The sequence below is a fragment of the Numenius arquata genome, chromosome 25, assembly GCF_964106895.1.
Source record: "Numenius arquata chromosome 25, bNumArq3.hap1.1, whole genome shotgun sequence".
NCBI lineage: Eukaryota > Metazoa > Chordata > Aves > Charadriiformes > Scolopacidae > Numenius > Numenius arquata.
The window spans coordinates 4,552,439-4,618,250 of NC_133600.1; the positions used below are offsets into that span (position 1 = coordinate 4,552,439).

A 65,812-nucleotide genomic window follows, 5' to 3' on the forward strand; every position below is an offset into this window, starting at 1 on the left:
TCCCTGGGCAGCCTGTTCCAGGGCTCTGGCACCCTCACCGGAGAGAAGTTTCTCCTCATATTTGAATGGAACTTCCCATGTTCCAGCTTGTGCCCGTTGCCCCTCGTCCTGTCACTGGGAACCACTGAAAAGAGTCCGGCTCCATCCTCCCTCAACCCGCCCTTTAGATACTTGGAGGCATTCATAAGGTCTCCCCTCAGCCTTTCCTTCTTCAGAGTCCCAGCTCTTTGAGCCTTTCCTCATCAGGGAGATGCTCCAATCCATCCATCATCTTTGTTGCCCTACGTTGGACTCTCTCCAGTAGTTCCCTGTCTCTCTTGAGCTGGGGAGCCCAGAACTGGAGGCAGTATTCCAGTTGTGGCCTCACCAGTGCAGAGTAGAGGGGGAGAATGACCTCCTTCGACCTACTGGCCACACTCTTCCCTACGCAGCCCAGGGTTCCATTGGCCCTCTTGGCCACAAGGGCACATTGCTGGCTCAGGGGTAGTTTAATATCCACCAGGACCCCCCGATCCTTCTCCTCGGAAGCACACGGGGCAGGGGGGGACAATTAGGGTCCGGCTCCACGCGAAGCCACGCTCCCTTTGTGCCGTCCCCGGAGCCGGATCCGCTTTCAGGGAGGGAGGGGTGGGGAACGCTCAGAAGGGGGTGTCACATCAATAATGGATGGGTGGTGGCGGCGGCGGTGTTGTGTTGCAGGTCGCATGTTCGCCGTCGGCTGCAGCATGGGCCCGCTCATGCACTACTGGTACCTCTGGCTGGACGCCGCCTTCCCGGCGCGGGGCGTGCGGGGGCTCAAAACCGTCCTCAAGAAGGTCCTCATCGATCAGCTGGTGGCATCGCCCGCCCTGGGCGCCTGGTATTTCCTCGGTACGTGGTGGCACCCACACCTTGGGTTGGCGTCACTGGGAATCGAGCGCAGCCCATGCTGCCGGTGACGTGTTTTCGCGCTGTGTGTGCTTGCTGGGGTGACGCCTGTCACCCTCCCTCCGTGGGGCGGATGTGGGTTTCCCGGGGTTCCCTCCCTCCCCTCCCACGGTTGGAAGGGTTTTTTTGGCAATTTTTTAGTGTCCAGCACAGCTGAGATGGCAACTCCCATCCGTTCTCCCCAGCGCGGAGCCTTGCCTGAAAGACTAGAGAGGACTTTTTATGTAATAAAAATCCGAAAAAAAAAAAAAGAAAAAGAAAAAGAATAACAGGTTGCTTTCTGAGAAAACAGTCTTCTCAAGGAAAAGTAGTTTTGCAGGGATTTCCCGATGATGGGAAATAAATGCTTGATAGTCTTTATCCTCGTGCACACCCGCTGCTAAAAAAGAGGGTATTTCGCTTTGCTTCCTCATGTTTTATCGAGTTCAACACACCCGCTGTTTGCTTCACTGCCCCTTAGTCTTTTATTTATAGATATTTCTTACAAGTACCAGAAAACCTGCCCCATCTAACCACCCATGTCCCCCTGTCCCCGCAGGCATGGGCACGCTGGAGGGCCAGTCCCTAGAGGAGAGCTGGGAGGAGCTGAAGGAGAAATTTTGGGAGTTTTACAAGGTAAATCACACGTCCCCGAGCTCCTTTTCCCTCCCTGGGTGGGGACGGGGACGGGGATGGGGACGGGGCCCCGGCTGCTCTTTTTTTGCTCTCCGCAGGCTGACTGGTGCATCTGGCCGGCGGCTCAGCTGGTGAATTTCCTCTTCGTCCCACCCAAGTACCGGGTGGTTTATGTCAACGTCGTCACGCTGGGATGGGACACCTACCTCTCCTACCTCAAGCACAGGGTGAGCGCCGGCCCGGCCACCGCACCTCGCCCCCCGTGGCCAGCCGGGCTGGCGCCAAACGTGCCCCCTTTCTCTCCTTCCCCCAGCCTGGCACCCCCCCGGGAACCGAGCACGATCCCCCCCGGGAGACCCGGCGCGGCGTCGGGGTGTGATGGAGGAAACTGCGGCATTTTTTCCGGAATCTCCAGCGGATTTTTCCGGGCATCGCCGTGGCTCGATCCACCCAAGGCTAGGCGGCGGCCGGGGAACCACCGCAGCTCGCTGCAGCCCAGGCGGGTCGTGCCTATTAACTCATCTACCGATGGCAATGATGGGTTTGGGTATTTTTAACCAATCTCCTGTTACAGGCGAGCCTGTAAAGCTCATTATTATGATGATTAGTATTATTTTTGTATTCTTCCACAGAGCCCGCGCTGCCGCGGCTACGCTTTGCCTTCAGCGCCCCCGGGGAAGGTCCCCAGCGCTCTCTCCTCTGCTGCAGACGGACTTTTTTTCCCCCCTTTTCCATGGCAAGGCTGGCCCTTTGCTCCTCTCCGACACCTTTTGCTGCCTTTTTTCTCCTGGGCCACCCTCTCAGGCCCCTGCTCCTGCTTCGGCTGCCGGGCAGAGGGATGCTGCTCCTCAGCCCTTTCCCCCGCTGCTTTTATTTTTAATCTGGGAGCTGAAGGGAAGAAGTCACTCGGCTCCTTTTCACTCCGCCGGCACCACGCGTGGGCTCCGGGCTGGGCTGCAGCCACCCCGTTTTTATAAAAATAGCGGTGCGATGGCGGCCGCCGGCTGCCACAGTGGCAGAGGCGGTCGGGGCTTTTTGAGGCAAAGTTGGGGGTTTTTTTGCAGGATTTGGACCATAACATCCCTCTCCTCCCAGCCCTGGGCAAGCTGGACGCTCACTCCATAACCCGGGAGCTTATTTATTTCCAGCATCGCTGAAAATTGCCGAAATGTGATTTTTTTTTTAAAAAAAATATTTTTTTTCTAACGCTTAAAGCTGTGCCTTTACTTATAGCCCTGTCCTAATCCCTCCTGCCACACGCCCCCACCATGGGACTACACACACCCCCCCACACACCCCCCCCCTTGGTGAATGCTAATTAAGAAATGAGATCTTTATTTTGTCCCTTTCCGGCATCGAGCTCGTTATGGACACGGAGCAGAGGGACCATCCCGCTGTCACCCCCCCCCGCCCCGTCCTTGCAATGACCTCGCGGGACCCGGTGATCAGCATTGATTTATTTCTTCACAACATTTCTTTAATACAGTGATTTTTAGGAAATTGTACTCTTTTTTTTTTTTTTTTTTTTTTTTTTTTTGACACTTTTGACATTTGTACAGTACGGTGTAACTCTTCCATAAGTAAACTTCACAAAAAATAGGAAAGGGGAAAGGTGGGGAGGGAAGGTACCGGGTTTTTTTTGGGGGGGGGGAGGAAAAAAAAAAATCTGTAAAATAAAGACACAGCGCTCCAAGAAATAAAAAAATAATAAATAGAGGGCAGCAAGACCTGCGGGTCTGTCATCGCTACGGGAATATCCACTTATTCACAGTCTCCACAGAAGCACGGTACTACAGGAACACACGAGGAGCCCAACACCCCGCAGCAAATTAGCAACGCTCCTCCGAGCCCCCTCTCTCCCTTCCCTCCCAAAAAAAACCCCTCCCAAAACCAGGGGGCTTCACAAATGTCCCCGTCGTCCCCAAACCGGGGCTAATTTGCTACAGCTCGTTTGGCTGGCCTCGCTCATGGATTTATTTTTTTTTTTAATCCTGTAAATTATAATAGATTTATTTTTTTTGTTGTTTTTAAAGTGATATTCACAAGCAAGGTTACCACACTGAGAAAAAAAAAAAAAAATTAAAAATAATAATAATAATAATAATTAATGCACCAACACGGCCACAGCACAGCAGGTCACGCGCACAGCGTCACTTCCTACGCCTATTTACAAGGAGTTTTTCTTATGTACAAGGAGGAAGACGGCGGGAGCATAAATTAGCATCTATTTATACAAATAAACAAGATTTAGGAAATATCCATCCATGGGGGGGGGGGGGGCGGGGAGGAAAGCCAGGCACAAAGAGCCCCCGGGAGCTCTTTGGGCAGGGTGAGGCCTCCGCCGGGGCTGGGGAGAAAGGACTGGGGGGGGATCCCAGCAGGGACAGGAGGTTTCGGGGTCCCGTTTGGTCCCCGGGGAGGGGGGGGGATGGGGGCCGGCGGTGGCGAGCAGACGAGAAAAATAATATTTCTCGGAGAAGCGAGGCTCGTGGAACGACTAAAAGCAGAACGGGGGGGGAGTTTTCTACCAGCCCAGGCTTAAAAATAAATTAAGGTGAGGGGAGCACAGCCTAACTGAACTGGGGGGGGGGTGCTCCTAGAGGGGCCGCAGCCCTTTGGGAGGTCTCAGCAGCAAAAGCCCCCACGGGTCCCCCCCCAAGAAGAGGGGCTCGGGGGGAAGGGGAGTAAAGGGGAGAGGGGGGGTGCACTGACCGATTTGGGGGGGGGGGGTTGAAGAGGAGGGTGGGGGCTGCCCCTAGCAGGCACAGTCCTGGTGCGGGGGGGCCTGCTGGTCCGTGAGCTGGGGACCCTGCTTGGCGCCGGTGACCGCCGGGTCGGCCGTGTCCAGCGACTCCGACATCTTCTCGCAGATGATGTCCACCAGCCGCTCGAAGGTCTGCTTGACGTTGATGTTGTCCTTGGCGCTGGCCTCGAAAAACTCAAAACCTGGAGACGAGGGACACACACACACACACGGACACACACACACACACGGACACACACGACACAGGGAGGCGGGGTGGGGGGGACAACAACAACACACGGGTGAGATCAGGGCTTCAGCCCCCCCACCCCGCTGCCGCCCTGCATCCAGCCGCTGCCCAACATCGGAAACCTTCCAGAGCTCCTCCTCCCCTCGTTAAATATTAATTGAAAGGGCTGCGTGTGCCGCACGCCCGGACCACCCCAGCCCCCCCACCCCCGGGGCCCCGCCACCCACCCGGTGACACTGTATTTTTTTCCCACCCAGCACCTCTCGGTGGGTTTATGGGGCTGTAACAGAAACCGCCATCACATCCCGGCACTCACGGCTTAATTACACCTCGTTTGGGTTTTGTTTTTTTTTTTTTTCGTTAGGTGACAAGTCACCGCTGCTATCGAAGCAGAAGAATTACAGCCAGGGAATTAAGCCCCCTAATTAAATTATTTGTGGGAAGATGGCTGTGTGTGTCGTGGTGTCCCCTCCTCCCCCTTCCTCGACTCACCCAGGTGCTCGGCGAGCTGGCGGCCCTTCTCCGAGGAGACCACGCGCTCGTCCTCCATGTCACACTTGTTCCCCACCAGCAGGACCTGGGCGTTGTCCCAGGAGTAGGTCTTGATCTGGGTGGACCTTCAAGGAGGAGAAGGAGGGACATCACGTGGAGGGGTAGAGCACGGCATGGGGAGGGGATGCCCCGAAAAGGGGAAGGGGGACAGTTGGGGGAGGGGGTGGGGTGTCCCCGAAGCCCCTCCTGGGGCGCTCACCAGTCCTGCACGGCGTTGAAGGACTCCTCGTTGGTGATGTCGTACATCAGGATGAAGCCCATGGCGCCGCGGTAGTAGGCGGTGGTGATGGTGCGGTACCGCTCCTGGCCGGCCGTGTCCTGGGTTGGAGGTGGGGTGTGTGTGTGAGAGCAGCACGTCACCCCCAGGGACGCGGGGACACCGGCGGGGACAACCCCTGGACAACGGGGTCCTCAGGGATACATCCCACCCCACCATCATCACCACCCCCCCCCCAGCCCCGGCAAAGGTCGGAGCAGCCCCACAACCGACCATCCCACCCCGGTGCCGGCGTGGGGACCCACGGGGACACCCCGGGAGTGGACGGCGGGGGTGTGTGTGGGGGGGTGGGGTGGGGGGTCTCACCCAGATCTGCAGCTTGATGCGCTTGTCGTTCCGGTAGATGGTCTTGACCTTGAAGTCGATGCCGACGGTGCTGACGAAGGCGGGTGTGAAGGAGTCGTCGGCGTACCGGAAGAGGAAGGAGGTTTTCCCCACGCTGCTGTTGCCGATGATCAGGATCTTGAACATGTAGTCGAAGTTCTGGTCGGAGGATTCCTTCTGCCCATAGCGGGAGTCGGTAGCCGACGCCATCTGCAAAGGCGGAGAGAGGAGAGGGCCGTGATGGTGGTGGTGGTGGTGGGGGGGGGGCGGCGTGGGGAACAACGGCAAACTCACGCCATGCCGGACCCCGGTTGGCACCGGCGCCGCCATCCGGAACCGTTTCCCACCATTAAATCATATTTTCACCTAAGAGATGGGTGGGCAGCCCCCAGGGTGAGGCGCGCTGCCACCGGCGGGGTCGCCCATCGCTGTCACCCGGCCCTGACGGGCTCTGCCAAGGCCGGCTCCTGTCACCCCCCCGTCCCCCATCCCCCGTCCCCCCCCCCAGCGCGGGGGACCCCGAGAAGGTGCCCACAACAGATGTGGGGTGCGCAGACCCCCACGTTTGCCATTACTGGGCGGGGGGGTGGATGGTCTGTGACCCCCTGGCAGGGCTGCAGCCGCTCCTGCGTCTCCCCTGCAAAATGGCACCTGCAGCGCCGTGCCCAGCCCCCTGCGGTGACGGGGGGGGGTCCTTGGGGGGGGGTGTGTGTGTGTGTGTGTGCTTGTTGATGGTGGGGGGGGTGACACCGGGCAGGGGTGCAAAAGGTTGGGTGCTCAGCCGGGGATGCTGGGGTGCAGGGTGCTGGGGGGGGGGGGGGGGATATGCCAGGCAGTGGGTGCTGCTGGGGGGGGGGGGAGGGGGGGCACACATGGGGGTGGGGGTGCAAGGTGCTGCAGGGAGGGGGTGCAAGGTGTTGCGGTGGGGGGGGGGGGAGGGGGGGAGGCGCAGGTTGGCGCTTCGGGGGGGTGCAGGGTGCTGCTGAGGGGGGTGCAGGTTGGTGCTGGGGGGGTTGCGGGGGGGGGGGTTACAAGGTGATGCCGGGGGGTGCAGGGTGCTCTGGGGAGGGTGGGGGGGAGGGGGTACAGGGTGATGCTCGGGGGGGGGGGGGGTGCGCAGGGTGCTGCGGGGGGGGGGGGGCAGCGCAGGGAGGGGGATGCAGGGAGGCCCCTCCCCGCAGGCCCGAGCCCGCCGCACCCGGCCGGTCCCCGGTGCACCGAGAGAAACCCACCGCCCCCCCCCTCGCTGCATCCATCTCCCCCCCCCCCGCCCCGCTGCGGCCGCCATCCCCGCCAGCGGCCGTGCCCCCCCCCCCACTCCCCGCCGCAGCCCCGCCCGCCCCTCCCTGCCCCCGGTGCCGGTGCCCGGGGGGTGCCCCGGGGACTGTGTATGGGGGGGGGTGGGGGGGGGGTGGGCATCGGGGGAGGGAGGGTTCCGAGGGGTGGCCGATGGGGGGGGGGGGGGGGGGGGGGAGGAAGGGGAAGGGTGGGGGTAAGGGGGGGGGGGGTGTCGGCGGGGGCGCGCGCTCACCTCCAGCCCGCGCTCGCGCCGCCGCCTCCTCCTGCAGCAACTGCAGCAGCGGCACGCGCCGCCCCGCCGGCTGCAGACCCGGATGACGTCGCCGCGGGGGGGGGTGGGGGGGGGCGAGAAGAAAAAAAGAGGTGGGGGGGGGGGGGGAGGAGAGGGGGAAGGAGGGGCGCGGTATGTAAATGAGAACTAACGTCAGCGGCCGGGCCCCGGAGGAGAGCGCTGATTGGCCGGCAGTGCGCTGTGATGGACAGGCGGAGGGTGCCGCGCCGGGCGGGGCGGGGAAGGGGAGGGAGGAGACCACACCCCCCCTCCCAGTGCGGTGGTGGGCGCCGTCCCCCCCCCCTCGCAGCGCGCAGTGGTGCGGCCCGGCGGCGGCCAGGGGGCCGGGGGCTGAACCACCCCCATGGCGGGCGGGGGGCGCGGGGCGGACCATTCCCGCTCGGGGGGGGGAAGCAGCCATATCCCCTCAAATGTGGGGGGGGCGAACAGTCATGGCCTCTCTTATCACGACATGATCCCCTGTCGCGATGGCCAGCGCGGCCCCCCCTCAGGCCTGCGGGTACGGTCAACCTGACGCCATCCCTGGACAGGGGCGCCTGGCCCTGAGGTGGCGCCCAGTGCTTCCAGTGCCCCCCCTGTACACCCAGTTCTCCCAGTAACCCCCAGTGCCCCCAGTGCTCCTAGTACCTCCCAGTGCCCCCAGAGCCCGGCCCAGCTGGAGCGGGCACAGGTGGGTGGCCATGTCCTGCCAGGCCCCTGCGTCCTCCCTTGCCCTGAGGCAATCAGCGGGGATTAGGGGAAGGCAGCATATGGCGGCCCCATGGGAGGGTGGCGGGGGCCCGGCCGGTGGCTCCACAGGCCCCGGGGCAGCCATGTTCCCCAGCCCACACCTATCTCTTCTCCACCCAAAGCCCACAGCCGGCATGGGTGCTGCCCCATACCTCCTCCGGGCTCCACCACCCTCCTTGGTGCATGAAGGCCGCATCCCCTCGGCCCAGCAAGGGGCCAAAGGGACTTTTTCAGCCAGTTCATGGAACCACAGAGTGGTTTGGGTTGGAAGGGACCTTAAAGCCCCCCCCAGTGCCACCCCATGCCCTGGGCAGGGACACCTCCCACCAGACCAGGTTGCTCCAAGCCCCCTCCAACCTGGCCTTGAACCCCTCCAGGGATGGGGCAGCCACAGCTTCTCTGGGCAACCTGGGCCAGGCTCTCACCACCCTCACAGCAAAGAAGTTCTTCCCCAGATCTCATCTCAATCTCCCCTCTTTCAGTGTCAAACCCTTCCCCTTCGTCCTATGGCTCCCCTCCCTGACCAAGAGTCTCTCCCCAGCTTTCCTGGAGCCCCTTTAGGGACTGGAAGGGGCTCTAAGGTCGCCCCCGGAGCCTTCTCTTCTCCAGGCTGAACCCCCTCAACTCTCTCAGCCTGTCCCCACAGCGGAGGGGCTCCAGCCCTCCCAGCATCTCCATGGCTCTCCCAGCCCCGTTCATCCAGCCCCAGCCCGGCAGAGAGCCTGCCGCCAGATCATGAGGCCATTTCAGGGAGCTCTGACACCATGGAACCTCCTCTGGTCCTTATCAACCGGCCTCGCTCCGTCGGGAGAGGCGGGGGGGGTTGCACCCATGGCGAGGTAGAGATGGCACCGAGCCACCAGCCGGCCCATGCGGCACCCGGCACTCCCGACCAAGCCCTGGAAACCGGCTGGGCCGGGAGAGGAGCATCCGGCTGCCGTGTCCCCGCTGCCGACGGGGGAGGACGGTGGGTGAGAGCCGCCGGGGCCCCGTGTGCCAGGGCAGTGCCGCGGGTGGGGACGTGTTTGCCGACATAAATCACCGTTGGGAGCAATGCGGAAGAGCCAGGGAACGGGCCCCGCCGCCGCGCCAAGCCGGCGATTAAATATTTACCTTAGCCGGCTGTGTTTGCCGGTGATGGATCGGCGTTTCCAGGGAGGAGCTCGCTTTTGTTCAAACACGGAGCAAAGCCCTTCCATCAGGAGACGGGGGCCACCAACCACGCCGGCCCCTGGGGGACGTTGGCCCAACCAGCACAACCCTAACAACCCCCAGAACACCATAAAAAGACGCTTCCAAGGCTCGCATTTTGAGGGGGGAACAAACCAGGTTTAATCTCTGGAAGGTGAAGGAAGAAACCGAGAGGACCCCGGGGGCTGCCCCGGTCCCTGCGGTGACACGGGGAGGGGGTCACGGCACCCACCGGGGCCCCAAGTGCAAAATACAAATGCAGCATTTTAGGTGCTGATCACAGAGCAGAAAAGCGGCTTTTCTGCCACCGGAACGCGTGTGGGTGCGCCGAGGTGAGGCTTGTATTAAAAAGTGAGCTACGAAAGGCTTTAAAAAGTGAACTCATCCCCAAATAAATAAACCACTGACTCGTGCCCGTGCCGTGCCCCGGTGCGTGGCCGCATTGAGGTCCCTTGTGCCGGGGACTGTCACCAGCACCGCCGTGGGGCGGCTGTTCTGCCAGGGGTCACCCAGAGAGACGCCGAAATGCTTTTGGCTGTGCCTAGCCCCATGGGGGACCTCTTCTCGGAGCCCTGTGGGGCATGACATCCCCAGGGCTGGGATGGAGCAGGAGCACGGTGTCCCCAACCCCTGTCTGAAGGGGACAAGTGCCTTTCCCACCATCTGTACATGGGGACACTGGGTGGGAGAGGGGACAGTCACTGAAGGAGGCCAAGCAGCATCCTTGTGCCCATCAGGACCTGCTCAGGTCCTGCATGGAGATACGCTTTGGGTCCCTCCACGTCCTGGTGGCCACCCCGGACCCTGTGGTGCCGGTGGTCTCCACTGCCAGCTCTCCACTGTCCCCAGCATTTGCCGGGGCAGTGCCCAGTCCCACGTCCCCGCGGCAGCAAGGGGACCCACCAGCCAGTGCCGCTACGTGCCCAGGGGCAGGAATGTGACGTTGCCCTCTGTGTCCAGGCACAGCCCATGGCTGCCCTCAGGCCCCGGCACTGAGCATCCACCGCCACTGCCATCCTTCGGCAGCGTCTCCTCCAGCGCCCGCCGGTTGTCCACGTCCCTGGGACGAGTGACAGGCAAGTCCTGGTCTGCGGGGCCGGGTGACAGGCGCTCGGTGTCGGCCAACTCTGAGTCGTCTGTGGCTGGTGTCTTGGAGCCGCTGTTGTCCTCATCCAAGGGGCTCTCGGCCCCCTCCAGCTCTGTGTCCGACTCACCCTCCTCCTCCTCCTCCAGTGTCAGCTCGAACTGGAACTTGTCGGTGGCAGCAGGGGACACTCCGGGTCCCTCGGGTGGTGGGGATGGGCTGCGCGGGATCATGCTCTGGTACCATTCCCGGTTGTCCTCCAGCGTGTCCAGGATCTCTTGGGCATCGGGGTGCACCAGGTCGGCCCACGTCTCCCACAGCGGGTGGGCGATGAAGTCGATGAAGCCCACCTGCGGGAAGGCAGAGCTGAGTCGCCAGCCTGGCCTTGTGGCCCCCACCCTGTCCCCAGGTTGCTTCCCCACCTGGGACTTCTCCACGGAGGCAGTGTGCTTGTCGCACATGGGGCTGATCTCCATCCCCTTCTCCCGCTCCCGGTCGCCTTGGCGGAAGAACTCCACCATGATGCGGTCAGTCCACTGCCTGTACAGCTCCAGCGGCTTCGTGGGGTTGCTGAGGTCGGCACAGTGCACCATGTTCTGCAGGACCTGTGGACACCACCATGGCATCACTTACCCAAAGTCTTTTGTCCCCCAGGGCCACCACCCCGGTGCCAGGAACACCCTTGGCCAACTAGGGTTGGGAGGGGTGGTGGCACCAAACAAGACATCCCAGTAGCCCTGGCCGGAGCCAGGACCAACGCCTGCAAACACCAGGAAGGTTTCCCCACCCACGTCCTCGCACCCACCTGGATCCGGTCAGAGTAGTTGTCCAGCAGCAGCACGCCCAGGCTGGTCACCTTCTTGGTCTCCACCATGGTTTTCAAATCCGCCAGCAGATTCATATGCTTGGACATGTCCGTGGCCAGCACCTGGGCAGGGCAAGCCAGGAATGGGGCTCAGCCTGACCCCACCACAAAGCCCCCCAGCCCGGACACCCCACCCTGGGGTTGTCTAGGCCTCCCTGTACCATGTCAATGGCCATTTTGCGGAGTGACTGCCTCTGCTTCTTGCTCAGGTTCTGAAAGATGTCACAGTTCTCCTCCTGGAGAAGCTTGAAGCCCACGGCCAGGTGGTGGTTCTCCAGCACCGAGGCATCATTGTACATCAGCGCCAGCTCTGAGTCTGTGAGATGGCACCGGTCATCCAGGGATGGCTCCTGGACACCAGGGTCCCCCCCCAGCCCCCAGCTCCATCCCTGCACCCCGGCTCACTGGTGTTGATGAGGAACTGGTTGGAGACACCGGGGTGGTCAACATCATGGATGGCACTGGCAAAGATGGCAGCCATGATCTCCAGATCTGTGAAAACAGCCTAGGAATGGTGAAAAAAAGGCGTTGAAGATGTGTTATGGTCCCACCAGACACACCTGGTGGCCTCAGTGGCCTTGGGTGACCAGGGCTCACCTCCAGTGCGGGCGTGGAGAGAAGGACATGGGTGGACTGAGCCACGTCAGCAGCGTGGATGCTGTTGTGGTAGGCCACGTCAGCATGGTAGTGGTCCTCCAGAGTCAGCATGTAGGTGATGAAGGTGTTGACAGGGATTCGGAAGGTCTTCATCAGGTCACGCTCCTGCAGGGAGGCAGGAGATGGCTCATTCCCATCCGAGCATGGGGACAGGGACATCCTGTTGGGATGCTCACCTGGAAGATGCTGTACATGATGACCGTCAGCGGGCGGTTGCCCGAGTACTCAGCGACTTTAAACACGTTGAGCCCCCACTTGTTGGTGTCCTCCAGCTCCTGGGGACCAGAGGAAGAGAGGTCCATGCAGGGCCAGTGCTGGGGACCCCACAGCCAGCCAGGTCACCTACACTGGGGCCCACCTTAGCCAGCAGCCCCTCCTGGTCCGTCCGCACCCCAAAGCGAGGGATGCCAGCAGTGGCGAGGCTGGAGCCATGCGTGAGCTTCCTGACGCCGCTGATCTGGGACATGGGGCGCTTCCTCCGCTCCTTCTCCTTGTCCTTGGCCAGCGCCGAGGGGATCTCCACCTCATGCTGCTTGTCTGGGACAGCATGGGGGGGGGCTGTTAGCAGGGAGGGAGCCCGATCCCTCCCCCCCCTCCTCGCGGCATCCCCTCCGGTCACGCTGATGATATCATCTGGCACAGATAACACCGCAATGCCATAGCAACCGGGAGGGGCTGCATGGGGATGCCCACCGCTTTCCCTCACCCCCCTGCCTGCCATGGGACCCAGATCCTGCCCTGGGCACACACCCCCCCAGCAGCACAAGGATGGCCCCAACAGCCCCATTGCACCAGTATGCAACAGTATGCACCAGTATACACCAGCACTCCCAGACAGGACAAAGGCTGTGACACCTCCAAGGCAGCAAATCGCATGGGGACACCTGGGAAAAACCCCCTTTTCCCTCCCTCCATTTAATTTCTTTGCAAGAAGCAAGCGGGACCAGCCGCTGGCACTGTCCCCATGGGCACCCGGTGCCAGGAGGTGCCACAGCATTCCTGCCCAGGTCCCTGCCGGTGCAAAGCCTACCCTGCCACCAGCAGAGAGGTGACAGAGGTGACAGAGGTGTCCCCGGGGAGTCCTCACCCAGGAAGGTGTTGGAGATGTACTCCGAGACCTGGTTCCCCGAGCGGCTGGTCTCCGAGAGGTGCGTCAGCTCCCGGTTCAGCATCCTTTTGAACTGCGGGCAGCAGGCAGGGCTCAGTGTTCCGGGGGGCAGGCAGGATCCCTGGCTGCAAATCCCAGTGGACTCTGCAGCACAGGGTTCTCCGTGCCCCCCAGGGTGATGGGGGGCTCCGTGCCGGGGTCCCTTACCTTGTTGGAGGCCATCTCGCTGACCGAGTGCCTGGTCTGCAGCGTCTCCAGCTGGTCCAGGCACCAGTCCAGCTCCTCCAGGGTCTCCCGCGAGAGCTTCTGGTGGGCATCCTCTGCCGGGGGCAGCCACAGGCTTGGCAAGGGACCTGCCAGCGGCACGGCAACCCAGCACAGGGGCATACGCAGGGTCCCGGCCACGGTGCCAGCGAGTGGCTGTGCCACACTGAGCCTGGGGGCTCACCGGCTTGGCTGCTCACATCACCCCCTGAGCAGGGTGGCTGGGGACACGGGGGATGCAGGGGACCAGCTGGGGGGTCGGGGTCGAGCATCCACGGGCAACGGGGCTGAGCCCCCTCACACCATCCCCATCGCACCCCAGCACCGGCACGTGGCGTGCCACACTGTCCCCACGGGGTGACAACCAGCCCCGGGGCAGCTGGGCTCCCGCGGGGCCCTGCTCGCCGCCGGGGTTTTATTAATGGAAGGTTTGACGTCAACGGGAGCCTTTCCACCGCCGCCACAGCGCGAAGGGCGGCCAGGCGGGAGGAGCTGCCGAAAACCAGACATGGATCCCAAAGGGCAAAGCCACAGATCTGTCCCAGCCTGGGGGAGTTTTGCTGAACACCCCAGGGCCCAGCAGGACCCATCCCCGAGGATACAGGGACAGCCAGCTCACCCCAAAAAGCATTTCCCCCCCATCCTTCCTCCTCCAGCACTCACCGGTGAGGCTGGCCTTGCTCCCGGAGGGCAGGCTGCTGCTCGATGCTCGCCTGGGAAATGCAGGGGGCTGAGTGGTGGGGACCTTCAGGGAGGTGTGTGTCCCCCCTTGCCATGGGGCAGAGCCCCCCACCTGGGCGAGACCCTCATCCACCCCACGGCCAACTCACTTGATGCCGGCACGGTCCTGGAGGTGGGTCAGGTTGCTGCGGACGGTGCGGAGGCTGGCCAGGACCTGGGGATATTAGAGGGGGCTGGGGCCAGGCAGACCCCCCCCCGGGACACCCATCCCGACACTAGGTACAGGGCTGTGTCCCCTGCTTGCCAGGGCACGGGGATGGCACCTACCTGGGCGAACGGCGTGACGATCATGTCTTCTCCATGCCTGCGGGAGAAAAGGGAGTGTGAGTCTCAGGGAGGGGTCTTGGGGGGACTCGGGGTGGGGGTCAGGGTTGTTGGGGGAGGACTCACAGGTCGCTGGCGATGGAGGAGTTGCGGGACATGGCTTTTGGGGACAGGTCGTAGTCGCTGTCGGAGCGGTAGAGGAAGGACTCGCGGCGCTGGCCATGGGAGAAGGTGCCCTGGAGGACCAGCCCCGCACCCGGGCTGGACTGGGGGTCCAGCGTGCCCCGGCCAGGGGGGCCATTCTCCAGGTCGAAGCTGCGAGGGGAGAAGGGACAAGGCTGCTACGGGGTGGGTGGCCCAGGGACCTCGGCACAGCTCGAGGGATGCCACTGGGTTTGCCAGGCTCTCCGTGCCACCGTCATGCTCAGCCCAGCACACCCACCCGGCTCGATGGCCTCTGCGGTGACACGGGTCACCACCCAGCCTGGCCCTGCCGGCTCCTTCACCATGGTGCTGAGAACGGTCACAACTCAGTGCACATATACCTCCCAGATGTCCTGCCAGCACGGCAGGGTCCAGGACTGGGGACACCAGCTAGGAAAGACATGTCCCATGTCACCCAGGTGGGACAGGACCCCCTGCCCTGAAGCCTCCAGAGCTCCAGAGACCCTGGGAGGGCCGGCTCCTGCCCGTCCTGTCCCCTCCCTGTCCCCAGCACCGTGGTCCCACATTGCCCCAAATCCTAGAAAGCCCCAAAGCCTCCGTCAGCCTCGGCTCGGGGTGCCATGTCCCTTGGGGGGGACAGTGTCCTGGCCGTGGCACAGAGCCAGGGGATGTCGAAGGACAGGAATCTCAGGGGAAGGCAAGCCCTGGCCTTTGGGGACACACTGGTGGCAGCCAGGGGACATCCCAACCAGAGCCACCTGAGAGCCGTGCGGGTCCATGGGGGGACAGGGGACAGGGCTGGTGATCCTGCGGTGTCCCTGTGGTGGCCATGGCCGCCTCACCCTCCTCCTGCTCCGCTGGCCCCGGGGTCATGGGAAAGGCTACGCGCGGGGACGTGCCAAGGGTCACCCGGCGCCTGTCCCCTCCCGCAGCCACCACCGCCACGGGGAACGGGGACGAGCCACCCCAGAGCACTGGGTGAACTGGGAAAGCGTGGGGGCCACCGGGGGCCACCCGTCCCCATCGCGCCGCTGGGAGCCCCGCACCTACCCGATGCAGGAGTGCCTCCGGGACGGGCACCGGCTGCCCGGCAGCATCTCCCCGCTCCGGCAGCCCTGGTCCCCGTGGCGTGGCCGTCCCCGGCAGCGGCAGCGGCAGTGCCAGCCAGGCACCGCGTCATGCCATCCCGCAGCCCCTTGTTTTCCTGCCTCTGCTTCTCGTCCCCGATGGTACCGGGGACACAAAGCCCCATTGTGGCTCCGCCGGCCCCGAGGGTGATGCCCGCGTCTCTTCTCGGCCCCCTGCCACCACCTCTGACACCGCTGCCACCCCAGGGGACATCCCCCCGGGGCGGGCAGGGGGGACACGAGCCCCCGCCATGGGGCTGGTGCCGAACGAAACCCCCTCGTTTCAGTGACGGGCTGTCGGCATTAATAACCAACGCGCGGTGCCGGATGGCGGGGGGAGTGCGGGGGGGGGCCGGGGGCTGCTATAAATAGATGCTGTTGCTGCTGTGGAGGGATCTGCTGATCCCCAACGGCGCCCGCGCTGGTGGGGCTGGCACCCACCGGCACCCTGGGGTGCAGGCGGGGAGGGGGCACCCCCAAACCAAACCCCATAGAGCTTCAATGCGGGGGAGAGAGGGGGCAGTGAGGTGCCTGGATGTGCCATGGTGGGTGGTTTGGTGCCACGCCGTGCTGGGAAAAGCCCCTCTGCCCTCCCCACTACGGCCCCCCTGCCGTGGGTCAGACGCCCATTGCACCTGCTGGGCCCCTGCATGGCCATCGCTGCAATGAGTGCGTCCGTGCTCAGCCATGCTCACCCAGCAGCTCCCCCCTGCCCGGCTCAGCCCCAGCTCGTGTGATGACCCCCACTGTCCCCTACTCGTCCCCCACGTCCCCGTGGGCCCACAGCCTTGGGGACATGCCAGAGCGCTTGGGGGGGGGGGGTCTAAACTGACCCTGTTCCCACAGCGCAGCCCGGTGCTTCCTCCCACCCCCCCGGGGCCGAGCGCGGCCCCTCGCCGGGGACCCGCCAGCGTCCCCCCCCTTACCAGAGGGGATGCGCCACGGTGAAGCGCCGCTGCAGGCGGATGCCCTGGTTCATCAGGAGCTTCCTGAAGAGGACGGGGGAATTGCGGGGGGAACTGCGGGGGGACGCGGCCGGTGAAGCCCCCGGTGAGTGGTGCGCAGTGGGCAGCATGGCACAGCTCAGGGACCCCCGGCACGGCAGCGGCGGTGGCGGCGAGACCACGCTGCCGGCCGGTGCGGAGCAGGAAGCGAGTGGCCGTCCCAGCCCCGGCCCCGGCAGCCCCGGGAAACTTTCCATCCCCCTCCCGCCCGCGCCTGGGAAATTAAACAACTGTCTGGCTCCGGCAGCCGGCACATGGAGCGGGTCCCGTCCCCCCCTCCCCGGGCTGCGCCAGCACGGTGTGCACCCGGGCATGTGGCCCCTTGCTGGCCCCGTGCCACCGGCCACATTGCTGTCCCCAAGGCGGCAGCTGCTCCCACAAGGGCAGGAGTGCTCTGCCCGGACACACGGCAAAATGCCACGCTGAGCCCCGAGCGGCCGCGACGTATGGAGTGACCGTGCCGCGGTGCCACTGAGGGACACGGCTGAGCCTGGAGCATCTCGGGCACATGGTGTGGACACACCACAGTGCCACCAAGGGACACAGCCAAGCTTAGAGCATCCCGGACATACAGCACAGATGTGCCACGGTGCCACCGAGGGACACAGTTGAGCCTGGAGCATCCTGGGTACATCCTGGGCACATGGTGCGGCCTGTGCCATGGTGCCACTGAGGGACACGTCTGAGCCTGGAGCATCCCGGACGTGTGGTGTGGCCATGCCACGGTGTCACCAAGGGACACAGCCAAGCCTGGAGCACCCTGGGTACATCCTGGGCACATGGTGCGGCCGTGCCACAGTGCCACAGATGGACACAGCCAAGCCTGGAGCATCCTAGACATGAAGTGTGGACACACCGTGGTGCCACCAAGTGATGTGTCTGAGCCTGGAGCATCCTGGACACACGGTGTGGCCGTGCTACGGTGCCACTGAGGGACCCATGAGATCCAAATCCACCCTGGGGCTCAAATCCTGTCCCCAACTCCTCCTCGCTGCCCGGCAGGGACAGGGAGAAGCAGGATGAGGCCTCGCCAGTGGCGGTGGCACTGGTGGAGGTGCCTCTGGCCCAGCCATGGGAGGTGGCACCCGCCCAGCAGCATCTGTGGGGACCCCAAAAGCTGCCAGGTGGCAGTCCTGGTGGAGGGGTCCCCACTGGCTTCCAAGGGACGGCGAGCACAACTATGGGGACACCACAGCAGAGGGACACTGGGACAGAGGGACATCAGGGGACACTGGGGCGGGGGCACTGCCGGCCCCCCCGAGCTGCCTGGCCACAGGACAGCCAGTCCCCGTTCCCAGGACAGCCAGTCCCTGTCCCCTCCCGGGCTGTGGCTGTCCGCATCGGACACGTGTCTGTGCAGGGGGTGGACATCGAGTGACACCGGAGCCAGGTCCCTTAGCCGTGCCAGCCCCATGCTGTCCCCGCAAGCCAGGCTGGGACACGCACGGGGGGAGGGGGGGGGTAATGGCCCAAAAATAACCCTGCAGCAGCGCAGCCTGGGCCGAGCCACAGCGGGAGGGACCGAGGTCACTTTCGGGCAGGGCCAGGCCAGTGGCATCCAGCTGGGACAGGGGCCGGGGACAAGGAGGGGGTGAGGAGGATGAGGACAGGGGTTGGGGACAGCGATGGGGGACGGGAAGAGGGTGACAGGGATGGGGGTGATGGGGACAGAGGTGATGGAGACGAGGGGATGGGGACGATGGGGACGGGGTGAGGGTGACAGGGATGGGGGTGATGGGGACAGAGGTGATGGAGACGAGGGGATCGGGACGATGGGGATGGGGTGATGGAGACGAGGGGATGGGGACGATGGGGACGGGGTGAGGGTGACAGGGATGGGGGTGATGGGGACAGAGGTGATGGAGACGAGGGGATGGGGACGATGGGGACAGGGTGAGGGTGACAGGGATGGGGGTGATGGGGACAGAGGTGATGGAGACGAGGGGATGGGGACGATGGGGACGGGGTGATGGAGACGAGGGGGTGGGGACAGAGGGGACAGGGATGGGGACAGTGTGGTGGGGATGGGGGGGACAGGGACGGGGGTGATGGGGACAGCCGGTGAGTGGGATGGACATCCCGGGAGTGGAGCGGCGGGGACGGGGACAGAAGGGTTTGTCCCGAGCCCAGCAGCAGCCGCTGGCACCGGGTGCTCTGCCGGTGCCGGTGCCCGTGCCCCGGGGCCGCTGTCCGCCCGCCGGTGCTGAAACCGGGAGCGGCACCGACGGCAGCACCGTGTCCGGTAACCCCATCCCGGTGCCAGCGGGGCGAGAAAACCTCCCCCTTCCCCCCCGTTTTGCTCTTACCGGGGGGGCTCGGACTCGTCGCCGCTGCTGGGGCCGCTCTCCTCGATGGTGAAGACCACCCGGGCCCCCTCGGGCTCGGGGCCGCGGGCCGCCTCCGCCAACCGGCAGCCCAGCGGTGGCAACAAGGGGGTCCCGGAGAAACGCCGTCGGACGGCGCCCACCGCCGCTCCCGGTCCCGACGGGGCGGATTCGGCGGCGTCGCGGCAGCGCTGCGGGGAAACGGGGCGGCGGTGAGAGGCGCGGGTACCGGTACCGGGGAGCTCTGCAGGGTGCTGCTCCCGGTGTCCGTGTGTCCGTCTCCCCTCCCCGTACCTCGGGGGTCCCTCCCCCGGGGAACCCCCCCCATCACCGGGCGCCGGTAGCGCGCGGGCTCCCCCTCCCGGGCACGGTGCTGCGCTGCGCCCCGGTGGCACCGGGAGAAAGGGGGGACACGGCGACAAGGGCACAGCCGGTCCACCGGGAGTGAATGGGTCGCAGCACACGGAGCCGTCGTGATTCCCCCGTCCCGTCCCCCCGCTGCCACCGGAGGGGACCCCCCCGCCTCCCCCGGGACCCCGCTGGAAAAACCCCCGGAGCCGGCGCGCAATTACGCAGAGGTGAATAATAATTAACCGCCCATTAAGAGGATAATTAACTCCCGCCGAGCGCCGCCATCCCGGTTATTGCTCCCCGGGGGCCCGGTGCTGGGACGCTCGTACCGGGGACACCCCCCACACCCTCCTGGGGACACCCCCTCTCCCTCCCGATGCCCCCTGGTCCCGGTGCCGGTCGCGGCGCCGGTCTCACCTCCGCGCCGAGGAAGGGCAGCGCCGTCCGGCTCCGTCGCATCGCCGTCCCTGCGGAGGGGGGAGCTCCGGGAGCGGCGGCCGGTGGGGGCTCGGCGGCGGGAACCCCCCCCCGCCCGCCCCGGGATCGGGATACGCGGGTTCCTCCCGCCCGTGATTTATGGGCGCCGGGTCTCGGCCTCGGCGGTTGCCCAGGCTCAGCCCCCGCTTCGGGTTTCAGGGCCCCGCAGCGGCCCCCCCGGCAGAGCACCCCCCTTCCCCGGTGTCCCCGAGGACGGGCCACTCTGGGGGACGCAGGCCCGAGGCCACGAGGATGGCCCCCAGCACCCGCCATGCTGTGATCCCGCCGGCACCACGTTAATGATCAACCACGGGCACCCACTACCCATCGTCCCCCGGGGAACTGGGGTGCAAAGGGGGTGGCTCAGACGGTTGCACCCACAGAGCCCCCCCTGTCGCCTGGGACTGAGCCCCCCACGCCCCGGCCAGCACTGGGAGCAGCCTCAGCCCGAGCCCGGGGAATGACGAGCCCCGGCATGGGGGGGTCCATGCTGCCACCAGCCCCCCGCCCTCGCCCGTAGCCCCTTACCGGTGCCCGGTCCTCGCGGTGTGCCGCCGTCCTCGCCGCGCGCCGCGGCCTCGGCCGAGTGCAGCGGAGCAGAAGGAAGGCGACGTGCGTGCCTGGCCGCGCGCTCCCTCCCATTCCCACCTCACCGGGGGGGGGTGGGATGCGTGGCCCCCACCACCCAGCGGCACCACCACCACACCCTGCACCCACCCTGCCTGGGGGCATCCCAGGGCTTCCAGCCAGGTGCGGGGGACCCCGAAAGCGGTTGGGGCCTCCCCCGGGACCTGGGGTTTTCCCTGGGCAAGGTGCAGAGCACACGGCAGACGGGAAACCAGAGCCAAAGCAGCAGCTTCTTTATTCAGCAGCGTGGGCAGCCCGGGGCGGGGGGGCACCGCAGTGGAGGGGGTCACCTGGGTGCGTGCTGGGTGACGGGAGACCCCTCGGTCACCTTGCTCTAGGAAAGAGAGAGAGTGGGGTGAGCACCTGCAGCCTGGCCCCGCAGCCCTCCAACACCCCCCCCTTGGTCCCCCCCCACGCACCATGGGCACCTCGTCCAGGTGGCGGAAGCGGGGGGTCCCGCGCCGGCGGCACAGCCGCACCAGCAGCATCGTCGCCCCCCCCACCAGCACGCAGACGAAAAGGCAGATGACGACGACCAGGCCGGGGTTAGTCTTGGCGGGGGGCTGCGCTGTGGGGGTGAGACAGGCACCCCGTTATCCCCCCGGCACCACCGAGCCTCATGCCCAGCCTCCAAGCACCGTGGTGGCTCTTGGGGCTCAAGGGGGCTTGAGACCAGCTCCAGCTCCCCCCTCCTCACCGGCCCACTCCTCAGACCCAGCATCCAGCTCCCGTGTCACCTCCACCCGTGGGGGACCAGCCCTCCCACCCTGCTGATCGGGGTCCCATGACAAAAAGGCTGGGGGAAAAAGGGGGATGTCTCAATACACACACACCCCCCTCACCCCATGGATGGGGCAGCCCAGGGGCGCACCCAGAGACCCACACCCTGGAGCCCCCCTGCCCCATCCTGCAAACGCAGCCCCTGAGTCGGGGGTCTAGGGGGACCCGGGGCTGCTGCCATGCCCAATGGCCACCGGCAGGTCTGGGGGCTCCCTGCCCACATGGTGCCCCCCCAGCCTGGCTCTCACCTGAGTTGTCAGCCACAGTGCCAGTGCCGATGGCCAGTGTCGTTCTGGAGCTGGTGGCCAAGGTGCTGTTAGGCCTGGAGCTCACGGTGGGCGCAGAAGTGTGGCTGGGGGGCCTGGGCGAGGATGGGACTGGCGCTGCCGTCGAGCTGGATGGATGCCTGGTGGCCGAAGATGGTGCCGTGGTCGTGTTGGATGGGGATGTTGAAGGTGTCGTAGGTGCTGCCGGAGCCGATGTCGTGGCCGGGTTGGGTGAAAGTGTCATGGACACCACTGAGCCTGGTGTCATGGATGGAGACGCTGTGGTGGCTGGGTTGGGTGAAGATGTCATGGGCACCGCTGAGCTCAGTGTCATGGATGGAGACGCTGTGGTGGCTGGGTTGGGTGAAGATGTCATGGGCACCGCTGAGCTCAGTGTCATGGATGGAGATGCTGTGGTGGCTGGGTTGGGTGAAGATGTCATGGGCACCGCTGAGCTCAGTGTCATGGATGGAGACGCTGTGGTGGCTGGGTTAGATGAAGTTGGTGTAGGTGCCGCTGTGCTCGCTTTGCTGGACGGAGACGACACCGTGGCCAGGCTGGACAGAGGCGTATTGGTCATCCCCATGCTGGAGGTGGTTAGAGACACGTTGGATGTCCCCAAGTTGATGACTGTGGGTGTGCTGGGTGAAGACAGTGACATGGATGTCCTTGAGTGGATGCTGTTGCTATCGGCGCCACGTCCTTTCTCTAAAGCTTTGAGGAGAGAGCTGGTCAGAAGGACACAGCAGGGCCATGGGGCAGCAGCCCCCCGGCAGGCAGGGCTCGGGGAAAGGCCTGTCCCGGCTCCCGGTGCTCACTTTCCAGCTGCTTTCACCATACACAGAGGACCAGAAACCCGGGATTTAGCCAATATCGCATCCCAGAAAACCAGGGTTGGGAAGAGCCTCCCAAGCCATCGTGGCACAGGCACATGGGCACAAGCAGAGCAACATGGCGGTGGTGGGCATGAGCACAAGGACACGTGCCAGCCCGGCCCTCGTGGCACCCACCAGACGGCCCGGGGCCGGCACATGAGGGGGGCTCCGCCGTGGCCACATGGGACACGGCAGGGTTTCCCGGGCAGCGCCCGGCAGTGCCCTTATCTGCCAAAGTCCTGTTTGCACAAGAGGAGGAGCAGGTCCAGCCCAGCCCCAGGGGAGACACCAGAAAAAAATGCCCCATGGCAGAGCCTGGCACCCAGCACTCAGGTGGGGCCAGCACGGCTGGCAGCTGGGGGTCCCCACAGCCATCGGGCCCACCGGGACGGGCCATTCCCACCCAGCTGCCACCCTCCACTGGGATGGCGACAAACCCAGGGCTGAGCACCCCAGCTCCCGTGCCAAGACAGGCGAATCGAGGCACCCTGGGGTGCAGGTGGGCTGCTGGGGGCCCAAGCTGGAAATGGGGGGCCAAGATGAGCCGTGGTCCCACAGCAGCGTGGGGTACGGGGGTCCTTTAACCCCCAGAGTGCCAAGGCAGTGCCAGAGCACCCGCGCCACCCCAAGCACCAGCCGGCCCAGCCGGTTTGGCAGCACCGGGGCCGCATCCTGCCCCACGGTGCCGCCGGCTGCAGGAGGGGCAGGGTGCTCGCCTCCAGCCTGGTGAGCCCCCCGGGGGGGACCCTCGGGGAGCAGGTGCAGCCCACCCCGGTGCCATGGAAGGCAGGGGCTGAATCTGGTCCCCCTGCAACCCCCCTATCTTCCCCACCACCACCACCTCCTCCCGGCGAGCCCTGGACCCCGGAGACACAAGGACCGCCCCCCCCCAGCGCCTGGAGCACACTGAGCCCCTCCGTGCAGAGCCTGGGGGAGCACACCCCCCGTACCCCAAAGCATCTAGGTCTGGGTGCTGCAGGGTGCCCGGTGCCGCAGGGCTGGGCGGGGAGACACCACGGACCCACCCCCCCCCCGGTGCCACCGGGACGCACATGCATACACACACACCCCCCTCCTCGGTGCTGCGGGGTGCACAGACACCCCCCCACCCCCCCCAGGACCTCCCCCGGGGCTCACGGGCACCCCCCGCCCCGGGTCCCCCGGTACCTGCAGCGAGCAGGGCAGAGGCGCAGCAGAGCAACAGGCGGAGCGTGTCCCGGGCCATCCCGCCGCCACCGCCGCCCCGGGGCCCCGCCGCTGCCCCGGGGCCCGCTCTGCCGCCGCCCGCCCCAGCCCCCGCCTTTATTCGCCCCGGGGGAGGCGCCCCCTGCCGGCACCGGGCCGTGCCGCACCCCCGGGACCCCACGGGGACACCCCCCCCCCCCGACCCCATCACCCTGCCTCGGTTTACCCCGTGCCCCCCTCCCCCCCCGGACCGTGAGACCGGGCAGCGGGAATCACCGCTACCTCCATCAGCCCGGGGAGGACGAGGGTCCGGATGGGGACAGGGGGACACGGGGTTGGGGGGTGTAGGGACAAGGGGACACGGGGGTGGGGGGTGTAGGGACAAGGGGACACGGGGGTGGGGGGTGTAGGGACAAGGGGACACGGGGGTGGGGGGAGTGTGGGGACATGGGGCTGGGGAATGTGGGGACATGAGGACAGAGGGGTGTGGGGTTATGGGGACGGGGGGTGTGGGGACACGGGGACACGGTGTAGGGGGATATGGGGTGTGGGGATATGGGGACACGGGTTTGTGGGGGTGTGGGAATATGGGTACATTGGGATGCGGGGACATGGGGACACAAGGGTGGGGGGAGACATGGTCACAGGGGTGAGGGGGTCCGGGAACATGGGGACACAGGGACACAAGGGTGTGGGTACACTGGGATGTAGGGACATGGGGACACAGGGGTTGGGGGGGGGGGTGGAGACTTGAGGACAAAGGGATCTGGGGACACGGGAGACTTAAAACTGTTGGAACACAGGGATGTGGTGACACAGGGACCTGGGAACAGGGGCACATGGTGACACCGGACCCACCGGCTCTGCCATGGCCCCGGCAGACACCCCGTCTGTCTCCCTACCGGAACAGCGCATCCGGGGCGCAGCATGGCCGTGCCGTGCCAGCAACCGCTTCCGCACGGCAGGGACAGGCGCTTCCTCCCGGCACCACGCTGGGTCCCCGGGGTCCCCCACTGCCACCCATAGCAGGTCCCCCGCGTGGTGGGCTCCCCCCCAAACCCCCAGGAGCAGGGGGGGGCGATCCTGGGTGCCTGGCACGGCTTGGCACGCCACAGCCACAGCCGACCTTCCTGCTGCCGGTGTCACTGTCCCCAAAGAGGGACACTCCCGGGAAAGAGGGTCCGTCCCTGGGGACGGAGCGGGGATCAGGCCCCACAGGTGGGGGACACGGAGGAGGAGCGATGGCGGTGCAGGGAAGGGAAAGCCGAGCTGCCGAAGCCCAGGGAGGAGTCACGGAAGCCCAGCTTCGCCGTCCGCCCTGGTGGGGCCCAGCCGGGTGACCCCGGGGGTGCCAGCAGGGTGTGAAGGGGGAGTTGGTGACACCCCCGTGGAGCCATCAGCCACCCCAGGGGTCCGGCAGGACAATGGCTGGGACAGAGCTGCAGCCATAACGAGCACCCACACAAGCAACCGGGTTTCCTCCCCCCTCCCATCTCCCTCCCCACCCATGGGGATCCCCCCATGGGACCCCCAGTGACTGCAGACACCCCCACCCCCCCAAAAAAAAAGAGCCCCAGTGACCCCAGGGGACCCTTAGTGCCTCCAGAACACCCACCCCCAGGGAGCCCCAGTAACCCGACCCCCCCAGGGGACCCCCAGTAACCCCAAACACCCCCCTCATGTGATCCCCAGTGACCCCAGACACCCCCCCCCCCAACACCCAACCCCCCCCCCCCCCAATTACCCGATGAGATTCCCCCCCGCCCCCAACACCCCCCCCCCCCCCAGGGACTCCCAGAGCCACCCCCCTATCCCCAGGGGGCAACCCCACACTCCCTCCATCCGACACCCCCCCCCCATCACCCCCCAAAATTCCCCCCCCCCCCCCTCCGGAGCCCTCACACCCCCCCAGTTCCCGCTCCCTTCTCCCCCCCCCCCGTCCAGCCCCGTCCCCAAGATGGCAGCCGGGCCTCGCCGCTTCCTGCCCGCGCCGCCGCCGGGCCCTTCCGTCCCGTCCTTTTCCCCCCCCCGCCCCGTCCCCGTTCTCCCCCGGCGAAACAGACAGCGAGAGGCGGGATCTCCGTGTGGCGGAGGAGGGGGGGATTTACTAGGGCCTTGACTGGAATGTCTCGGGAAGAGTCCCATGCCGGCGGGATGGGGGGGGGGACGGACGACGACGACGGCCCCGGGTTCCCCCCTCTCAGTCCGGGAAGGGCGGCTTCGTCGCCCCCGTCCTCTCAGGAAGAGGGTCGTCGTCCTCCTCCCTCCCCTCGCACCCTCAGTCCGGTGGCGGGGCGGGAAGGCGGCGTCCTCGCCCCCCCCTTCCTCCTCAGGAACACGGTCCTTCTCCCCCTCACACCCTCAGTCCGTGTCGGGGGAAGCGTGAGGGGGCCCCGCGTCCTCTTCAGTCCGGGAATGGCGGGAAAGCGTGAAGGGGAACCCGGGGGTCCCCACAAGTCCGTGCCGCCCCAGCGGTGGCGGGGAAGCGTGAGGGGAACCCGGGGGTTCCCCCAGTCCGTCCGCCTCCACCCCCCCACCCCCCCCATCCTCGGGGGGAGCCGGGTCCCTTCAGTCCGTGCCCCGGGAGAAGCGTGAGGGGGAGCCCGGGTCCCCTCAATCCGCGCCCGGGGGGAAATCCGGGGGTCCCCTCAAGTCCGTGTCCCGGGAGAAGCGTGAGGGGGAGCCCGGGGGGGTCCCCTCAAGTCCACGCTCGGGGGGAATCCGGGGGTCCCCTCAAGTCCGTGCCCCGGGTAAGCCGGGTCCCCCTCAGTCCGTGCCCCCCGGGGGTGGGGGGGAGGTGGTGGGTGTGTGGGGGAGCCCCTCGGTGCCCCCCGGGTCAGTACGCCGGCACCTGGTGCTGGTGCTGGGGCAGGAGCTGGCAGCCGCTGTTGACGTGGCTGAGGACCTTCTGCTTGAGCTGGGCGACCTGTTCGCGGAGGAGGCTGGCGGTGGAGGCCAGCTCCGTGTTCTGGCTCTTGAGGCTCTTCACCTTCTCCTCCAGGCGGGAGATCCGCTCCAGCTTCCTCTTGCGGCACTTGGAGGCGGCGATGCGGTTCCTCAGCCGCTTTCGTTCCGCCTTGATGCGCTCCTGCGTGTCCATGTCGATGGGGGAGAGCGGCGGGCTCTCCCCGAAGCTCGGCACCTCCGGGACGATCTGGGGCTCGTCCTTTAACGGCGGCGGGGGAGGCGGCGGGGGGAGCCGCGGAGGGGGGGCGGCGAAGGGGCCGGGGTCGGCGGCGTAGCTCACCGCCGGGTAGCTGCTGAGGTTGGCGTAGACCGGCGGCTCCGGGGCCAGGCCGGCGGCGGGCAGCTCGCCCGCTCCGCCGCTGCTGCTGCTGCTTCCTCCTCCACCGCCGCCGCCTCCTCCTCCTCCTCCTCCGCCGCTCCCCGCCGCGCCGCCGCCCAGCTGGTTCTGCTTGTGCAAGTCCTCCAGCGCCTTCACGAAGCCCTCGGCGAACTCCTGCTCCTCGGAGGCGGCCGCTTTGGAGTAGAGGAACTGGCCGCTGGTGGGGGTGGTGGTCACCAGCCCGTTGGACTGGATGATGAGCCGCTCCAGTTCGGGGGAGGCCAGCTTCAGCAGACCCAGATCGGCCGAGCCCAGCAAACCCGCCGCTTCACCGCTGGCCGCCCCCGGTGCTTTCAACGCCGCCGCCACCTGCTCCGGTAAGGCCATCCCGAGCGCGTCCTTCTTCATCATGCTGCCGCCGGGGAAGGGCAGGAGGAGCCCGCTGCTACCGGAGGACGGGGCGAAGCCGCTGCCGAGGCCGCTCAACACATCATCATGGTAGAAGGGTGTTTCCATCCTCCTCCCCCGCCCGGCTGCGGGGGAACGGGGCCGGGGCGGGGGGAGGAACGGGGCGAAGCGGAGCCGGGGGGTGGGGGGGGAAGGGAGGGCGGGGGAGGCGCCGGTAGCACCGGCCGTGGCCCCGCACTCGCGCGCGCGCACACACACGCGTCTGCCGCCGCCGCGACCCCCGCGCCGCCTTAAATACCCGGCGCCGCCGCGGTGACCTCACCGCGCCGAGCCCCCATTGGCTGTAGATGACGTCCTCGCCCCGCCTCTCCGTCGCGGGGACGGGGAGGCGGGGCCTCCGCCCCGGAGAGGCGGCGCCACGCCCACTCCTGGGCCCCGGCCGTCGCCGGGGCGACCGGCGGGTAAACGGGACAACAGCGCGAGGGCCCCTGGGCTGACGTCAGGGCCGGGGGGAGGGAGGGGGGGTAGGGGGAGGGGCGGTCACGTGGCCTCGCGCCCCACCGGGGCTGCTCGGCACAAAGGGAGGGGCGGAGCGGGCACCGGGACCGGGACTGAGCACCGGGCGCTGGCACCGGTCACCGGATCCGAGCACCGGGGAGCGGGACAGGGCAGCGGGACCAGGCACTGGGTATCGGGACCCAGCACCAGCCGCCGGGACCAGGTCCGAGGACCGGGCACCGGCCACTGGGTCCAAGAACCACGTGCGGGGACCGGGACTGGCCACCGGGTCCGAGCGCTGGCCACCGGGTCCGAGCATTGGGTCCGGGCACCAGGTCCGGGCACCGGCCACTGGGTCTGAGCACCGGGACTGGGCACCGGGACCAGGTCCGAGCACTGGGCACCGGCCACTGGGACCGGGCACCGGGACTGGGAACCGGCCACCGGGATCGGGAACCAGCCACCCACCCGGTCCCTGCCCCGGTGGGACGGGGCTGCCACAGCGTGTGTGCCCCCAGCACCTCCCTTGTCACAGCTTGTGTCGTCGTCGTCCCCTCCGCCATCCCCCCCCCCCGACCTCGACATTTGTCACCGGTGTGTCCCGGTGGCACCGGGGACGCTGGGGTTTGCCCGGCGACCACCGGCACACGCCGCCGCATGGCGGGCTACCCAACGGCGGTGCACGGTGGGGTTCAACGCCGCCATCCCGGCTCCAGGCCTGCTCCGGGCCCAGCGCCGCGCTGGGTCAACCGGGCCTGACCCCCCCATTACCTCCCACCGCCCCCCGGGACCCCCCCCCCGGTTCAACCGGCAGCGAAGGGAAGGAGTTAAGCGGTGGCGGCGGCGCACGTCACGGCCGGCCAAGCCCGCGGGCGGCTGAGGGGGTGGATCGGCGTCAGCGGCTGACGTCACCCGTCCCCGCGTGCAGCCGCCGCCGCGCGGGGGGGAGGCAGCCCTGATGGCCGACGATAACCCCCCCCCCCCCAGCCCCGGTACCTCACCGGCAGGATACGGCCCCCCGTCGTGCACGCCGAGGGGTCCCGGCACGGCCATGGGGGACACCGGGGCCATGGGGGACACCGGGGCCGCGGTGACCATGAGCCGCCCCTAATTGCAGCCAGATGGTCCTGGGCCCGCGCTAACGAGGGCGATAAATCAGCGGGGTTGGCCCCGGTGGGTCCCAGTGCTGGGGTGGAGGTGACGGCCATGCCGGTGCCGCGCTGGCCATGGGGACCATCGGGCATGGCACCGGGCATGGGGACGGCACGGCACAGGGTATGGCATGGCTCAGCCCTGGCTGCAGGGAGGCCACGGGGGGACACCGGTGACACCCAGGACATGGGTGACACCCAGGACAGGGGCTGGGGCAGCCCCCGGTGCCGGCAGCGGGGAAACCGAGGCACGGCGGGGGGGCAGCTGCGCCTGATGGCGACCTACCCTCCCCAACAGCCGTTCTTAATTAAACCGCAAATCAACCCACTTGATTAACCCCAAATAAACCAGAGCGCGCCTGAGCCCCATCCCCGGGGTCCTCCCGTTCCCGTCACCCTCTCCGTTGCCCCCGGTGTCCCGATGCGGGGCGGGTGCCGGTGCCGGTGTCCCCCCGGGGGCTCGGCGGAGCTCCCAGGTGAAGCCGCCGTGGCGTTTCCGCCGCAAACCCGTCATTAGGGGTGCGGCCGCGGCCGGACCGGCAGGTTCAGACTTTCCGTCCTGACGAAACCCGGCCACCCTGGCGGGGGGACACACACGGGGACACACACGGGGACACCCCCTCCCCCCCGCCCCCCACGGCCACCGGGACCAAAGGAGCCCCATCCCGGGCTGGAGGTGCTTTAATTGGTCCCAGGGAGGAACGAACCGGCCCTGGGGCCTCCCTGGGAGAGCGGCTGGCTGGTGGCCAGGGATGCGAGCCACCAGCCGGGCATCCCTGCCACCCCCCTGGGTGTCCCTCCCCGAGGTTTGTGGCACCCCCGGCCTCATCCTGCCATCCTCCCCCCCCCCCCCCCCAGCCCCCCACTGCTGCTCATCCCACATGTCCCTTGTCCCCAAACCCGAGACACCGCAGGTTGTCTCGCCGGTGGCGGCCCGATGCCCGCGGCAAGCCGGCAGCTTCATTTTCCTAATGAGCGTTTAATGAGGGTCATGATTCAGCGGCCCCTTCCGCCAGAGACCCGTGAGGAGCGCGAGCCGGGAGGTCCCCGTCCACGGAGCTGGTGGCAAGTGCCACCGTCACCTGGACTGGGAGCTGGTGGCCAAAGCTGCTATTCCCGGAGGCGCCGGAGCCCGGCTGGTCCCCGCGAGCGCCCACTGAGTCACGCTGCGCCGTGCCACCTGCCACCCGGGCTATATTTGCCCCGCAGCAGGCGGCGAGGATTTGGGATGAACCCACACCACCGCCGCCACCGAACCTCGGGCCAGGACAGGACGAGCCTCGAGCGGGGCCACCGTCACCAGAGCATCCTCACACCTCCGGTCCCCGCACGGCTCCTGCTCTCCCCGTTTCCCCGGCCCCACCGGGACCATTCCCGTGGGTGCAACCGGCTCCATTACATCGGCATCACCCCATCCTGCTCCGGCCGGGAGCTAAAACAAGGTGCCGTGCCGCCGTGGCTCCGACCGAGCACACGGGCTGGACCCAAACCGAGATGCCCACGGGCTACCATGGATGCACCCGCATCCCCCTTCCTTCCCGGCTCACCGAGCCACCCCCCCACCCCCCCCCAAAAAAAAAAAAAGGGAAGGAGCAGGAGAGCGTTTGCCACCCTGGGATTTGCACCGGGCGCACGGGAGAAGCCGCCTCTTAGTCATCGCCGCAGGGAGGGAGAGAGGAACCAAGCCGGGAAAACAAGAAGTCCCCGGCTGCCTGCCCCCAAAAACCCACGCTGGTCCCCGAGGAAGCCCCGAGGGACCCGCGCTGCCCCCGAGCGCGGGGGCCTCCGACAATCAAACCCCAGAATTACAGCCAAAAAAAAAAAAAAAAAAAAAAAAGAAAAAAAATTAGAAGGAAAGAAAGAAAACATATTTAAAAAGGAAAAAGGAGGAGGAGGGTGGTTTGACGTGTATTTTTAGTTGCTTAGCGCAGCCCTGAAATATTTCGGCGGCCACTCCCTCCGCGTCGCAGGCGGCTGGTGTGTAACTATTCCTGGGCTGCCTCCCTGGCCAGGCACAGAAGTTATGAGTCACGGCCGGGGCGGCCAGCAGCGATGCGCAGCGATGTGCCGCAGCGCCAGAGACACGGCCCCGCGCCCGCCGGAGCCACCGCCGACCCCATCGCCCTGAAAATGTCATTTGGGGGGGGGAGGGGGGGGGGGAAGCAGCAGGGAGGGTTTCCAGGGTGGCCTTTACCGGGAACACCCCCCACCACCACTGCCTCCCAACCCCGTCTTTCCGGACGGACGGTACGCGCACCCACCCACGCCGGCAGCCAGGCTCAGACCTTTTTCCTCCTCTCCGGTTGTTGCTTTTATCTCGCTCCTCCCTGTTTTGGGTTTGTGTTTTTTGGTTTTGTTGGGGTTTTTTTTTTTGTTTGTTTGGTTGGTTGGGTTTTTTTTCCAGCCATGGCTCGTCTCCCCGCACCCTTCCCTGGGTCAGTTTTTGGGGCAGAAAGGGCCAAAGCCACAAAACGAGCATCGCATCGACGCCCAGGCTCGATGCGGCTCTTGCTCAGAGCCATCTTCCACCCAACCTGCTGCTGCCTGGGGCCAGCTGCCCTCCCAGGGGACAAAAATATTCCTCCGGTGGTGGAAAAACGAAGCGGGGGGGGGGGGGGAAGGCCACCGGGGAAGGCTGCTAAAGCCCGTGATCGTAATTAAATGAAAGCAGAACTTAACGAGCTCCAATGCCTGACCCGCCAGGAGACAAGGCGTACTTGGAGGACCCTACCCTGAGCCGAAGCCAGAGGTCCCATTGTTGCGGTGAGGATTTATCTGGCCAGAACAGACCTAAAAATCCAGACAGCGCTGCAGTCGCTTCCTTTTTCACCCGCGCAGCTGTAACACGTGGAGTTCGTGTGGCCGCAGCGACCCGAAAGGGAGGGGAGCAGGTTGGGACGGGAAAGTTTGACACGGGGCTCTGGCTGGGCTTTGTTAAAAAAGGCCACAGGGACGTTTATTTACGTTGAGCCCGAGTTTCCAGCAAGGAGGACACACGCGGACCCTTTCCTATCGCCTGGAACTGGCTCCTCGGCAGAACCCAGGGATGGGGATCGAGTGCCGGTTAACGCCTCGCCAAGGAAAGGCGGCCACGGAGAACACGCGGCTGCTGTTTAGCAGCCAAAGGTTTAGCCCATCAACTTGGGGATTTATTACTTATAGCGGGGTTTAGGCGAAGCGGGGGCGCGCGGGGTCAGGCAGGGCTCAGGCGCCGCCGCAGAGAGAGAGAGGGAGGCGTTTCGTACAGGTCGGCGATTTATTCCTACTCACCACTGCGCGCCGGTTCTATAAACATTAAAAAAATAAGTATATATAAAAGCATGTTCTTCACTCTTTTTTTTTTTTTTTTTTTTTCCATACAGCGGTGACGGCAGAGAGTAGGCTTCGGTATGGGAATCACTTGTAAAAAAAACAACAAAACAAAACACACAAACCAAAACCAAACCAAAAAACCTGTTCAGAACAAATCACAATATCGGCTTTTCCCCTAAAATTAAGCTATTTCATCCATTCAGGGGGTCGAGGCACGGCCAGAGCCTCTTTCTTCCCCCGGTGCCCCCATGCAGACATTCAATTCAGATCAGCCAGGATATTTTGGGGGTGCGTTTTGGACCCTGCACCCCGTGGGATGGAAGACTGGAGCAACCCGACCTGGGAATTCCCAGGAGCTTTCTAAACCTACGGGAGGGACACGCTCCCACTCTGTGGCCCCAAGGAAAGATAATGGGCGATTAGGAAAGGAAATGACAAGTACGTGTAGTGAAGTCAATCACTAGGTACCAGAAGAAAGAAGCTTGAGAAATATTGTCCGAGTTCAGGGTTTTGTGCCGCGGGCACAAGGGAGAGAGTTTTCAAAGCGGAGGGGAAAATAAATCACTTCAACTCGACGGCTCGGTTGCTTTTCAGGGAAAAAAAAAAAAAAAACAACAAAAAAACAAAACCCAAAACAACCCCACCCCAACATAAAGAGTAAGGGGCACCCCAGCCTTCCACAAGGAAACACAGAAAACCCTTTCCTTTAAAGGAAGCTTCTAATCTGAAGTCAAATTAGTAAGACGCTAATTGGGAAACCCTCATTTATCACAAAGCTCTCTTGGAAACAAGCCTTGAAGGCCCATGTTCATCCCAAATTCTCCCTTAAGCCATAGGAGAGAGACGGAAGCAACTGGCCAGAAACAGAAGATAAACAGTAGCTTAAAAGTTTGTTGGTTTTTGGTTTTTTTTTTGTTGTTTTTTTTTCTTTTTTTTTTTTTTTAAAACCCCAAACCCTTAAGACTACTCTCGTAAAGATACAATATCCTCAAGTTCAGTGTTTTTAAACCCAAACACTCGCATCTGTTACAAATGCAACAAGTTTCCCAAGTTTCAAGTATCAAAAGAAAAATAATAATCCCAACAATCCAGAAAGTGTTTGCCTTCGTTCTTGTACCACGGTACGGGATAATCTTTTAAATTAAACCTGGTGATCCTGAAAAATTAAATAGTGCTTTCACTCTCAGGAGAAGGCAGAGCTTAGGTCCTTAACCGTGAATGATTATTTTTAAATATTTCCAATGACTTACTACCAGGAGTGAATAACTCCACTTTACCGGATTAAATCGCGAGGGGCTTCCAAACTACGTGATTCGGGCACCGATCAACTGATGGAAGAGTAGAAAAGGTAACGCTTTTGAACATATGGCAATCCTGAGGTGATAAAAACCAAGGGGCATCGCAGCACTGTCCCCGGCCGGGCTGCAAACACCCTCTCATTGCTTCGCCGATTGTCTGCCTGGCTTTTTTTCCTGCTGGCCCCTTCCGCTGCCTGGGATTCCTCGGCCACGGCCACCAAACACACCTACGGAGCAGAAAGGAAAGAGCAAGGATACAACAGCATCAGCGTAACCAGCCACTAACATCTCCCAACCACTCACAGCTCTACAGGTATTTGTGTTTTACTCAAACGCCTCTTTTTCTAGTGTTAAAAGCAGAAAAGGGGCTGTTAGATTTTTTCCCTTGTCAATTCCAGACCTGGTATTCACAGAGCGCAAAAAAACTTATCCCCCCCCTCCCCGGCAAGTTCAGGGATACCTCCCCAGTGTGTTGATGTCTGTGTTAATGTTCCCTTTGTGCTATCGACATAAATTGACCTGAACTTCTGAAAAATGGAACCAAGGAAGCGATACCACGTTTTAAATCCAGTGGGATACCGCGTCGCCTGAAACTTTTAAGGGCAAACCAAAAGAAATGAAGAGGGTGACTCGGTTTGAGGACTGCTCAGCTACAAAACAGAATGAAACACGTCCCTCTGCCACGGCCTGGCTCCTGGACGGGGCGATCCTCGGCTCCAGAGAGGGCAGCGTGTACCACACGCTGCCGGGGGAGGCAGCGGGAACCGGGAGGCTGCGGTGGGACCCGCTGCGGACAAACCAACATCCTCATACCCCAGAGCTGCCACCGTCTCTGTCGGGGGAGCTGCTGAGCACCACCCCCACCCTCCCTCAGATTCACCCCCAACGAACAGAAAGCGATTCCAGGCAGTAATTTTTATCTCCGTGTGCAAGAGATAAAGGGACTGTGGATCTACCCTCCACAAACGCTGGAACCAAAGGAGATCCCTGGCGTGGCTGAGGCAGAAAAGCTTCTCCAGAGCAACCTCTGCTCTGGTTGCTTCGTGGAGGAGACGTGTCTAAACCAGAGGCAAAGAAATATAAATTGCTCCTAACCCTGCAGTCCTTGGGATGCTTGCAGGGCTCTGAGCAAAGCTGAGCGAAAAGGGACATACTTCTCAATTTGGCAGGCCAAGAAGTAAAAGACGAAGGATTACCAGTGTCAGAAACAATAATCCTTTCAACTGTGTGCACAATTATAGCTTTACTTCTGCCTGCTGGCCTCTCAACAAAATTGTCCTGCTTATGGTTCTTTTTTTTTTTTTTTTCCCCTCTCCTCCTCCCTTCATGTCTCAGTAATGAGAGCCAAACCTTTTAGCTAATTAGCAAATGCCGAAGCTTCCCTTTAAAATATTCCATCAGCGAATTTAAGCTGCACATCAAAACTAGCAGGGGACTCCACCTCAAACAGAGCTCAGCTCTGCTCTCCACAAGGTGGATATTTCCACAGCAGAGAAAATATTTCAGCTAAAATGTTTGTCCAAACAACCATATCCAAAAAAGCTGTTATGCCAAGTGCTTTTGGACACTGAAATGGGAAGGAGGAAAAATAAAGGCGCCTTCAGATTTGTAAAGGTCACTTTTTGCATGCTCGGAGCTTCCCGGAGGTAGCACGGGCAGCAGAAATCGTAAGGGTTTTTTTTTTAGCTCCAGAAGTCCCCGGGAGTCGGAGACGCCGCACGTTGCGCGTCTCAGCGTGGCGTGATGGCCCCGGGTAGGTCCCAGCCGTCCTCCCGGGATTCCTTGCATAGTCAAAACGCAGGCAGCTCGTTAAGGGCGCTGCGAGGAGAGGCTTCGCCCCTCGGCATCTCAGTCCCCGGGGCTCCTTTTAAAACCTAAGATTTCCCAGGCCAAACCCAATTTTCTCGTAACAAGTGAGCGCGCTCGGGGTTTTAAGCTCCTACTGCGGGCTAAGGCTGCACCGATAGCAACCCCGGGGCCGAGAGGTGACCACAAAGCAAATCCCAAAGACGTGGCAGGAGGGGGAGAGGAGAAGGAGAGAAACAGCTCTTGGGCTTCCAGCAGGTCAGTTTGGGGAGAAAAAAAGCCAATCTATCCCCAAGCTGAAGCGCTCTGAGATCACCCAACCCCCGTGAAGTGGGGCAGGGAAGGAGGAGTTGTTTTGGTGACCTATTTCTTCCTAAGTGGCAACCTGCCCTTTTATCAGAAACATGAATTATTCATGTCGAGCAGGAGGAACACAAACCCTCAGAGAGATTTTTTTTTTTTTTTTTTTTTTTTAAATAAATAAATCAACAAGCCAGGAGATCAAAAGCCCCATTGTAACGGAAGAAAAAGATGATGTTTTTCTATCACTGCCATGGTCAGAGCCCAGTCTATTTTCAAACAGAATAGCCATCTGTCTCCCTCCCAGACTTGCTAAACTGACAGACACCAGTTTTGTAGGGCCACGTTCCCCAACCAGCCAGGAGGGGTAGAAACAGTCAAGTTCAGACTCTCTTAAGCTCCTGCCCAACCCCAGTAACGAGGGAGGCACATCCCTGGCACGAATCCTTGCTATTCTCTGGCAGAGGCTGCTGTAGGAGCGAGGCGACGCAATCTCTCAGCGAGATCTAGCACAGGAGCGGCTCCGGCTTCTCCCAGACAAACAGTCCTGGGTTTAAAGGTGAGAAGCGAGAGCCGTTCCTTGCACAGGAGGTGAAATTTAAAGGCAGGGAACCCGCTCACCCCTCTCCGAGCTGGCAAACAAACAGGATCATTACCTCGTCCAGCACCTCCAACACCACGGCCCTTCTGTTGCTTCTGCTGTTGCATCCCGCCACGGCCTCTGCCCTTGGACACCACCTCTTCTTTCACCATGTCAATTATTTCATCGGGGATACGCAGGTATTTAATCGTGCTGCCACGAATGTAGCACTCTGGCATCCTCCAGAACTTGTCTCCATCCTATTGGGGAGCAACGGGTTAGGCTTACGAACAAAACCAGGTGCTTTTGTATCACTTTTGGGGCGTTCGAACGTTTCCATCACTTCTGGAGAGTGTGACAGCTCCGCCAGTCTTTTCTGAAAGCATTTTCTAGAACTGGCTGCAAAAAAGGGTGGGTTTGGTGGGGTTTTTTTCTCCCTCCAAAACACATAACCCTGCAACCTGGGGGGAGGGAAGGGCATTCAGCCACAACAAGTGTAGTTTCAATTTGTTCCATAACCGCCTCTAACACTCGCAGAAAATGAAAGAAGAAGAGGTTGAGGAAAGAAGCCCCTTCCCTTCTCGTGTAAGAGGGGAATTGAAAGCGGGACTGGAGAGGCAAGCGCGGTAAGTTACAACAGCTACGAAAAAGCAACCGGGGCAAGAAAAATGCAGCTGCAGCCAAGGCGTGTACACGGCTGGGTTCCTTCTCCAGCAGCCTCAGCTGGGAGTCACCTCCCTCCTTTGCTCCTCTGGGGTGTGGATGGAGCAGTGAGGCAGGTCCGGAGCCAGCTGGCTGCGGGGTGTGTGCCACCAGAGCACGGCAACCGCAGCTGTGGAAAATAACGAGCTTACAGATTATATATATATATATAAAAGAAAGTCTTCAAGTGCCCAGTTATGGAGCAGCCGTCTCTATATGTTGTTTAATGACCTTTCAGGGCTTTCCTAGGATGGCACCTATGAGGGGCTTCAGCTCCCACGTCCCGAGGGCAGCTGTGGGAATAGGAAGGGAGTGTGGAAGCTGAACAACAACCCGGCTGCCCATGATGTAACTGGGAGGAGGGACGGGGACCCGCCTCGTCCTGCTCCCCCACCACAGCCCCGGCTGGGCAGCGGCTCTGTCAGGATTTGGCTGCGGATGGGATCGCTCCAGCCCAGCGATTCTCAAGTGGCAGCATGTGGACAAGGCGTCTGTCATGTCCCAGAAGAGTAGGTTAAACAAGAATGCCTCGTTCCTCCTCTTTTGGGATAAAATAGTCGTTCCCCCTCCTCCTCCCCCCTCCCTGCCACCCCAGGAGTTATTTGGGGCAACTCTGCCTGTACGGGCAAGTCCTTCGCGCACAAGACAAGACAGAGAGAAAGAGAGTCCTCTTCCAAAAGACACCCAGCAAACCCCACCCTTCCTTGGATCCGCCTGGCTGTTCCTTGGCTCGAGATGCAGGAAGGGATGGAGCCAGGCTCCCTGGCTTCCTCGTTCCGGCCTCCCCGGAGTAAACAACCGCCCCCGGGGCTGGGGCTGCCCGTCCGCCGCCGCTCCGTGCCATCTAGCGGCCAGTCCCCCCCAGTGCCACAGGACAACCCCAGCGGCGGCTCCAGCTCCACTTTCACCCGGGCTTGGGTGTTTTAAGGCGGGCAGAAGCGCAGCTGATGAGCCCAGCTGTTTTGCTGTGCGACAGGATGCCTCTAAGATCACTCAGAGGGAATAAAACCTGAGCTACTGCTCTTCCACAGCAGAGCACCGAGCCGTAGGAAGCCACTTACCAAGGAGAAGGACGTTATCATCCATGCTTCAGGCACGAATAATGCTTTGCTGTCTGTCCTCTCTAAATTTGACAGCAGTTCCTTCCCACTTGTCCCACCAGAAGCCAAAGTGTGCCCACCTTGGCCCACCTTTGATGTGCCAATATGCCTCTCTGCCCTGGCAGTATCGTTCAAAACTTTCCTGCTGTGGAGACAACAGGTACTGGGGGTTTACGGAGAGATATTCAGAAGAACAAGGATTTCTGCCAGCGTCTCCCATGGAGCTCTGATGTTTCAGGGGCAGGGAAAGAGCAGCAACAACCGACATCCACTCGGCTGCCACTTCCCACAGTGCACACTAGTAGGGACAAGACCAGACACCTCTGAGTGAGGTCAAAGCCCAAAACACAGATCACAATCTTCTGGAGCGACTTTGGCCAAGGGCAAAAAGCACCAGACGGCGCAGAGCCCCAGCGTGGGTAAACAAGAAGCTCCTCCGTTTTGATGTGGAGAGTTAGAGAGCGAGAGGCGAGCAAGTTAATGAAAGCGAGCGCAGCGTTTGAAGCGGACATCGCTTCTCAAACAGCACATGAGAGACAGAGGCTCCGTTCTTGGGAAACCCAGCTCAGCATCGTGGGCTGTTGTGGCCCATCCTGTGGGCCCCCCCAGCCCCGCACCGAGACCCCTCTCACAGGGGGAAACGCTCGCGTGATGTTCCTGTGCGGTGCAGAAAGCCACCCTGCTCGAGTGCATTCCTTTATCATGGATATGAGAAATAACTGTATCAAATCTGCATTTCAGGCAGAAGTCACGCTTGCACAGGAGCGATGGCCTCTGAGCTACAGCAGAGCCATCCCGGCTGCACGGCCAGAGGTTGGGCACCCTCAGGAATGCTCCCTGGGGGCACGGAGGGTGGGTGACCCCGACCGGCTGCCCGGGATGGGGGGGTCCAGCCTTACCCGGGATGTGCAGATGACCTCCCGCAGGTTGATGTTCATCCAGTTGTCGCAGCTCACCAGGTGCCCGTTGTACGTCTCCCCATTCTTCAGCTCCACCAGCTGCAAGAGAGAGGAGTCAGGGGGCGCCGGCCCAGCCCCAGGACCTGCCCCGGTAAGCCCGAGGCCAGGGCGGACTGCGGGACCGGGCTGCGCTGCCGGCACTCACCATAGGGTGGTTCTGCGCCGTCTTCAGCAGGGACAGGGGCAGCTGTAAGAGAAAAGGAGGAGCAAGGCCTCAGGCAAGGCCGGGAACCGCGCCGGGTACCGGGACACCGACGGCGACAGCGAGAGGGACACTGTCCCTGCCGCCCCAGGCAGCGAGGGTAGGGAAGCCAGGCCCTTCCCATAGCTTCAGGCCCTCCCCACGGCTCCAGGCCTCCCGGGCCGGGCCAGCCCCGCCGCCACTCACCATCGTGCCGGAGCCGCGAAGCCGCCGCCGCGCCGGGCGCTGCCGCTCAAACCGCCCCTGGCCCCGCGCGGGGCCAATCAGAGGGCAGCGCCGCCCCGCCGGAGCCAATCAGAGCGCGGCGCGACCCTGGCGGAGCCAATCAGAGGGCGGAACCCGGTCTTGGCCGTAAAGCGGCGCCGGCGGCGCCCGGTCCGCGTCTTTACGACAGCGCCGCAAATTGAAGAGCGCGGCGGGAAGCGGTGGCCCACCCACAGTGCCCCGCGGCCGCTCCCGGTAGCCGCGGATCTAGGTCCCGGTTTATGCTCTCCCCAGCTTTCCCCCCCCCCCCTTCCCCTCCTACGGCCTCCCTAGGGGGAGGAGAACCCCGCGCGTGGATGAGGCTGAGCCTTTTATAACGGTTTAACCAACTTCCACTGGGGCCCCTCACGGGTTCCCCCGCAGGCCCGGTGGGCGCCACGGCTCCGGGCCCGGCCCCTCCCGAGGCGGCCCCGGCGCCCGGCCCCTCCCGCTGAGTTACTTCCGCCCCGGCGGCGGAAGCGGCGGGTGTGGGCCGCTCTGGGCGGCGGGGCGGAGCGCTCTCGGTGGTGGCGGGGGCCGCTCTAGGCGGCGGGGCGGAGCGCTCTCGGTGGCGGGGCGGGGCCGAGCGCTCAGTGCGGGGCGGCGGCGGGACGGGACGGAGCCGCGATGGAGAAGCCGCGGCGGGCGGTGGTGGTGACGGGTACGGGGCGTCGGGGGGAGCAGCCCCGGGGGAGGGGGGATCCTGAGGGGAGGGCTGTCCTGGGGAGGGGGGGACAGTGAGGGGGTCAATGGGGGTGTGTGTGGTGTGTGTAGATGTGGGACTCCTTCCCTGAGGTGAGTTGGAGTGGCCGGGAGCTGAGGGGTGGGGGGGTTGTGCTGTCCCGGGGACCCTTGCCCTGAGGTAAGAGGGGGGTGGGTGGGAGAGAGATGGCCAGGAACTCGGGGGGGGGGGTGGGGTGGGATGGCAGATGGGGGACCCCTTTCCTGAGGTGAGTGGTGGCGGAGGGGTGGCCAGGAGCTGAGGTAGGGGGTTGTGCTGTCCTGGGGACCCCATCCCTGAGGTGAGGGAGGGGAGAGACGGGGGACTCCTCCCTCAGGTGAGTGAGGGAGGAGGTGGCCAGGATCTGGGAGGTGGGTACGTAGGTGGGGGACCCCTTCCCTGAGATGAGGGAGGGAGGGGGTGAACGGCCAGGAGCTGGAGGGAGGGCTGTCCCGGGGACCCCTTCCCTGAGGTGAATGACAGGGGAGATGGCCAGGAGCTGGAGGGCAGGGGGTGCTGTCCCGTCAGGGGGTGACTGAGGAGAGAATGGATGAGGAGGCTGTCCCCTGGGGGGCTGTTTGGGGGGACCTGTCCCCTGTATGAGGTGATAAGTGGGAGCCCTGGGGATGGAGGGCAGGGACTGGGGCAGGGGGAGCTCCTGTGTTGAGGGTTGTCAGGACCTGGGAGGGGGGGGAGGGGGTACATTGTTTGGTGAGGGGCTTTGCAGCCACTTTCCTAATGCTTGGCCAGGCAGGAGGGGGGCTTTGCGATCCCCCTCTTCCATCCCTGATCCTCCCTAAGGGTTTGCTGGTTGGGGAGAGAAGGGGACTGAATCTCCAAAGGAATGGGAAGAGCACTCAGAGCGTGGTGTGGGGGGCATTTGCTCGCTGACTGCCCCATCCCCAGCCATCCAGGTGTCGAAGCTGTTATCAAAATAACCCACGCAGCACTGCAGAAGTGCCTGGGGGAAGAATTAAGTGAAGGAATGAAAGGCCCTGGCGTCGCAGGCGAGAGCTTGTCAGGCTCCTTTCCCCCGGGTACAAAGGCCGGCTGGCTTGATTTGTGGGGAAGGCAGTTCTGTGACAAATGGGGAACTCGGTGAAACTATTCAGGTCCCTACCCCCCCCCAGCAGCTGAAGTTGCGGCCGTTTGAATAGCGAGCGTGGGGGCGAGGGGGTTCGTTGTCGTCGATGCGCTGGAGCGGTTTTAATTGGAGGCAAGTGTCTTTGCAGAGAACAGTTGCGGAGAGCGAGGAAGCAGGTGGCAAATTCTGGCTTTCCCAAACCCGTATCTATTGCTCAGCGGCTGCTCTCGGCAGTGACTAAACAGAAAACTTGCGTCAGTAGATACTCTGCTGCTTGCAATACTTTTCCTGTTTTTTTTCCCCCTGTTTTCAGGGGGAAGTTTGTTTCTGAAATGCAGCAGTTATCCTGTCAGGTCTACCTATATTTGATAATCTGTCGTCAATGTCACGCTAAATTCCTTTATAAAACTAGCAATGGCCTGCTGTTCCCGTTCAGTTACGGGCATGTGCTCACTGAGGATAAGTATTATTTGTGTCCAATTTCTTTTTTAGAACTGTGTAAGGAGATAATCCCATAAAGATCCCCGCAGCTGGTTTACTGCTAATGAGCCTTGGAGGGGCTCTATTGTGGATGCGGAGGAACTCTTGGGCATGCTCGGTGGAGTTTGCTGCTACCAACAAAGTTGCTTATCTTCTGCGAAAGAGATAACACGAGGGATCTACACAGGAGATGAGTCAGAGGAGAAATAGCCCACAGTTGCATTTGTGCCAGTTGGCGTTTGGCTTCGGAGCGAGAGGGTTACGTTACGTGCACGGGCACCTGTAGAATTTCAACCTTCCGATGGCTGAATTGTTAAATAGATGTGTTTTATTTCTTTCATAAGACAATATTACGGTTTCTTTAGGAATGAAACCTAGTAGGTCACCACTGTTCCCAGAGAGCCCTGTAGGACATCCCTGACTTGCAGAAACAACCGAGAAGGCATTAGATTATTCGACTCGTTGGCCCACGCTGCGGTCGTAGATTGTCTTAGTAGCGTTGGAGGTTTGCTCCCAGGAAAACACACCAACATTTTGATTTTGTGGAAACCTTCCGGAGAGATTTATTACGGGAAGGTATCGACGTTGGGTAGATTGTGAGAGATCCATCAGCGTGGATGAGTCCACCCACGCTGTGCAAATCCCTTACCTCGTCGTGTGCGGTATAACCTGGGACTTACTGTTGATAGCAAATAGGATGTTTCCATTAATGTGTCATAGAATATTTGTAGTCGCTCTCAAATCCTTTCAAGAGTTCGAGAAAATTTATGTCTCCTAATTGCATTAGGCTCATAGGGTAACTCTGACATTTTAAATTAAAGCATATTGACGTTGCACCCAGATAAATTGCCCAACCTTTGTGTGCTTGCTCAGGAAAAGATGTTATGGATTACTAGTTAACTCTTAAGTTATTAATTAGGAAATTTAGATGTGGTGAGTAAGTATTTTTGATAATGCTATCATAACCTTAGCTGCTTGGTGTAGGTGGGCTGTCAGCAGCATTTTGTTTATTTTCTGGTAAGGTATAACTAAAGCTAACGGAGATCTTGGTGAAGACCTGAGCATAGAAGAAATAGTTGAGACAGGCTTGTCCTCCTTTGTGGAAACATCTGCTGTGGGCTAAAACAATCAGGAACAGAAAATCCAATAATGGTTCTCATTCTGTGACATCGGTCAACTTATCTGTTAATAAGAAGTTTTTCTAACCTGGTCAGGAAGGAAAAAAATATGCTTCCCCCAGTGTCTGTTGGGAAAAAAAGCAGAGTTTCTTTTGAGGCAAGCTATTGTTTTCCTTCACAGTAAAAAGTGCGCAGTTCAAATGTTTCTGTGAAGGTCTCTTATTTAGTGCTTGGATGTAAAGTAAATAAGGACTGGGCGTTAGAAGAAGAGGGTTTTCTTTCAGGATTTATAAACCAGGGAAGTGCAGGCCACTTTGCAGCTTTAAGTTTAATCAGACCTGTAAAGGATGACTTCATCACTGTGGATTTTTCCTTCTCTTCCAGGGTTTGGTCCATTCGGGGAGCACGCTGTTAATGCCAGTTGGATTGCAGTTCAGGTAACGCTCTAACCTCGCTCTTAACAAGTTGAAACAAAGCGCTGTCCTGATAACGTATCCGTACAAATTTTAGTTTGCAGCTCTTTTGTAACTTGTTCCCAGTTTATTAACCGAGACCAGCTCACTCCAGATATCCAGATGGTCAGCTGGATAATGTTTTATTCACTTCTCAGAAAACAATCCCTTAGCTAGTAGAATTTAATGAGATTGAGTTAATGTAGCTGAGGCAAGTAAGGAATTCAGAGGCTGACTCCCTAGGTTTGGAAGATGTTAAATGGGGCAGGGAGCCTGGAATCTTCCTCTGCTGCAGAGAACTCAAAAATAAATAAACAAACAAACCCAGAAGAATTTTAATGTTCTCCCTGGGCTCTAGCTTGAATCTGGGCAAGTTGGTTAACCTTTAAGCTGAGTCTCCTCTGTAATGAGAGTTCCACCTGGTAGTCTCGGGGAATCAAGCGAACTGCGGAGGTGTCCAACGTGGGTCTGAACGTCAGGACTCTGACTCCAAAGCAAAGCAGACGTTGCTTTTCTCCCTCAGTTCCTTCTGTGGCCGCCTGCTTTCGGCGGTGGGGAGGCGTGGGGGAAACAGGCTGTGTCTGTGGCTCCGGAGCCACCTTCCCTTCTGCCGAGAAGCCGCAGCAAGTGGTGCTTGAATGGCAGAGCTGGATCTTGCTGGAGACAGGAGCGCTCGTGGAGCATCATTGCTTGAGCAGATCGTACGCCCTCGGACAAATCAAGTTTGTGCCACTTGTAGCTGCATATTTGCATGAACACGTTCGTCTGTGTAACACACTGATATATTCACAAACGAGGCAAGAAGAAGAAATCAAACTCTTGTTAGGTGCCCAGCTAAACTCAGGAATTAAGGTTACTTTCTGTAAAAGCGTTAGCCAGGGACAGCGCTGCCACATTATCCCACTTCTTCCTTATTTGTCACTTCTGGATGTGGTTTATGACAAAGCTACTGGGAATTCAGGGGTACCTTTTAGTACAGTTGCCCAGGGAATTAAATCTATTTTTCTCCCCAACACATCTCTCTTCCCTTCAGAGCTCTGAGATTAATATCTTCTTTAGAATGCTTTTAAATTAAATCACAAACTCTAATCAATTACAGTCTACTAATGTCCAGATGTCTAATGTGTTGGCTGATGTGAGAAGGTGAAACCTTTGCCTCCGAGACCCTTTTGGAAATGAATATATTTGAGTTAGGGTTTGCTCGGTTTAAATTTGGGGAAAAATGCAAGCTGCGTATGTGGAAAACAAAACTGTACATTACTGAAATTTAGTAGTGGGGCTGATTGATTTGGTTTGTTCTTCCTCATGTAGTGTCAGTTATTGTAAACAAGCTTATTCTAGAGGAGATAGACAAAAGGGTATTGTGGGACAGGAAGAGCAGTGGGTGTTTTGATGTTGCTCACAAAAACCAAACCTAATGTATAATTCCTATAAAGAGAAATGGCGTGTCATTCCTTCAGCCCGGCAGCTCGAGGCACTGATGGCTGCTCAGCCGCGTGGCTGATAGATGAAGTAATCACCTGCATTTTAAATTCATTTTATGGGTTTGTGGGGTGTTTGGAGAGTATCAAACTAGAGTTGGTGGCGTGCGATCTGCTGCGTCGGGAGCCCATCTTCCTCCCAGTCCCGTTTAATAGCTGGCGCTGGCTTCTAACTAAAAACATCAACTTTTGGGCAGCGGGGAGGATTTGCCTTTCCTTGCCCCATCTCAGCCCCGAGAGGCCCAGACAAAAAGGAACAGCATGTCTTTGAGCACATGCGAGTTGGGCATTGTGCAAGTTTCAGACAGGGGACTTCATGGAGCTGAGTGGACACAAAGGCGTGTCTGAGTTTCTGAATCCCAGACGGTGTGATCTGCATTTTAATAGAAGAAAAATCAATTAAACAATCTTTGTAAATCCTTCCTAGCTTTAGGGCTAAGCTAGTTCTGGTTTATTACATCTTTTATTATCCTGCATCCCGAGGATAAAATTCTCTGCTTTTCTTTCCAGTGCTCTTTTTGGTTTTATTTGGCTGTTTATATAGAACACGGATACGGTGTGTCTTTTCCCCTCTGAATGCAGTGAATTTCTAGTATAGCTGCGTGGTTTTGAAAGCTAAATGACTTTTACACGTAGTTAACATAACGAGTACCTTAAATAGTGGCGGCAGCAATCTAATAACGTGAAGATGAAACGTTTAGAGATTTTTACACATGGGGGAGAGATTTCCTATAAATTCAGAAGGAAGAATAACTTCTTTCTGCTTTCTTTTCCGAGGCTTAGAGTGAAAGTATTCTGTATCGATGTGGGTTTGCTGTTCCCTCTTTCCATCTTTTTAAAATTCCATTTGAGGAATTTTTTTTCAGCTGCAGTTTTTCCTTGGGAGGGACCTTCCTTTCAAGAAGTTGTTACCGAAATGGGCTTTTCTGTTCGGTACGTTTTTCTGCCCTCCCCGGTGTGACTTAGGTGTAGACACAGGTGTGCCCTGTGGACTGTGAAGCTGATGGGCTCCTGCCTTCATCCCCCCCGAAGAGCTTCTGGCTGAGCCCGGAGGAGGAGGAGAGAGGTCAGAGTGCATTTTGACATTACTAAGGACAATTGCTGTCAGGGTGTCTAGACAGACCTGATAAGGATATTAAAGGCTCACAAAGACGACCATTGTTGAGGGGTCAGGGAATCGGTCAAACATGTTCGTTTTTCTATATTTGTCAGGTATACAAGGCTGTGGGTAATAAGTTGTCTGGGGGCCAGCGTACATCTTTATTATTGAATGGAAGCGCGCGAACGCTGTGTTTGGTTAAAAGAAAGTTGGGAATTTGTAAAGCTAAGGTTTAACGTGTCTGCGTTTGGAAAAGGTGGCTGTCACTGTGATGGTGTGGCTCCTGCGGCCTGAGGTTTCTTGCTCCCTGTAGATGCTCGTTCTACGCAGTTGGTAAAACTTTTCCACAATCAAATTCATCCTTAGGAGCTGTTTCACGCTCTTTAGAGAAATGATGATGAATTCCTACCAATTAACGCTCTGGAGATTTTCCTAAAGAGACTGACTCGTATTTGAATACTCTCATTTGTAAACTACTTACTTTATTAACGCAGCACATAAACCAGCTAAGATTTTGAAGGCAGATTTGTGTAAAGAAGATGTGATGAAACATCACTTAGCATCCATCTCTGGTAATGAATGTCTGTGTGTGCCAGACACTAATCAATACAGCAAGCCTTTAATATCAGGCTTGCCCTCAGAGCCGGAGCAAGTGATTTATCATTGTTGTTGCTCATATCTGCTGGTCCGTGAAAGTCTTACTCTTGCCTTTCCCCCATCTTTTAGTTATCTTAAATCTTGTTACACTCTCTGTGGTCTGTCCGTACGAGTGTGAAAGGGTTTGGGGTTTTTTTTTCCTCAGTAAAGAAACGACTCGTGCTGATAACTACAGGGGGAAAAAAAAAAGGTACTAAATACTGCTCACGTTTATATAGAGGAGGTCGGATTGTAATGGGGGAGTCCGAGAACCTCAGCTTGTCCTCTCCTTTCAGCTGCCTTTAATTTGAAAGAATTTTAAACCTAGGGAAATACAGGATTTGAAATTGAGTAAGCTTTGGTGAAAATAGCTAATCTACACTCCTTAGCCTGGAGTCTGCAAGTATAATCTCTATGCACAGGAAAATAAAGCCTAAGAATCGCATGAAAGCGCAGCTCTTGGCTCTGATCACCGAATCTGAACCTGAAATGGAGATAATTTAATAATTCAATAATACTTTAAGATGTCCTTTGATAGTTTGATGGCTTCTTACATCGCTGTTTCTACCTCAGATCCACAGGAGCAACTACAGCGGTTTATGGATGTGAGAGTTGCAGGTTATTTTGTTGCTGTGCAGGCAGCCCCTTTGATGTTAGCACAAGTAATCATTTCGAGCTTTTGGCACGAGTTAAGATTGCATTTTTCAACCGACATGTATCTCGGAGGAGAGGAGCAGCCCCAGACGACAAGCTGCTGCTGTGTATTAACTGGTGAAAAGCTGGAGTTGGTTCTTCTACCTGAAACACAGGCCTGGTGACGGAGATGCAAGAGCTCACGAGTCCTTCTGTCTTCGGAGAGAAGGATGCGCTTCCAGAGGAGGCAGGGTTATGGGAGGACTCTAAGGCTGTTAGCATCACGGCATGTACAGTCGCTTATCACTCTTGAAAAGCAGCTGTAAAGTTTTTCAGAGCGTCAAAAAATGCTGTCTTCATCAGAGGGAAACGTGATCCGAGATGGATGCTGTTGGAACTCGTTAAACACAATAACTGAAGTGGCTTCAGCCACTGGAAAAGTGCCTCCCGGTGTAGACTCGCACAAGGCCCCTGGATTTGAGCTCAGCTCATGATTTTACTTAAGAATGTGGTGGGGTTTTTTTTCAGAGGCTTCAGACCACGTGGTGTGTATCTTTTCCTTGAGTTCTTGGAAGTTTGGGTTTGATGGCTGTGGAAGGTTTCGCTTCTGGTGGAGTCCTGTTCTGGGCTAGACTGGTAAAGTCTGAGGTACCAAATCAGCCTCGAATTGAAGCCTTACTGGTGAGACTGGTGTTGAAATGGAGACAAAAGGTGCAAGGGAGAAGTGTCCACAACCATGGGCTGTGTGTAGAGGGAACTCACAGTGTTGGGTTGAAACAGTGTGCTCGCCACTCGGGTATATTGGGGGGAAAAGAGATCTGGCCTCTTCCCTCTGGTTTTAAACAAGTCTTTGCAAGGTATTTAATTGACACTTATTTTAAGGGGTTGAAAGGAAATTGGTTACGTTTGTTGCCTGGATATTTGGGATGTTTTCAAGGCATGGCTTTAGTTAACATTATAGAGGGAGAAATAATTTACTGCATTAGTTGAATCACGTCAATAGTAACGGGTCATGTTGCAAAACTAAGTACAATATATTAGGTCTAGGTATAGCTAGTGATGGAAACCCCTTCTACAGTTTGGAAACAGGCTGTATTGTACTCTGAATTCTGCCAAAATTACAGTAAAACAAATATGCTGAGGAGGAGGTGCCAATGGTGCTCCCGTTTCTCATATGAGGAGTGTTTGCTAACATTTGTGGGGACTCACAGACACAGAATCTCACCCTAAGAGCTCTGTACCCGGAAACAAGTGGGAATTTGCTCTCCAGGCCAGCAGTCCTGAGAGACAACAAATCAGACAATGAATATAACCTTCTCAATTCTGTTTTCTCTACATAATGTCTAGTTCTGTCAAGAAACGAGTATGACTATATACTTCTATAAATAATGTAGCCAACCTGTCTTTTGAGCGTGGGTGTTGCTGATAACTGTTGTCAGTTAAATGTTGATTTCTTTGTGGTACACACATCAGAGCAAAACAAACGGTCCTGTGGGTGACGACTGTTAACACAGGTGGGGAGATGCCTCTGTTGTTCCCCTTTCTGTTGTTTTTTTTTTTTTTTACAGTGCTGTTTACAAGGTTATACAGCCGGAATGCTGAGCTGAGGTTCGTCCCTCACAGCGGACTCACTCTGCTAATAAACTTTCCAGAAGTATCTCCTCTGCTGAGCTTGTGTCTGACCGTCCTGGTTTTGTCTTTTTTCTTACATTCTTAGGAGTTGGAGAAGCTCGGGCTGCGAGATGATGTGGATCTGCACGTCTATGAGGTCCCCGTTGAATACCAGACGGTGCAAAGACTCATTCCTGCGTTATGGAAAAAGCACAGTCCACAAGTGAGTGAGTAAAGGGAGGAGGAGGAGGAGAAAAGACAGGGCAAATGGCTGAAATCTGTCATCCTTACAGCAACGAGCATCATGTGAAGTCCCATTTTTAATGTATATTCAGACAGGTAGTCCCTCACTAGCTCTTTTTCTCTTTTGTCATGAGAACAGGTGAACTTGTAGAACTTTATAGCTCGGAATAGAGCTCCCCAATTAATGGGAGCAGTGGGTGTGAAGAGGCCACAGCACAGGGCTGTCTAGACAGCTCGTAGTTAGTCTGTGCCACCTGGGCTCTTCCAGCACTGGGCTCGGCTGTGAACGTGCCAACGCTCATTTTTACCCCGAGTAAATTACAATTTAGGCCAGGAGGGGGTGAAACAAGAAGAATTGTTCTGTACTAGACCCACGAGTTCATTGATAAAATGACTCGTTACTGTGATACTCCCGCAAGAACTCCTGTAACAACTCCATCACTCTTTAACTGGGAGCAGCGGGCTGTTGGTTCTCCACTATTTGTATTTTGGTTGATTTAACTTGTTTGTTTGTTTTTTTTCTCTTGTAGTTGGTGGTTCATGTGGGTGTTTCAGGTATGGCTACGACTGTAACTCTGGAGAAGTGTGGCCATAATGTAGGTTATAAAGGCTTAGACAACTGCCGTTTCTGCCCGGGCTCTCAGTGTTGCGTAGAAGGTGGTCCAGAGTGCATCGACTCCATTATTGACATGGACACGGTTTGCAAGAGAGTCTCGGCGCTGGGGCTGGATGTCACGGTCACTATATCTAAGGACGCCGGCAGGTATGGGGTGCCAGCGAGAGATGGGGCAAAACCAGCCTCATACTGCAACGCATGTTCCCTTCGTCCTTGACTCACGAGGCCCGTACGATTCATAACGCTTTTCACTTCTCATGGGGCTGGCGATACTGTCTGTTTTTCAGTGGTCACCCAATCTTTGGGGGAAAAAGAGAGATTTTTACGTTTCTTTGTCCTGGATTTGATTAAAAGAATCACCCAGACTCACAATACCCGGCTTGATTTCCACTAATTATCGCAGGATGTTGCTGCAATGCTGAATTGATAAGAATATACAGTCCATCCTGTCCCGCCGTTTACACTCTGTATTTGTCACTTGTTGTTAAATAAGCTTTATTCTTGTATTTCAGATACCTCTGTGACTTCACGTACTACACTTCCTTATACCAGAGCCGCGGGAGGTCGGCTTTTGTCCACGTGCCTCCACTGGGAAAACCGTATACGGCAGAACAGCTGGGTCGGGCGCTACAGGCTATAATAGAAGAAATGCTTGATGTTTTGGAGCATTCTGAAGACAAAATCAATTGTCAGCATGAACACTGAAAGCGGGCAGAAGCTATCCTAGTATTGCACTTCCCAAATTTTCCCTGCTCCTGAAGTAACTGGGGAAAAACGGCCTGAAACCTACAGGCCCAGAATTGGAGACTTCAAAAAGAAAAGAAAGAAAAAAAAAAAAAAATCCCACTTCTAGAAATTGACGTTTTTGGTCAAATGTGTGCATTTCAGCCTAGGCAACAAAGGAGTCAAAATCTCTTCTTTAAAACACCTGCAACTACTCATTTCTGAAGTGACTGGAGTGTGTGTGTGTGCTGTGCTTTATCCTGAGCTTATCTGTCAGCCAAGTGACAGCTCCTGACCAGAATAATACAGCGCAGATGGAAAGTTTCTCATCTGGACTTGGCGTTGGGAATTGATAACCCGGTCTTCTAATGACTAGTTCTTAAGTTGGAAGGTTTGCTTTCGGTTTGGTTTGGTTTTTATCCTCTCTGGCCCAAATTAGAGGTTGTGATGTAAAAAGTACACCTGGAAAGAGTTGGAATGGCGTGGGTTTGTCTGTTGTAAAACAGCGCTTGGAGACGAGGAGTCTTCAAAATTGCTTCGCTGAAATGGAAAAATAATTGAGGCGCTGATTTCTCACCCCCACATTGTCCAAATATCTCTAGGGTCCTCTGTAATGTACTGGTTTAACTGGTAGCTGCAGATAGAAGGGGTGTGTTTTGGGTTCCTCTTGTTGTGGAGCAGGACATAGCTCTTTTTTCTGTTGTTGTTTAACGCAGTATGAGCCTAACTTGCGCCAAATATTTCCAAATGTCTTTTTTTTTTTTTTTTTACTACGCTCTCGATGCCACCTTCCTCACTCAAGTCAACCATATACCTCCTGTACAAAACACATTGTTTCATATGTGTATAAAGCAAATCATTAGCGGTTAAATAGCTTTGCTAAAGGCCACTTTCTCCGCAGGAGACTTTATCCTAGACTCTTGGTGCTAGCTGTTATTTTTTAAGGTGAAGGTTGAGTAATTTATAACTTCCTTAGTTATAAATTTTCATTCTTGTTAAAGGTTAGAATGAGTAATGTTTAACTTGAATTCTAAGTTGCCACCTTGATTTATTATAGGCATAAATATGCAAGCGTGCGGATTTGAAGACGTTCTGCCAAATCAAATTGAAAATCTTAAACCTCTTCCCACTGTCTGTAAACCAGAGGCGATTATTTGAAAACTAGGAATTTTACTCAGGATGAGGATTCCGGGCAGTTTATTAGTGTCCCCCTCCCAATGGGAGGGTACAAAGTGCTGCTGCTTGTATGAACTTTCCCGGTAATTAATTAGGGGAAGTGCACGTGCAGGTTCTAAGCAGGACGTTACAAGCGGTAGGCACGAGTGGTGCGTGGAGATTTGCTTCCAAATTACGAGACTCCAGCGAAAGGTGGAGACAGATGATGTTACGGTGGGAACAGACCCAAAATTGGTAAAAATTGGTAATTGATGACTGGTAGGTCTCATTGAGGGGCCATTTAAATGAAGAGGTCTGTGATTTAATTCTAATACTTTAACAAATATAGATATATATATATAAAACAACATTTTGAAATGTTTTAGAATACCATTATTTTAATTTTTCTAATTGTGAATGGTTCTGCTATAGTATCTCTCAGTGAGAGCTGCCATTAACTCGCTGTTTTCCAGTAGAAGTCTAGAGACCAAGGAAATACCACTTCTCCTTGTAACCCTTGAGAGAGGACGGAGACTTCTGCAGTTGTAATAACTTCACTGAGGGGACCTGTGTGTGAAGATTTTTGGATAGACTTTTGGTTTACCGAGGAAATTACCGCTGTATTTACTATAGGGGCTTTTCCTGATCAAAAGAGTTTGCCTTCAAAGTAAATATTCTCTTTTTTGCATTCAAATATGAAGTAGCACTTGTCAGATTGTCAGCGGGCAGGCAGACTTTCTGATTAGTAATTTATTATATTTAATATTTTGTTTAAATATTCGTGATTTGACGCGGTTTTTTTTGCAAATAGTCGAGCTACTTATCTGGTAGGTTGATTCCTTTATCTGGTAAGAAGTTTTTGTCATCAGTGTATCTTAGCTGCTAAACTTTTAAAAGAGGAGAGTAATTCGCATATTCTGCTACGTTCAGCAATTATTTGAAGTAATTTTCCGTAATGCTATTTAATTTACATGTTAATGTAGCTGTGAATGAAATGGGAGTGGAAGTTCCACAGTTTAGTGAGGCGATAACAGGGGAAAAACAACCTGACGATGGGATGGAAGCGGTGGTAGGAAGGGCTGGTTGGAGCCGCGATGCCCGGAGATGCCGGGGGGAAGGTTTGTCTGCTCCAAACTCACCGTCGGGGCAGGCAGGGGTGGGGAGAACGCTTTTCCACACCAGTTTATTCCACCTGTGGAATTGTCCTGTAGATATTCCTTCTTGGGTGCTCTCTGCTCTCCAAGGGGAAAATATCGAACCAATTCCTGTCACTTCTGTGTGTCTCAGGACTGCGGCGGTTGACCTTTTCCGTGTCAGTGTTAAAAAGAATATCTTATTTTTTGGAAATACGTTGCTTTGAGCATCACTTTGAGCTGTGTGTTTCCTCCTAATCTGTTTTTTTTTTTTTGTGAAGCTTCCATGTGATCAGTTTCTTAGAAAACATAATTTATTTTATAATCTTTTTTTTGGGGAGGGGGGGTTGAGAATTAGTCCTCAGAGATTGTATTTGTAAAGGGTGTCTTGGTGGTAGAGAAATTTTGTATAGTGAAACTTTGAAAAATGGCATTAAACTAATTTTATTTAATCTGACCTAAATTAAATACTTTTGGTTTTTTTGAAAGTTTTTTTTTTGTTGTTGTTAAATTCATTAATTCATAATGCTTTTCCTGTAGGTGCATATTTTCTTTGGAAATATGACATCAGACAGACGCAGAGCTTCAAAAAGCTGATGTTTTTGTGTCACGCTTACTATCTGCTTTCTCTTCCAGATCATCAATAAATAGAATTTGCTAATTTGCACTGACTGGGAGACCTGTTGCCAACCGCAAAAACGTTTTCGTGCTAATGAGTAAGTGTAGGAAGTTGAGGTTTAGGGTTAATTCCTGTGCCTGCGATTTGTAAACGGTAAAAGCTGGCGAAGTTTGAGAATCCTGTGACTGTGAAATTGTCTCTGGGGACGCGCTTCGCGGAGAACCGGGGCTGCGAATATTTGGTGTGAGAAGAGAGAGAATTTAGGGAGGTTCCACTGTATCGGGTCTGATGTCATTTTTATCTACTTGCCAACAGCTTGGGGGTAGGACCTGGCTAACGCGTTGGTGAAGTTTGGTGATGACAATTTAATTGTTGCAATTATTAAATGCTGTGGAGGATTTTGAGGAACACCAGACACTCGTAAACTCCTTCATCATTTGGTGACTGTGATGTTGGGAGAGATTTCCTTTGAGTGAAACATGGGAATCTGCTTTATGAAACCCCGCAAAAATAAACTCTGAGCTTGAAAATTACCTTAAAGATTCTTGGGGGACTTGATGGTCCTTATGGGTCCCTTCCAACTGGAGATATTCTGTGATTCTATGATCTGGTTCAAGGTAAACACCTTCAACCAGGTGTTGAATCTATTTGGGGTTTTTTTGGCGGTTTTTGGAAAAGGATATCAAAATCTGTAAGATGATATGGAGGAGTTTATGCTTATCTGGAGTATTCCCCAACCTGATGGGTTCCTCCTAAACGTGAGAGTGGTGGGAAAGGATGAAAAGGTCATGAAGATGGTTAGAGGTGTTGAGTGTGGTTGTGACATGAGACTGCAGCCAAGAACTTGCTGGGCTTCGAGAGTCCTTCCAGGAGCGACCTGACTGAGGGTGTCCAAAAGTTTAGGACTTGATGAAAACTAACCGGTTGCTCTGCTTTCACCCCGAAGAGGGAAATCCAAAGGCAAGGCGTCTAGAGTCAATTTGGGGTAAATGACTCCTTGCAGAAGGTGAGAAGGTTTTTCTGCAGTGTTGCATTGTAAAGCGTAGCCTGGTGCCTCGGGCGCTCCCTGCAGCAGGAAAAGGGACTCCTTGAACCCGGGCTCTGATCTAATATGACAATTTCTCTTTATCTCCGTCGGGTTTGTCCTGCACGTGCTGTGCTAAGTCAGGTAGGAGACGGTACTATTTGTATTTCTTTACCTGGACAGTCGTGCTCAGATGTAGCATTCAAACTCCGGTGTGTTTCTCGCTGCTCTGCCGGGCAATATTTAACCTTTTAGTGCCTCAGTCAGCTGGCAAAGGGGATTATTCCAGGTCACTGTCACATTCCATGCCTGGAATAAAAACCCAGGGGCTTCCAGGCCTCGCAGACTCACAAACGGGCAGCACAGACTCCCAGTATTGTTATTTTTGTTAATGAAAAGGCTAAAAAAGTTTTAATCCACTGAAGTTTCTTCCAATACTCAAATAATCTTCGTTTGGTTGAGGTGTGGGATTGCTTGAGCTGGCGTGCGGGCTTTCTTATGAAACGTATGAAAGGAATTGCGGTGGGAGGAGCTTCTTAAAACCGAAAAAATGGGAAACCAAGGGAAGGAGGTGAGTTGGGAATTCCCCACTAAGGCAAGCGCCAGACTAGAGCAGCGATTATGGTCTGCTCCTGTTACTTAATGGCTCGATTTGCTGTCACTCCTGCGTCTTTTCGTTATCTTCTAGTGTGTTTCTAACTCTCACCGCTCAGCTGATCCTCCGACACCGAGCCTGGTGGCGTTTGAAAGCTGACTGGAAACCAGTATGTTTAGAGGTAGAAAGTACGTTCCTGTGGAGTTTTTGTTTTTTTTTTTAATTCCAATTTTCAGATTTCATCCTGCAGTACAAATAAAATTGTCGGCAATTCATTTGTACCTACTTTAACAAAGCAACTTTCTTCCTGTTGCCTCCTTTACCTGCTTTAATATTCTATCCCGTAATATTTTAATGAGAGAAATTTCAGAGTTGTGAAGGTTTGCTTTCGTATCTCTTGGCTTGGATAAACCCCCCCTAGTTAATACCATAAATACACATCCTGACGTAGATGGATTTCTTATTTTTGTACCATAAACCCTAATGTTTTGCAGTATAAAGTGCACTTTTTCTTAAAAAAAAAAAAAAAACCAACCCTTGTATTCATGTCTGCTTAGTGTCTTATGTGATGGAAGTGATATTCTGCCAAACCTCCAAAGCAGAAACAAAGCTGAGGATATTGTTAATTCTTCATCGTATTAATCGAAACCTGAGATCGACTTCCGCTCGGTCTATTTTAAGACAAAGTAGAGAAGAAAACGCCTCCCCATAGATAGGAATTAAACCTAGGAAATGAAACTATACACTGCCCTTAAATAGAACTCTGTGCTACTTAAATACGCCTTCAGGTTTTCTATTGCACCAGCTTCTTAAATCGCAAATGTTTACGTTGATTAAACAGGGAGTGCCTTGTCCTGTGCCGGGCTCACCTTTGGGAAGCGGAGCGATGGGGATGGGGACGGATGAGCCGTTTGCACAGAAGGTGGGTGGAAAAACCGGGCTTTCGGCACTGGGAGAAACTGCTGACCTTGTTGGGGATCCCCTCTGTCCGAGGATGCTCTTCAGAAACCGTGCTGAGTTGAGTCCTTGAGGTTTTTCTGACACGCACCCGGTCCCGGCAAAGGATAAAACAGAGTATTTGCTGCTTCGTTGTCCCTCTCGGTTGGGTTGGCCAAATTGGTGAAGGTTATTCTGTCTCTCCTTTAAGGTTAGGTGTCTGTTCGGACTCCGTTACGCATGTTACAGCATCACTCAGCCCTTCGGGCCCTCCCTTCGTTAATTGTGGTGAAATAACACAGTTGTCCGTCTGGGTACCTCAGGTGTTGCCGATCTCATGCTTATCAGGACTCTCGGAGCTATGATTCTCAATCCGTTGGGGCTTCTGTTTTTCTCTGTGTGTTCTTGCAGTGCCTTGTAAAACCAAACAAATCTCGCGTGTCACAAAAGGGCTGTGTAATAAAGAACCGTTAACGTACTTTCAGCTTGCTATTGCTAGACTGGACTTTGTAACTGAAGATTTAAACCCATGTTTCAAAGTAAATAAAGAGTTTAACTTGGACTCCTGGTGGTCGGAAGAAGTCATTTTTTAAAGATGCCTTTTTTTAGGCTGGTAATTGCGTGTCGGTGATCCCAGACTGAGCGGAAAATGGTGTGGTTGGGTTCAGACCATTCCCTGAGCACCTGAGGCTGGTGGAGACGAGCCCCTGGGCTACATGGATCCCGTGTGGCTGTTTTTCGGGATGGGAACGGATGCTATCCAGGCTCATTCTCTTAGACCTCAGCTGCGTCTCTTGGACGTTTGCGTCATTTTATTCGGAAGAGCATTTGGAAGTTTTTATCTTGCCGTCATCTATTATGTGCGTGCGTTTCTTTTATCTACTATGTTCTTTCTTTGTACCTTGAGGTAGATTTTCCAGCCCTGGCCTGGAGCACGTCACCTCGGGGAGCCATGGACACCCTTCTGAACGGAGCGCGGCGCTGAAAGATTTATGCAGAATTTCTTCAGCGATACAGATGCCGGGAGAGTGTGTCCTTCCCCGATGCAATGAAGACTCTTCAAACAGTGTGGCAGCACCGTTAATTCCTGAGGTACAGGAGGAGCTGGCGATCACAGCTCACCCCATTGACTTCTTCGGTTTCCCTTTTCCCTCCGGTTTCGTAGCCGCGTCGTGCAAAGTCTGCGTTGCCCGGTGAACCCCTAGATCTTTTGAATCGTTTCCAGGTCTGTCAGTTAATAAACTATTTGTGCTTTACTGTTCTCACACGGGCTCGAATGGCAGCAGCAGCTCTCCCCCTTGCTGTAGACAGAGCAAAGGGGTTTTCAGCAGCGGAGCCTCGTGTGGTGCAGCCGGTGACCCCCTGGCAGCAGAAGTCGCTGTGATTCTGAAACCGCCTTTGATCTGCAGGCTGCGAATCCCTCGCTGGCTTCCTGAGCCACTGGGGAACCTGCCGTAAGGCATTTTCTAGCCAGATTTCTTCTGCCACGCTCCTCTTCCGGAGGCAGAACTCCCTGGAGAGCGGTGGGGAGATGAGCGGCATTGTCTGGAAGCTGCTGGGGTGCGTCGAACTGGAGCCGCTTTCCCTCAGAGCGAGTTGTCGACCCTGGGGCTCTCCCTGTTTCCCTCAAGAGCATCTTCTTGCCGTGCCGGGCCGTTTCGTCGCTGTCGGCTGGGATTCAACCCAGCTTTGGCCATGCAGAAGTCCTGTGTTGGCTGCTTTTAGGCTCTTCCTGCTGCCACTGGTCCTGACTGGGAACAAACTGGGGATGGCGGAGAGGGCTGGTGCCACCAGATGGTGCTGCCATACAGCCAGAGTGGGACAGCCTGAAGGTACAACCCTTCAACGGCTTGGTCCTGGGGGCTTCTTGTGGGTCTTCGGGGGCTTCTTTTGGTCCTCCTGCCTTCTGCCACCTCTGATGCTGCAGGGATGGGAGGAGAAGGAGGTGTCACAGCATCAGGTCCCTGTGACACGAGTGACGATGGCATCGGGGATGCTGGCAATTCAATTTATCCCTCGCCAGCTGTGTTACAGAGCAGGTTGGGTGTCGTATTGATCACCCCAAGGCACGGCTTCGCCAAGACCCAGGGCTGAAGCCTGGTAAATCCAGAGCCAGCCCCGTGTTCCGAGGTGGGACGGGGCTTGGGGAGCTCCTGGCCCAAAAGCCATGCCCCGTTCCAGAGAGTTAATGGTGGTTTGTGACTGAAGGGGGGGGGGGGGGTCAGAAAGGGAAACTTTATGGTTCTTTTTGAATCTTTGCCTTTTTCTGTCTTTTTTTGGTGTCCTAGCTCTGGGAATGGTTTTTTCCCCCCGAGCTGCCGTGGCGACCCCATGGAGTTCTCCAGCCTTTTCTTCGGAGTCGGAGCCCTGTGGTGTTCTCCTGCGTTGATTGCCCTCATGCGGTGGGCACCGGGGAGGTTTGAGATGGTCCTCAAAGGCCAGCCAGGACGTCTGCTCCCCGGAGAGGACACAGGCTCTCCCGTGAGCCAGCCCCTGATGAAATCACTCTCGTTTTAATTAGCTTTATAAGGTGATAAGCTTTTCCTGCGAGGCGGCGTTTCCAGAGTGATGTCATGCCGTTGGGTAAGCCATGTGTCGATGAGGTCGTTTTGCAACCAGAGATCTCCGGAGGGAGAGACGGAAGGTTTTCTGCTGGTCGGTGGTGGGGAAGCTCATCGTTAGAACATCCCCCTTGGGTTTCTTGGCTGCGGATCCAGAGAGCCGGGGAGGAGATCCCTAGCGGACTGGCTCCTCGTAGATCTTAATCTTAATTTTTTCTTGTAACAGCCTGGTCTGTTCCCCCCCTTTTTTTTTTCCCTTCCTCCCCTCCTCCCCAAGCCCTGCAAACCCTCCGTAAACGAGGTGGGATTTTTGGGCGGCGTCCATCTGGCAGGCTGCTTGCCCTCCCCGTTTTCCCGGCTCGCAAATCAAAGCTGACCTCAAAGCCAAGGTGCTGGAGAGCCCACCCTTTTCCAGCCGCTGCCCAAGGGCTCCCCAGGGCTTCCATCAGAAACTCGCAGCTGTGGATCTGGTGCCGGGGAATGGCTGGAATTTCCTGCCCCGCTCGGAGCAGCCCTCCAGTGCGGGCAGGTCCCAGGTCAGCGTTCGCTGCCTCTCGCGCCCTGGGTCCGTCCACCCGGGGATGGACATGCTCCCGGAGCCATGAAGAATTCCCGGTATGAGCTTCCTGTGCCAGGGATGATGCTCCGGCTGAGTGATTCCCCGTGTCGGGGCTCCTCGCCGTGGCATTTCAACCATCCTTTTCTTTCCCTGCCTTTTGGAGGTACCTCATCGTCTGGCTCCAGCCTCCCGGCAGCTATAAATGGATCCTCACCACCTACCTCTGCTACGGGCTGGGGTTTTCTTGGCTGGTTCCCAAACAGAATCACGGCTCAGGCCTGGGGGAAAGTTTCTTTTTGCTGGTCCTCGCCAGCTGCTTCCCGCAGCGGTGGATGCTCCGGTGCGGGAGCCGTGTGCTCTGTGTACACAGCCCTTCCCCGAGTCACGCTCCGGTGACTAATTCCCTCCTGACGGGCACATGAAGCCTGGTCCATGCCCAGGTTCACAAATAAATGTATTTATTTCTGTCGGAGGTGAGGCTGGCAGCCACCTCACCTCGTTCTTCAGCAGCTTTCATTCTCACGCGTCACCCAAAATTGTGCCTTGCGCTTAAAAAAAAAACATCCAGACTCATAAAATCCTACAGTTTTAAGTGCTTTCTGGGTTGTTCTTCCCTTGTAGCATCTCTTGGGCTTTCCTTGGTAGAAGAGATGTTGCTCTGGGATGTGCCTGGGTTGGATTTGATTTCCTTCAAGTATTTCCCCCTGCCCTCCCCGCCCCCCCCGGCTCTGTATTGGAAAGCTTTTTGGAGGAAGGATTTGGAGCTCGTTTGGGTCCCTCCTGGAGCCGACATGAAGGCAGGTCCCTGGTTAGAGCCGCAGTGGCTGCCTTGTGCTTCGCTTCTGGGCTCAGCGCTGCTGTCCCGAGGGAGCAGGATGCTCCCCAAAGCCTCGGCCTGGGGGTGCCTGCTGGATCTACACTAAAAAATGGAGGCGAAGGGCTGTTTTGGCACATCTGAGGGGTGAGGGCCATCCCCCTTTGAGTAGAAAGAAGCTCACGCCATGAAAAAGCTTATTTTTAAAGCTGCTTCTCAGTAACCATCACTCCGACCTTTCCCAGGCTGAGGTTGTTGCCTGCTCCTCGTGCAGGCGATGCTCCCGGGGTGTTACACCATATTTTTGTCTGCCGAAGGGGAAATACCCTCGTGAGCTGTAAAGCGGGAGGGTGGACTTTAACTGGAAATCTGCTTTTTCCGGGGAGCCCGTTCCAGGAAAGATGCTCGTTGCAAGCGGAGAACTTCCTCGTGCGGAGAGCATCGCCGTGGGGCAGGTGGTCAGCGAGGATGTCTCTAGCGAGATTCCCATTTTTGGCAGCTGGATTGGAGTCAGATCCTGCACTGCCCAAGCTGAGGGGACTGGGAATTCCAGTTAATCATTGACTGTGGGTACAGTCAAGGCAGAAACATCTTTCGTCCAAGTGGAGCAGAAGTCTCATTTTTGGCAGATGCTGTAAACTTGCAGCAAAGGGAAAAAAATAAAAATACGTGATTCTCACCATGGCAGGGCAAAAGCTGCGTTTCGCTCACCTGACCCATCCTGTTTGGTTTTGTTTGTTTTTTTTTATTTAGAAACGTCTAAAGGTCAAGACAGCTTCCACTCTGCCAATTCATCATGATGGCAGCCAGCGCTGGGAAAACATGGGATGTGGCTTCCCAAACATCCCACGCTGGCAGTGGAGGGAGAGCCCTCCTTTCCCACCCCTCTGGGCCAATTTCCAGACCTGGAACGAGACGGGATGGAACAAACCTTGTCCGTGAGGTGACCGATGGGCCACCTCGGAGGCCGGGTGGGTTCCTCCCCTCCGCCGAGGGTTTTCTCGGTCCAAATTACTCCTGGAAATGCTGAAACTGCCTCCGGCCACCAACTTCCCTAAAGACCGAGCCCTAAGGGCTGCTTGGAGCTTCCTGTGGTGGCAGCAGATAGGGGAAGCCGTGTTGCTCTTCCCTTCTTAGCCCTTGGCTGAAAAATACACCATGGGAAAGTATTATCTGCCTCGTTTGCAGGAAATATCCCCCCTCCAGCCCCCGATTTGCTCAACCCCAGTGCTTTTGGGGAGCGGGTGAAGACCTGTAGGTCGTGGGGAGCAGCCCCAGTCTGATGCCGTTTGCTTTGTGGTGGGATGCTCCGGATGATGAGATGCTGTAACTTCTCTCTGTTGGTCCCAGGCTGACGTGTGCCCGTTCTTGGGGGCTCTGGCCTTCACCGGAGGCTCTCGGCACCTTTTCAGGAGCCACTTGTTCAACAGCCACGAGGAGCCGATAGGCTTAATATCTGAGGGCAGCACTTCCCCTCCTGCTGCTTGCGATAATGAGTGCTACAAAAATAACCGAGCCACAGGGAGGTTTCACATTTTTCGGGGAATGGAAGCCCCCTCCGTGGCCCCCTCATCTGTGCTGGCCCCCATCAATCCCCCATCAGCTGGTCCAGGCGGAGCAGAGCAGGGATGACCCCTTGGGCACAGTCACATCAAGGACAATTGCATTCGAGGAGACACGAAGCCATGGTTGTTCGTGCCCAGTTCACGCCGGGAGCGTCTCCAGTCGCACTCTGAGCCCTGCTCCAGTCGGTTCAAGTTCAAGGCTGTGGCCAGCTTGCATTTCGTGGGGAAGTGACTAATGTTCATGTTCCCCTTCTCGTTCCTTTTGCTGTTTAGTCTCAGCATTTGCAACGTGGCTTCTCTCTCCGGTGCTGGCTCAGCTGGCAGCCGCGGGTGGCTCTGGGGATGGCAGCGAGCATCCACCGTGTCCCCCACCGTGCTGCCCGCCGGCCACCTCACGTCTGGAGATGGAGAGAAGGTGAAAAGATTATTTACATTTTTCCAGGCTCGACCGTGCACACCCTGAGCTTTCACTGGACTTTCTAGCAGCCTTTCCAGCTGCTGGCCCCCATGCCATGCTTTAATCTCCAAAACTCCCAGTTTCTCTGCTCATTGCATGCAGAGGAGCGATGGCACCATGGCATCAGCTCCTCCTCACCCTCAGCCCTTGTCCTGGTCCATTCAAGGTCCAGGTATCCCTGGCCACCAGCAGCCCCATGGCTAAGTGCTCCTATAAATTCATGGTCCAGGTCCGTGGGAGCCGAGCTGCGGTTGCACCTTGGCGAAGGATGCTCTCGGGATGCATTAAGCGGAGAGGAACCTGCATCCCACTGGGATCTGACCTTCCGATGCAGAAGACGACGATGCGCTAACGGCCCAGCAAGGACCAGAGGAAACGTGGGATGCTGCTTACGCAGGGGGCTGGGGCTTTGCAATCGCATCCTGCAGGCTGGTGAGGACACGCTGGGACATTTCATAACAGGTCACTCGGCATTCGCAGCCGCTGCTCTTAAAACACAAGTTTTATGGCTGGTGCTGGACTGTAAATCTCCGACTTCCACGGCTGGCGCCTTTCGGGGGAAAACATCCGGCTTCGGCAAACTTTGATGGTCTGCGAGTGCGAGCCACCGTGCGTCACTCGTGGACGGGGCTCGCACCACGCCAATGCGCCCACGGTTAGAAAATTCATTGCAAAAGCAGAACTTCAGGATTTAGGGGTTTGCCGGGTCTTGCTCAAGGGCCGGGCAATGTGATTGCTGGTGGGTCGGGGCCTCTTCCTGCTCCCGGACGCGCTGCGAGGCTCCGATTTGCCTTTGGATGAGTGCGTTTGGCACCATGTGGATGGTAGAGGATGCTGGTGGCTTGGTGGCTGGTGCCTGCCAGGGACCAGGAGGTGCTGGGGATGGAGATGGTGGCTTGGTGGTTCTGCCCCAGGGTGTTACCCTGAGGTTTGTGGCCTCCTGGGGTGATGCTCCCTCTCCATTCGTCCTTGGATTGGGGGGCTGAAGGGTTGCGATCACCCCAGCTGATAAAATCCCCAGGAAAGGGGATCACGGGGGGGCTTGGTGCTCCCGGGAACTCCCTAAGGATCCCACAGCTCCGGCTGGAATAAAAGCACCCGCTGAGGAGCCAGTGTTTGAACCAGCTCCATGTGGGAAGATGTTCCAGGAGAGGCTCTTCCAAGTGCATTCCCTGCCCAGCTGCCAGAGGGACGGGTGACGTGCCACCCACGGCAGCAGCAGGATGGTGCCCAGCTCCGTATGGGAAGAAGCAATCAAGATAAACCTGGCCCTGAGGTTTCTTTCCAAGTGGGAGTCTCTGGGCAGAGAAAGGCAGCGTGAAATGGTGCGAGGCCTCTGGGCGATGGGCTCCTCCTGCCCCCTCTTCATCCATCCCTCCGCAAGGATGGATCCAGAGCAGGGCAGAGGAGCCGGAGCTGAGGCAACCCCCTCCACGTGATGCTGCTCGGGCTGGCAAACTTCTCCTTTCACGTGTTTTAGGGTGAAACGTTTGGTTTCGGTCTTGCCTCAGGCAACCCCTCCAGAAACTGGGTGAGAAAGGCAGGAATAACGCTGGAGCCGTCTCCCGAGGAGGAGCAGGGGATAAACAGCCATAAATCACGGGATTACTGTAAGCGTGTTCATCCCGTGGCAGGAGTACAGTTAAGGACGAGGCGTTTGGCTCCACTTCAGGACATTTAGGAACGACCTTGCCTGCCCTGACTGGCGCCGGGGGGGGGACCTGCCCCTTGCCTCGTCCGACCGGGGCTTTCTCATCCCTCTCCTCCTGTTTTTTGGTGGAAGCATCCCTTAGGGGAGGCAAGAGATGGGTGGTCCAATCCCGGCCTCGGTGGCTTTTTCCTACTGTGGGTTTTCTCTTCCCCAGTGCGTGGGCAGCCCCGGTCTGGCACGGCACTTCCCACCGCACGTGGCCCCGCTGGATCCGTGCCACCTCGGCGTGCCCGGCTCCATCCCAGCCGTCATCGGGCTGCTGAGGGATGATGTAAACTTGGCCTTGGTTGCTTCAGGAGGGACCGGACCCAGGGCAGAGCCGTCCCCTGGCCGTACCTGCCGCTGGCAGCACAGAGGAGCCGCTGCTGCAAGCCAGGCTGCGGTGTCGTCAGCTGGTTTGGTAGGACAAGGTCCAACTCTGATCTGCTCCCTCCTGCATGTACTGGCGTGAGCCGGACCGCCCGGCTGCTGCTTCCCTGCTCCGCTGCTACTTCCGAGGGGTTTTAGGGAAGGGGCTTCGTGCCTGGCTCAGCCCCGTGTGATATTGAGGACCTGTGCGCCAACGGGGACCGGCACGAGGTGAAGGATGGAGAAGGCAGCCGAGGATACCAGGGTGGATGAGCCACGCCGTGACGCTGCCCGCAGCGCTCGCCCGCCTGCACATCGTCCTCTCCCCTCTCCATCACCCCCTGCCACACGTTCTGCCACCTCCGAGGCCAGCGGACGTTGCCCGTGGCCACTTGTCCCTCACCAACGGGGCAGGGGAGGTGAGGGCATCCCCCCAGCCATGAGCTGAGCTGGTGTGGCAATCCGCAGGGAAAACAGGAGGTGGAAGGGAAATGTTTGTGCCTGAGAAACAGTATTATACATTTTTCTTCTCCCTAGCTGCAAACCAGCTTGTGAATCGCCCAACTCCGGCGCTGTCAGAGCTCCCGTGTGAAATCCCGGGCGGAGAGGAGAAATTCCTGCTGAGTGTTTACTCCGGCGTCAGCCCGGGACGGGGAGGTGGGGACGGAGGGCGGGCAAAGTTCGGCTCCTATAAAGTCAGGTCTGGTCCATTTCATTCATTCCCCTGGCAGCATCCGTCGGCAGCGGCACGTCCTGCCTTTGAGCAAGAGATTTTCCAAATAAATTCCCCCCCCCCCCCCATCCCGGGACCGCCGGCTGCCTGCGCGATGCCGAGGGCGCTGCGGGATGTCGGGGCTGCCCTCACCTGCCTCCAGCTCCTGCTGCTTCTCCCCGGCGTGGAGCCGAGGCCACGTACACGGGACGAGGACAGGCTCCAGCTGGAAGCCATCAAAAAGGGCATCCTGGAGAGGCTGGGGATGCCCGCGCCCCCCGTGATCCGGCACCAGCTGGACCAGGAGAGCATCCAGAGAGCTCACAGGCTCTACCAGGAGAAAGTGGCCGAGCTGATGAGGAACCGGAGCCGGGAAGAGGAGGGAGACGTGCCCAGGACCAGGCACCTGCATCGCCTGACCCCCACGTGTAAGTGACCGTGGCTCCACATGCATCCCGCCACCCTTGTCCCCCAGGGACACGTGTGTGTCCCCTGCCGTGTCCCTGCTCGGGCATGTCAGCCCGGCTGCCTCGGCGTGTGCTGGGACATGACCGGGCATGAATCGCGGTGGCCACTGTCATCCTTATCCCAGCTGCTTCCCTTGTCCTGGCAGCGGGGAGGAGCCACCGTTTTCGAGCTGTTTTGCTTAAAAACACAAAACCCAGTAAATCTGGGATGAAAGCCCTGAGCAGCGGCGCGGTGGCAGCTGTGGGTTCTCAGAGTGGGGTTCGAGCCAGCTGGGGGGCGAGAGGAGGGGAGGCAGGGATGTGCCATCCCTCAAGCCCCAGCTTGAGCCCCAGTTTGGGGGTTTATCTGGATCTGGGGTGATTTAGGGGGGGACAGCCAGGGTTGGGGGGGTCACCCTGATAGGTCCCCGGGCACCGGCTCCAACACGAGGTGCTGCCCCTCAGTGAGACCCTTAGGTGGGTGCTGGGTGATCCAGGGCTGAGGACGAAGCCGGATCTCCCCCAGCTTCGACATCCCTCAGGATTTGGGTGATTCCCCAGAGGCGACAGTTTGGCTGCCTGACAGGAGCTGGTCACAAGCCTTGACCAGCAGGGTGGCTTACCAGCTCTTACATCAGTTGTCCTCTTTGTCCCCACAGTGCTGCGCCAGCCGGACATCCCTCAAGGACACCAGGACACCAGGGAACACCAGGACCCCCAGAAAGACCAAGACCCCCGTGGTCCCTACCGCTACCATCTCCTCCTCTCCCGCACCGAGGCTTTCCACAGGCAGCTCCGGGTGGTGCAGGCAGAGCTGAAGCTCTTCAAGCAATCGCTGGCATCCCCCGGAATGTCCCCGCTCAACACCTCGGAGCCCCCCCAGGTCAGCATCTACACTCTGCGGGGGGCTCACAGGACCCCCCAGCTCCTGGATAGTCAAGAGCTGGACCGTGATGCCCCAAGCCTGGACCTCACGGCAGCCGTCCAGCCCTGGGCTGCCGGTCCCGAGGAGACACTACGCCTGGAGCTGGCCTTCACAGCGGACGTCTCAGCCTTGCTGGCCACCTCAGGG

The 65,812-nt window shown here is 58.2% G+C and overlaps 8 protein-coding genes across 9 annotated transcripts in view; 3 read left to right on the top strand and 5 right to left on the bottom strand.

The window, feature by feature from the left end:
• Positions 1-1,921, top strand: part of MPV17L2 (MPV17 mitochondrial inner membrane protein like 2) — a 2,401-nt gene extending 480 nt beyond the window's left edge. The window contains exons 2-5 of the mRNA XM_074163867.1: positions 700-870; positions 1,466-1,542; positions 1,641-1,769; positions 1,856-1,921. Of these exons, the coding sequence (XP_074019968.1) occupies positions 700-870; positions 1,466-1,542; positions 1,641-1,769; positions 1,856-1,921 (443 nt within the window). The remainder of the gene's footprint in view (positions 1-699; positions 871-1,465; positions 1,543-1,640; positions 1,770-1,855) is intronic.
• Positions 1,922-4,297: 2,376 nt separating this feature from the next.
• RAB3A (RAB3A, member RAS oncogene family) lies at positions 4,298-5,901 on the bottom strand. Its single transcript, XM_074163596.1, has 4 exons — positions 5,671-5,901; positions 5,287-5,405; positions 5,028-5,152; positions 4,298-4,488 (listed from the first exon to the last, which is right to left on the bottom strand). Exons 1-4 carry the CDS (start codon positions 5,896-5,898, stop codon positions 4,298-4,300), a joined length of 663 nt encoding a protein of 220 aa, XP_074019697.1. The 5' UTR covers positions 5,899-5,901.
• A 3,418-nt stretch (positions 5,902-9,319) lies between these two features.
• Positions 9,320-16,675, bottom strand: PDE4C (phosphodiesterase 4C). 2 transcript variants are annotated; one of them, XM_074163845.1, is made up of 16 exons: positions 16,401-16,549; positions 14,309-14,497; positions 14,186-14,222; positions 14,008-14,072; positions 13,841-13,890; positions 13,425-13,427; positions 13,121-13,233; positions 12,893-12,986; positions 12,164-12,342; positions 11,982-12,080; positions 11,746-11,910; positions 11,554-11,653; positions 11,310-11,464; positions 11,089-11,211; positions 10,706-10,888; positions 9,320-10,633 (listed from the first exon to the last, which is right to left on the bottom strand). In XM_074163845.1, the coding sequence occupies exons 1-16, from the start codon at positions 16,547-16,549 to the stop codon at positions 10,115-10,117; spliced, it is 2,223 nt and encodes a 740-aa protein (XP_074019946.1). In that variant the 3' UTR covers positions 9,320-10,114. The 2 variants fall into 2 exon arrangements, with proteins under 2 accessions (XP_074019946.1, XP_074019945.1); XM_074163844.1 differs by lacking the exon at positions 13,425-13,427 and having other exon boundaries at positions 16,401-16,675.
• A 3,792-nt stretch (positions 16,676-20,467) lies between these two features.
• CIST1 (colon, intestine and stomach enriched 1) lies at positions 20,468-23,403 on the bottom strand. The gene is made up of 4 exons (XM_074164028.1): positions 23,346-23,403; positions 21,286-22,017; positions 20,677-20,825; positions 20,468-20,591 (listed from the first exon to the last, which is right to left on the bottom strand). The coding sequence occupies exons 1-4, from the start codon at positions 23,401-23,403 to the stop codon at positions 20,544-20,546; spliced, it is 987 nt and encodes a 328-aa protein (XP_074020129.1). The 3' UTR covers positions 20,468-20,543.
• A 2,044-nt stretch (positions 23,404-25,447) lies between these two features.
• JUND (JunD proto-oncogene, AP-1 transcription factor subunit) lies at positions 25,448-27,165 on the bottom strand. The gene has a single exon (XM_074163833.1). It carries the CDS (start codon positions 27,163-27,165, stop codon positions 26,200-26,202), a length of 966 nt encoding a protein of 321 aa, XP_074019934.1. The 3' UTR covers positions 25,448-26,199.
• Positions 27,166-31,949: 4,784 nt separating this feature from the next.
• Positions 31,950-39,601, bottom strand: LSM4 (LSM4 homolog, U6 small nuclear RNA and mRNA degradation associated). Its single transcript, XM_074163784.1, has 5 exons — positions 39,152-39,601; positions 38,909-38,950; positions 38,704-38,802; positions 36,079-36,262; positions 31,950-33,543 (listed from the first exon to the last, which is right to left on the bottom strand). The coding sequence occupies exons 1-5, from the start codon at positions 39,152-39,154 to the stop codon at positions 33,455-33,457; spliced, it is 417 nt and encodes a 138-aa protein (XP_074019885.1). The 5' UTR covers positions 39,155-39,601; the 3' UTR covers positions 31,950-33,454.
• Positions 39,602-39,784: 183 nt separating this feature from the next.
• On the top strand, positions 39,785-50,193 carry PGPEP1 (pyroglutamyl-peptidase I). Its single transcript, XM_074163795.1, has 5 exons — positions 39,785-39,869; positions 42,996-43,048; positions 48,630-48,746; positions 49,297-49,529; positions 49,895-50,193. The coding sequence occupies exons 1-5, from the start codon at positions 39,836-39,838 to the stop codon at positions 50,085-50,087; spliced, it is 630 nt and encodes a 209-aa protein (XP_074019896.1). The 5' UTR covers positions 39,785-39,835; the 3' UTR covers positions 50,088-50,193.
• A 14,216-nt stretch (positions 50,194-64,409) lies between these two features.
• Positions 64,410-65,812, top strand: part of GDF15 (growth differentiation factor 15) — a 1,802-nt gene continuing 399 nt past the window's right edge. Inside the window, exons 1-2 of the mRNA XM_074163921.1 lie at positions 64,410-64,722; positions 65,400-65,812. The exon at positions 65,400-65,812 is cut by the window's right edge and continues 399 nt beyond it. Of these exons, the coding sequence (XP_074020022.1) occupies positions 64,410-64,722; positions 65,400-65,812 (726 nt within the window). The remainder of the gene's footprint in view (positions 64,723-65,399) is intronic.

Bases quoted from the DNA above. Each gene is read 5' to 3' on its own strand.
- JUND (XM_074163833.1), bottom strand. From the start codon at position 27,165: ATGGAAACACCCTTCTACCATGATGATGTGTTGAGCGGCCTCGGCAGC.
- CIST1 (XM_074164028.1), bottom strand. From the start codon at position 23,403: ATGGCCCGGGACACGCTCCGCCTGTTGCTCTGCTGCGCCTCTGCCCTG. The intron at 20,826-21,285 runs GTGAGAGCCAGG...TCACCCCCACAG, and splicing joins CACTGTGGCTGACAACTCAG to CGCAGCCCCCCGCCAAGACT. The intron at 20,592-20,676 runs GTGCGTGGGGGG...TCTCTTTCCTAG, and splicing joins ACCTGGACGAGGTGCCCATG to AGCAAGGTGACCGAGGGGTC.
- RAB3A (XM_074163596.1), bottom strand. From the start codon at position 5,898: ATGGCGTCGGCTACCGACTCCCGCTATGGGCAGAAGGAATCCTCCGAC. The intron at 5,406-5,670 runs GTGAGACCCCCC...CCTCCAACCCAG, and splicing joins GCATCAAGCTGCAGATCTGG to GACACGGCCGGCCAGGAGCG. The intron at 5,153-5,286 runs GTGAGCGCCCCA...TCCTCCTTGAAG, and splicing joins TTCAACGCCGTGCAGGACTG to GTCCACCCAGATCAAGACCT.
- PDE4C (XM_074163844.1), bottom strand. From the start codon at position 16,675: ATGGAAAGTTTCCCGGGGCTGCCGGGGCCGGGGCTGGGACGGCCACTC. The intron at 14,498-16,400 runs GTAAGGGGGGGG...CTCCCCTCGCAG, and splicing joins ACCGTGGCGCATCCCCTCTG to CTTCGACCTGGAGAATGGCC. The intron at 12,343-12,892 runs GTGAGGACTCCC...ATGCTGTCCCAG, and splicing joins CATCTCCAACACCTTCCTGG to ACAAGCAGCATGAGGTGGAG.
- PGPEP1 (XM_074163795.1), top strand. From the start codon at position 39,836: ATGGAGAAGCCGCGGCGGGCGGTGGTGGTGACGG. The intron at 43,049-48,629 runs GTAACGCTCTAA...TTACATTCTTAG, and splicing joins CCAGTTGGATTGCAGTTCAG to GAGTTGGAGAAGCTCGGGCT. The intron at 48,747-49,296 runs GTGAGTGAGTAA...TTTCTCTTGTAG, and splicing joins GGAAAAAGCACAGTCCACAA to TTGGTGGTTCATGTGGGTGT.
- LSM4 (XM_074163784.1), bottom strand. The intron at 38,803-38,908 runs GTGAGTGCCGGC...TCTCTCTTGCAG, and splicing joins CGGCGCAGAACCACCCTATG to CTGGTGGAGCTGAAGAATGG. The intron at 36,263-38,703 runs GTAAGGCTGGAC...GCTCCCCAATAG, and splicing joins AGGTCATCTGCACATCCCGG to GATGGAGACAAGTTCTGGAG.